The sequence below is a fragment of the Equus caballus genome, chromosome 15 (assembly GCF_041296265.1).
Source record: "Equus caballus isolate H_3958 breed thoroughbred chromosome 15, TB-T2T, whole genome shotgun sequence".
Lineage (NCBI taxonomy): Eukaryota > Metazoa > Chordata > Mammalia > Perissodactyla > Equidae > Equus > Equus caballus.
Window position 1 is genome coordinate 89,959,497 of NC_091698.1, and position 63,476 is coordinate 90,022,972.

At 44.9% G+C, this 63,476-nt stretch overlaps 1 protein-coding gene and 2 long non-coding RNA genes across 3 annotated transcripts; 2 read left to right on the forward strand and 1 right to left on the reverse strand.

Annotated features, from left to right (window-relative positions):
* The first annotated feature begins 10,778 nt into the window (after positions 1 to 10,778).
* Positions 10,779 to 49,768, forward strand: APOB (apolipoprotein B). The gene is made up of 29 exons (XM_023619446.2): positions 10,779 to 11,002; positions 11,291 to 11,329; positions 12,404 to 12,519; positions 13,734 to 13,879; positions 16,101 to 16,254; positions 17,106 to 17,261; positions 18,744 to 18,868; positions 19,558 to 19,643; positions 20,827 to 21,046; positions 21,829 to 22,056; positions 22,278 to 22,395; positions 22,505 to 22,651; positions 23,375 to 23,586; positions 23,858 to 24,095; positions 24,643 to 24,819; positions 26,202 to 26,393; positions 27,583 to 27,750; positions 28,223 to 28,434; positions 31,050 to 31,232; positions 32,074 to 32,195; positions 34,011 to 34,221; positions 34,807 to 34,982; positions 35,104 to 35,291; positions 35,771 to 35,916; positions 37,669 to 38,042; positions 38,556 to 46,118; positions 46,521 to 46,632; positions 46,736 to 46,919; positions 47,842 to 49,768. Exons 1-29 carry the CDS (start codon positions 10,936 to 10,938, stop codon positions 49,468 to 49,470), a joined length of 13,689 nt encoding a protein of 4,562 aa, XP_023475214.2. The 5' UTR covers positions 10,779 to 10,935; the 3' UTR covers positions 49,471 to 49,768.
* A 7,763-nt stretch (positions 49,769 to 57,531) lies between these two features.
* LOC138917715 (uncharacterized) lies at positions 57,532 to 59,245 on the reverse strand. The gene is made up of 2 exons (XR_011426164.1): positions 59,128 to 59,245; positions 57,532 to 57,735 (listed from the first exon to the last, which is right to left on the reverse strand). It is a non-coding gene; the product is annotated as an uncharacterized lncRNA (long non-coding RNA).
* LOC138917716 (uncharacterized) lies at positions 57,730 to 59,313 on the forward strand. The gene is made up of 2 exons (XR_011426165.1): positions 57,730 to 58,169; positions 58,470 to 59,313. It is a non-coding gene; the product is annotated as an uncharacterized lncRNA (long non-coding RNA).
* Positions 59,314 to 63,476: the final 4,163 nt, after the last annotated feature.

The window sequence follows — 63,476 nt, forward strand, 5'->3', positions numbered from 1 at the left end:
TAAGCCACCCACCCTGTGGTGCTTTGTCATGGCAGCCCAACAGACTAATACACAGGCTATGCTGGGAGTCACTGTGGCATATTCCACGTGTGCCTGCATCACGGCCCATAAAATAACTCAAAAAACAAACTAACTCGGAGATAATGAGGTACCAAAATGGTGGAGATGATAAAGAAAATGTGAAGGAAGAGGAAGAATAGGACAGACAACCTTAAAAGAGAAAGGGGAGATTAGGTCTGAGGTTTGGTGACTAGGGTATGAGAGTGAGCACACTGAGAGAGAGTGAGAGCAAGAGCGAGAGGGAGGGAAGTGAGATGGGAGAGCGGAGGAGAAGGAAGTCCCACCAGGAGAGCTTCCGCTCTTTCCACGGAAGAATTCCAGGAAGGAACGGACGCATCAGAGAGGTCAAAGAGGGGCAGCTACGGATCTGCCCTAAAGATCGGGGTCTGGTCATCAGTGGGATGGACTTGGAAGCTGCTGAGTTATCTGGCTCTCCCACCTCCCTACCCAGCTCTTTTCATAAAGGTTGTAGCTTCTCAGAGCATTAAGGTAGCAAATAGCTCATCTGGCCTCTAACAAGAAGACACAGCTCTGTTATTAATCAAGTGAGAATAAAGTAATTATCTGGATAATTCAGACATCCATCACCATTTTCAACTAAAATGTTCAGGTAAAAAAAGATGTAAGAGTTAAGAGAAATAGATTAATTTGAATTAATTGCCTCAATTTACCATTTTATATTGGACTTGTCCAAATTAAGTGACATAGATGGACTTTAGCTAAGCTTATGGGTCAGCCAGTGATAGAGAATGCTGTCAGCCAGTGTTTTCCACCAAGGGACTCCAGTCCTAAGATCTGGTCTGGAATGAGAGGACAGACACATCCTTTCATTCTGACTCATTCTGGGAGGTATTTTCTGGGTATGATGCAGTGCCTCACATTCCAGAGTGTTAATCCAGTAGGATTAACCACACAAAAACCATTATGTACAGGATGAGTATGGAAAAAGAATTGAGGTGTCAGAGCCAGCTCCTTGTTTGCCTACTTGGGGAAAATGCATGAGGCATTTAGAAGGGGAAAATTGTGATAAACAGCATTTATATTAAGAACACATCCAAGAGCTGCAACCACAGGTGTTTCAGCTCATCTCTGTTTCTCCCCTAAGCACATTTCATCAGAAATCTGGATGTTATCAAAGGCATACCCTAGGAAATGCTACTAAGCCCATCTCCTCCTCTGGCAGTGGATTGCTATGGCATTTTCATGTTGCCTTTCTGAGCAGCCTCTCTCGCAGCTAGCTGAGGCTCAGAACCCCCATGCCTTGTGCTCTAGTAAATGCCATTAAGAGTCCTGGATGTCCTAATCCTCTCATTGAGATTCAGGATGGTGGAGTCCAAACTACTTGGGATATGAAGTCAGAACACTTGAATTTGAGTTCTAGCTCAGCTAGTTATATGCCAGGCGATCCTGGGAAGTCATTTAACTCTAGGGAGCCTCAGGTGCCTCACTTGTGATGTATACATAAAACTCACAGGGTTATTAGATAGATTAAAAGAAATAATAGGTCCCAAAGCCCTGAACAAACTTTAAAGCACTGTGCAGTTGCAGCTCTTGTTAATGAGACATGAGCTTATTTCCCCAGATAGAGGGTAACTTTCCCCTGATAGAGTCATGGAGATGAACTTTATGTTGTTCATTTGATCTTCTCACACATTCATAATCTCCCCTTTCGGGTATCTGTACTTACATATTGAAGGCAGTAAAATTTGGTGAGTTATGTAGAATTTAGCCCTGGCTTCATTATTTATAGGAATGGGGATTAAAATATCTATTTTGTAGGTTTTTTCTTTTGAATATTAAACGGGATAATTTATGAAAGTTGACTATCACAATGATTGGTACATTTTTGCTGCTTGATAAATATCAGGTTTTTCAAAAATATTTATAATGCTGTGGCTATTGTTCTGTTGCCACTCAGAAGCAGAGGGATGACTCCTCACCCTCCACAGCACCTGGCACTCTGTCATCGTTGGTCTGTGAAGGCCCCTGTCTCACTTGGTTCATTTATTTGTGTCTTTATTCCCCATTCTAATTCCCCATCCCCACTTCCAACTCCTGTTCTTTTCCTCTTCACTCTCAAAGCAACCATTCTAAGGTATCTGATGTCATTTCATTTGTTTATTACTAGTTTTGTATGTTTCCTTATGTTGAGCTGTTTTGAATATAGAAAAGTTTTCTTTCTCTAACCACTGGATACTTTCTGAAGGAAAAAGAGCATTATGGACTCCAAAAGGAGCTTGAGATTTCAGCTTCAAGAGATTTTCTCCTTCTGAAAAGACAAGGGCTCAGGGCCTCTCTCCTCAGTGACTGTGGCTCTCAGCCCCAGGTGACTGGTCACTGCTTGGAAAGCACCAGGGACGAGCAGCACCTGATAAGGGAATGATCCTGCTCATTGAGCAAGAGGACTAATATCATCCTCATCGGGAACAAGCCACGCCCAACTACCAGGGAGACAGAAGAGGTTACTCAGGGCCATGTACAGGCTCACAGAACCTAGAAATTTCTAAAAGCAAGGCTCAAAAGGAACATTCTGTACACAAACTTAACTCTAAATGGATAATAGACATAAATATAAGACTTAAAACTATAAACTACCCAGAAGAATATATAGGAGTAAATTTTCTTGACCTTGATTTAGGCAGTGTTTCTTAGATATGTCTCCAAAAGAACAAGCAACAAAAGAAAAAATAGATAAATTGGGCTTCATCAAAATTTAAAACTTTTGTACTTCAAAGGACACCGTCAAGAAAGTAAAAAGACAACCCATAGAATGAGAGACAATATTTGCAAATTCTATATCTGCTAAGAGACTTGTTCCAGAACATATAAAGAACTCTTACAATTTAATAATAAAAAGTCTAAATAACTCAATTAAAAAGTTCAAAACCCACAGGATTTGAATAGACATTTCTCCAAAGGAGATATATAAATTGCAAATAAGAACACAAAAAGATGTTCAGCATCATTAGCCATCAAGGAAATGCCAATCAAAATCACAATGAGATGCCACTTCACACCACCTAGGATGGCTATAATCAAAAAGATAGGTAGTAACAAATGTTGGCAAGGATGAGGAGAGATTGGAACCTTCATACACTGATGGTGGGAATGTAAAATGGTGCAACCACTTTGGAAAAGATTCTGGTAGTTCCTAAAATGATTAAACATAGAATTACCATATGACTCAGCAATTTCACTCTTAGGTATATACCCAAGAGAAATGAAAATGTATGTCCACGCAAAAACTTGTACATAAATGCTCATAGCAGCATTACTCATAATAGCCACTAAGGGAAAACAACACACATATCCATCAATTGATGACTAGATAAATAAACTGTGATGTATCCATACTATGGAATATTGTTTGGCAATAAAAAGGAATGAAATGCTACAACATGGATGCTAAGTAAAAAAGCCTATCACAAAAGACCACACATTGTCTGACCCCATTTATATGAAATGTCCAGAACAGGCAAATCTCTAGAGACAGAAAGTAGGTTAGTGGCTACCCAGGGCTGGAAGATGGGAAGTGTAGGGGGTGACAGCTACTTGGTACAGGATTTCTTTTGGAGGTAATGACAATTGATTATGGTGATGGTTACAATTCTGTGAATATACTAAAACCACTGAATTATACACTTTAAATGGGAGTATTTTATGGTATGAATTTTATCTCAATAAAGCTGTTAAAAAAGAAGTCCCTTTCCAGGGTGGATCTCAGGACAGCTGAAAGTGGCCATTATTTTTTAAACAACTTTATTAAAAGCTAAGTGCCACCATTAAGAAAAGAAAGACAAGGAACCGCTAATACCGAACAGTACATGTTTCTATTCTGCTTTGGAGACTAAGTAACCAAAAGCAGATTGGGTTCTGGGGACAGCCTGACTCCTCTCCCAAGGCTGATAGAAAGGGAAGGATGTATAGATGAAAACAACATCAGGAATCTGATAATTATTTGGTTTTGACTTCAGAATGCAGGTAAAGACAGTGTCAAAGAAAGTTCCACCCCAAAACTGGCACATCTCCCGGCTTCTCTTATAATGGATGGTCTGTGTCTGAACAGGGGACAGCAACAGAAGAGACCTGAGATATGACCACAAAGCTTTGCTGTCCATATACAGTACCCACCTGACCATCTGTAGATAGGCTGGGGAAGTTTCCCTTTTACAGACTCTTAATTGCTATGCTGACTAGAGCATTATTAATTTCATAAAATTCTGCCAGTTAGGCAGCCTGCTAATGGGCGCCCAGGTATTCTCGGATTGATGGGGCACGTATTGGGAAATGAGTCGGATTCAACAACCTTAATGGCCCTTTGAGACCCTGAATCTCTGTGATTCTATATAATTAGTTACATAGCAATATTTATTCTGAATACAAACCCACAAGAAATCAATTAAGTTTTTCATTTTTAATGAGCAATAGATTACAAGGAAATACACTGATATCAAAGATTCATCTTCATAAAGCAATTCCCAAGCAATTTTATGTCATTAACATAGATTTAGTGCAATTAGAGTAAAATGAATAGTCTAGATTATAAACTAGGAGATCCAAGTTCTTGCCCTATCTCTGCCCTTGTCTTGGGGAAAAAAATCAAAGGAACAAAAAAACCACCTCAGGCTGTCTAGGCCTCAATGTCCCTCTAAAATGAGAATATTATTGAGAGTCGGTCTCTAAGATCCTCTCTATGTCTAACAGCCTATGAATCCCTGTTCTCCCATTTCCCTTCACAGCTCTGGACAAGGAGAATTCAGCTCAATATTCATGGCGTTCTATACAATCTAGCGTCTTAATGCCATATGTACTATACAGTCATGTACCGCATAAGGACATTTCGGTTAATGACAGACCGCACATACGACAGTGGTCCCTTAAGATTAGTATCAGACGGCCTAGGTGTGTAGTAGGCTATATCATGTAGGTTTGTGTAAGTGCACTCTATGATGTTCGTACAATGATGAAATCGCCTAACGACGGGGATACGTTCTAAGAAATACCTCGTTAAGCGACACATGGCTGTATATTTAATGCTAAGTATCTAATACATAATTTGTATTGCAACCCCCAGTTAAGTCAAAGATTGAATTAGCCAGAAAGCTCTGTTCCTGGCCTGGGCACAGAAAACTATGCCCCCTCCCAATCACCCTATCCCCCTTTTCCCAGCCTTCTCCATGGACTCAACTGGCTGCCTGGGTTACAGACAGACATGTCAAACATATTCTCAGCTTCCTGCCTTTGCTCTTTCAGTGGCACTACCCACTCCAATTACCCAAATCCTGCCTATCACCCAAGATCCAGCTCAACTCTCACCTCCTCCAGAACCCCTCAGACCTCTATCGGACCACTGCAATCTAGCTGGATAGACCCCACACTGGGCACTTTATATACGCTTGTTGTTAACTGTGATGTGTATTCATGCTCTCCTCCTCTTCTGTAAGTTCTCAGAGGACAGAGTGCTCAGGGCCTCCCTAAATGCTTCAAGAGACTCAATGGTTGTGTGGGAATGGCAAGGCTTGTTTAGCCAGCTAGACGTCTGTTTATCCTCAGTGCTGGTCTTAGCTTCTACAGGAAGCGCATTCTGAGCCTTAGTCCTGTGAGAACATAAGGAAAACTTAAAAATCAGTAATGAGAAGCCAACAAAAGCCAGCAAAAAGCCTTTCGAAGAAAAGCTAAGGCATATCTAAGCAAGCTTAGAGGTCAAGGCAAGGACGAAGCCTAAAGCTAGACATGAGGAAGAACTTCCTGAGAGTTCCCCAGTACCTCTGGGAGGACATACCCTCTCCTTATTTGGAAATCTATTTAAAGTGGGCGATGAGTTATATTTATTAGGCAGCATGAGTACAGGTCTTTGTAGAGGCAGGTGGCCTCCCAGAAAGCCATTCTCCTCAATGATTCAGAATTCTCAGGCACAGCTCCTAACCACAATGAGGTTTGAGCCCAGCATAATTTATGTATTGGTTTTTTAAGTTCCAAAGTCTTCATAGAATCAAGTTCGTCAGAGCTGGAATGGGCCTAAGAGGTCATCTAGTCCTGCCCACCCGTCACACAGAAAAGGGACTGACACTGACAGTCTCAGAGACTGTCCCATGTTCCTGGTTCATAGATCCTGCCTCTCTCTCATACTGATTCAAATTCACCGTACATTCTAAATTAAGGTATAAACATATGCAGCAGCATGCAAGAGTAAAAATGAAGTGCATGTGCGGGAAAAAAAACCTGTCTCACAAAGACCATCTCACATTATAATCACGGTATTTACACCTTAGCTACTATCTGCCTAGCCTAGTGTGCAGTGTTGGTGAGGGAGAAGGGAGAGGGATACAAAGGTGAAAACTACACACAGTTCCTACCCCCCAAGCTTATCTCTCTGGTTGGCAAGGTCATATATAAACACATGAAAAATTAAATCATATTACCAGAGAAAAATTTTTGCCCAGGCAGGACAATAATAGAAGGTTTGTATGAAGGCCCTTCATAATCAGGTGCCCTGTAAGAAACTGACTGACAGGAGGTCAGGGTCAGAAACCATGAGATCTAACTTGGCTGGACCCAGAGAAAGGCTCCTTGAAGTAGGTGGGGCTGAAGCAGACCCTGAAGGGTCGATGGATGAGATCTGCATAGTCAAGGAAGTGATATTTCACACGCATATAACGTCACTGCACGTTGAACAGTGCTGACTTCTGACTTCTCTCCCCTGGGAAGAGCTGCTGCTCGACATTCTGCCCTTATCTCTTGGATAGCAGAATGACGGAGTAGGAAAGTTTTCTTTTTTTGCTTCCTCACAGGAGGTTAGTCACCCATCAGTAATGTCTTCCTTTGGCTGACACTGGCCCACCCCATCGTGTTCCACCTGTATCATTCACTTAAGTGCACTATTCTCTCTTGACATTTCTCATTTGTGTGTGCGTACCTGTGTGTGTGCGTGCATGTGCTCGTGCACGCTTTGTCATCGGCATGCCAAGACCACACTGGGCATGGTTCCATCTACAATTCCTAAGTTTACTTTCCAGTTTCTGGGCATCATTTACAATTATAATGCTGTCATAGGCAGAAAAGAGATAGACTAATTAATCATTGTCAATACTGGTCCCTACTTGCCAGATGAGATTTTTGAGCAGCATAGCCGGGAATAATTTGTATCAGATTGTATTTCCTTGTTTTATGTCACTGAAAAGATTTATTTAGCATCATGGTCACTGTACATAAATATCCTGGAAGCAATGGGGTATAACTGAATGGCATAGATTCACTCATTTATATTGAGCAAATTATGTACTGAACACCTATTTCAGCATGTGAACCCTACTGAAGTCAGAATATTGGCTTGTGAGCAGTCTTTAATAACATCCATAGTTCCCTGAACTTGGCCAGGACTCTTCTGGTCACGTGAAGATAAATCGAATGCATAGTTTCACTTCTAGAGACTGTAACTGGAATATTCAGCATTATCTAATGCCTCGAAATTCCACTAGTCAGGTGGCTTTCTAATGGGTACCCAGAGCTCTGTGATTACTCAACTGTGGTTCACCAGATGGGACTTTGCATTCATGAGCTGATAAGTCATAGCCATGAGCTGAGACTAATCTTGGTGACACCAGAATGTGTCTCAGCCAGAGTCACTAGTATGCTTGCTGTAGGAGGGCCTCCAATCCCTCAGAAGGACAGTGATTTCGAATGCCCACAAATGTTGGGAGACCAGAGACAAATGGATTCTCCGTCACAGCAATGCATGGACCTCCTGACGCCCAGCTTTGCTTCTGCTCTCTTTCCTCAGCCTGATTTCCTGTGTTCTATTAACCTCTGTTTATATATACTTTGTGGTCAGCTAGCTCAAATGGGTACCCTACAAATACACTTCCACTCTAACACACACGTAATAAGTCACCATTTATTGAGTGTCATTTTGTTCTTTGCCAGGTATCATTCTATCAATGCAATTATTTATAGACTTGTTTCATTTAATTCTCACATAAATGTCCTATGAGGTAGATATTTTTTTTTAAAGATTTTATTTTTCCTTTTTCTCCCCAAAACCCCCCAGTACATAGTTGTATATTCTTCGTTGTGGGTCCTTCTAGTTGTGGCATGTGGGACGCTGCCTCAGCGTGGTCTGATGAGCAGTGCCATGTCCGCGCCCAGGATTCGAACCAACGAAACACTGGGCCGCCTGCAGCGGAGTGCGCGAACTAACCACTCGGCCACGGGGCCAGCCCCTGAGGTAGATATTTTTATTCCTGTTTTAGGGATGATGAAACAGAGGCCTAAGAAGGTGAAGTCACTTGCCCACGGTTACAAACCTAAAAGAAACCCAGCTAGGATTCAGTCCTGGGTCTTCTTGAGTCAAATACTCACCTGGTTTCCTTTACGTCAGCTCACCTCCCTGGACCAATATTTTCTCGGTTCAATGAGTAGCTTATACTAGAAAATTTTCTGACTCCTGATTTTATTTGATGTCTCTCTGAAAATTGGTCAATGTCCCTTGAAACTTAGAATTTGTTTGGGAGGGGGGGCTGAGAAATGTTCTGCTTAAAGGAAAGGGATGAAGGGTGACATGTGTGGTCATAAATAATGCTATATTTTCAAATAGCTTTATGAAAGACTTGAGTGAATTTTATAGTTTAAGAAAAATCTGTACCTTAATCCTTACTGTATTTCTGTGAATCTACTCAAGTCACTCAACAACTCAACATTTGCTCTGCAGTGCTTGTGTACTTGACCCTGTCGGAGGATGAGCGCTGCTGAAGGAAGCCCAGCACAGGGGTGACTTTCCAGAGGAAATCAAGGAAAGAAAGGGAAGCTGACCCCAGTTCTTCCGAGTCTTAGGCCTTTTCCTTTAGAGATGGAAATAGTCAGCTCGAGGGCATCCAAACACCTCATAAGTCTTCCCTGCATGCAAGTTATCAGATCGGTTTTGATCTTCAAATCCTAAAAATTATGTTCTCTAGTGACACTGACTATAGGACTCTGACTTCATCTGTCATCCATCAGAGAAAGCCTGGATATGTGATTGTAAATTAAAGTTAGTCATCTCCTTTTTTTTCTTTATACCTAAATATTCTCACCCTTAAAGTGAATATGCACAGGAGCAAGACCATTTCCTGAAATGCTGACAGCTGCTCCTCCTAGGGAAAGTCAGTCCACATAAAAGATTCAAACAAAATGCTCAGAGAAATGGGATTTCAGGGCAATTACTTTTTCCAGACCTTTTACTATTCAGTGGTGTAGGCACGGCCAGCTTGGGTGGAGACCTGTGTGATATCAACCTTTAACAATGTTAATATACCGTGGATGAAAAGCAGCTAATTACTGAAGGGAGTTTAGCTGCACATGGGGAGTTCCTGGCTCAAGAAAACAATACATGAATGAGGAGAAGTGTGGAGGCCCACGTGCCGGGAGCAAGGCAAACATGGTTATGCCAATCTCCTCAGAGGGAACAGGAGTCTTTACACCCCATTTCAGAATATGACTCTTCTGGAACCATCAGTCTTGTCACTAGAAAATTAGATGACTTCACAAGTAGTTACATCTGGATATATCTTTTAAATAGCAAATTGTAACAATAAATACTGACCCGCAACAGGCGCGTGGTGTATCCATCAGTCCGCAGTCCCTCCTCATGGCTCCTGCGCCCCTCCATTCCCACTCCTTCCTTTGCACCCCTCCTATACCCCACACAGTTCAGTGCTGCTTACAGCCTGCCTTCATTGCTCACCAGCAGCTTCCTGTCTATGCATCTTATCTCCCCAACCAGACTGTGGAGGTGCCTTGGGGACAAGGCCAATCTCAGACGTTTGTCCATCCCATCACAGCACCATCCCGACAGTCACCCTCTGTGACTGCTTCTGGGTCTGTAAACCAGCATTGCTGAAATACCTATTCTGTGCCTGACCTCCCACAGCTGGGCAGAGGAAGGGCACCTTGGCAAAGTTTCCTGTGGGAAATGGACAGCACCTAGAAGAGAAGGGAAGGTTTCCTGGAGGAGGTTCCGGGATGTTGAGGAGAAACATGCTGTGTCCCTCCACTACTCTGTTCCTCCTCACTGGCCTCTCCATCCCAGCAGGAACCCAGGAGCTGGTTCCTGTCGGGGAAAGCCGCCTCTCCATGGCCCAGCCCACCAGGGTCGGGCCCTGCGGCTGCTCTTCTCCAGAGGCCCCGTGTCACTGAGGCTTCTTGAAGACTTGGGCACCTGGCCTCCTGCTGTGAGTGGGACCGTGGTCCCTCAGGGCAGTAGGAGTCAGCCGCTCACCAGGCCTCTCTTCCCCTTTCTCTCTGCTCCCTCTCTCCCGATGGGCTGAATCCAGGGCAGGTAACTCATAGCCACAGGTACTGATCAGGATTGGGGCACCCATGCAAACGCAGAGCCCACCCCAGTGGAAAAGAACGGGTAGGAAAATATCAGCCAAGATGCTCTTAAGGCCCAGCTCTCCAAGTGGCTACAAGTCAGAACAGGGACAAGGGATGGGTTTTGTCCCCGTGCCTGGTCATCTCCAAGGCACCGCTGGGTCAGGGCAGGCTTCTGAAGCGCGAAGCCCCCGGGTCCCGCGTCCCCATTCTCTGAGACCCCGGGGCCAGGCCGGGCCAGAGGAAAGGCCCTGGCCGGTCTGAGCTGAGGCCCCTCGCCGGCCCCTCCTCGTGGCGCGGAGACGAGCCTGGTGTGGAAAAGCAAATAGGCCCGGGACGCTGCCCTTTGGACCTTTTGCAATTCGCTCGGCGCTCTTCAAGCCAGGGTGCTGGGGCCGGTCGGGCAGCCTCGCATAAATAGGGCGCGGGCGCCAGGCGCGCATTCCCAGCTCGGGGTGCAGGGCGGCCGCCGTGCGCCCGTCCCCGCGGAGCCCCAGGCGCAGGTAGGGAGCCGCCCGCACGTCGGCCATGGGCCCGCCGAGGCCCGCGCTGCTGCTGCCCGCGCTGCTGCTGCTCGCCGTGGGAGCCCGGGCCGGTGAGTGAGGGCCAACGAAGAACCGAACCAGAGAGGGTGGAAGCCGGTGGCCGGGCAGCTTGGGGCTAGGACAGAGGGAGGGCAGCCACAGGGTCGGGGAACAGGGGGACAGCATCTGTCGGGTGGCTCCTCCAGACTCAGGATAGGGGGCGGAGGAAGGAGGGGCTGGAGAGTGGGTTCTCCAGAGCTGGCTTCCCTCCTGTGGTCCTTCCTGTCAGACCCTAGGACCCAAGGACTCATCAGCAAAGACGGGAAAAACCCACAGTTATCTTTCTGTTTTTCTTGCAGAAGCTGAAGTGCAGGAAAATGTGAGCCCCAGCTGTTCAAGTAAGGCATTTCTCCACTGGACAAGGAAGGGCACCCTCCCCCACCCCCCCCACCCCCACCTCACCACCCCCACCCCCCCACCGCCCCAGCCTGAATCTATCTAAAATAATGCTATCATGGGTGTCACTAAAATGATGCTATCATGGGTGTGCACTGCTCTGAGCCCCAAGAAGCCATTTTCTTGGGCCTCCGCCAACCCCCAAGGGGTCTCAGCTCTCTTCTACCTGTCCTTCTGTTCTGTCCCAAAACTTTGGTCTGGGGGTAGGGTGGGGAAGGGACTCTCACTCAGCCTGTGGACACTTTAAAGAAACATCACCATCCTGTTTATCAGTGACTAATCATTGATTTGAAGCACAGGAAGGTGAAGAAATGCTGACTTTTAACCTTTGTGCAGAAATCCAGACTCCCACCCCTTTGTATTTACCTGACCCCTAGGGGTCAAGGGAGCTGGCCTTGCAGTGGTACCTGGTGTTCTGAGAGCCGAAGGCTTGCCTCTGATGGGGTAGCACTGCCATCTCGTGGGTATCTGGCATCACTGCATCTGGGCACATGACCCAAATGTTCTTTTTCTCAAATCCTTCAGAAAATTCCTCTCAAGCAAAGGGGAAACCTCCAGGAATCTTTCCTGGGAGTTTCTTAAGTCAGCCAGATGCCCCTAAGCTTAATTAACTTTGCCTCAGGTATCTGGCAGAGCCAAAAAAGAGCCACAGAATTATGGTATTTTCAAGCTGAAGAGACAATTAGAGATAATTTGCTTTGTGTTATCAATTCTTAATTTTCCAGGGAGTCTCTCCTATAGACTTTCTGGACCCCATTACTTGACACTCCCCTCCTTGTATCTCAAATGATGTGTTTAAGGAACGCCAGCTAATGTAAAGATTAGCCTCAGCAAAGCCATAATGGAGAAGTTAAATCTATAAAGGAAAATTAAATATAATGCAGAGCCAATTAAAAATAATTTGAGTTTAATTGCCATTTTTGATCACCATTTTTGACTACCCTCCATGGCCAGAATGGACTTTCCCTGGGAGAGTTATTTCTACGATGTGATTGACTTATTCCTCCTTGTTGTAGAAGACACAACTCGATTCAAGCACCTCAGAAAGTACACGTACATCTATGAGGCTGAGAGTTCCAGTGGAGTCCCCGGGACTGCCGATTCGAGAAGCACCACCAAGATCACCTGCAAGGTATGAGGGGAGATAGGGGGCCACTGGAGGGACTTGGAGCCCTCAGCCAAGCAAACCGGCTTTGTGCCAGGACTGCTGTAACCTCGAAGTGCTGGGACTGGCCGTCAGCTTGAAAGTCAGCCACTTTACTGAGAAGTTGTCTGCCACAGAAAATTTTGTCAATCAGATTTGTTTTCCCATTAGCTTCGAAGATGTCAGTGGAATATGTGAGCTAGCATATCAGCAATGCAGGCCAGCAGATTTAACATGAGGAGAGATACCCAGTGGGTGAGCCGAGGCAGGTGGGCCTGTGAGGAAGCCATTCTGGGTGCCCTTTCTGTCTAAGTCAAATAGCACCTGTCGCTAAGAACAAACAGAAAAAAGAACAATTTAAACATGCGGTTTGTTCTCACATAAAACTTTACATATTTTTGAGATGAGTTATACTCATGTCCGTATTCATATGGAATAGATCAAAAGGCCAGTAGTGGGATTCATGTGGGGAAAAGAAGTCAAGCTGAGTTGCCCTCTTCTCTCTAGGGCCCCATCATCTGTGCTGTCAGATAAGGAAACCACTGGTCATATGTGGCTATTTAAATTGAATAAAAGTAAAAATTCAGTTTCTTAGTCACACTGGCCACATTTCAGGTGCACAATAGCCATCCTTGGCTAGTGGCTCCCATATTGGATAGTGGAAATATAGAACATTTCCATCATGGTAGAAAGTTCTCTGATCAGTGCTGGATAACAACTAGGCATCTGATTAAGCTCTAGTTATATGTGAAGCTGTGAATAGGCTCTAATAGATACAAATGATTTTGATTTTGGGGGGTTTTTTGGTGACATTGAGGAAACATTTGCTGTTGAAACCAATGATAGCCCTCCTCTCGCTTCCTGTTTTTCTTAACTCTCACTCTGAGGCTTCATTGTACCTCTTTGTAACTAAATTGAATACATTTAGAACCAATAAAAACAGGTCCTCCTTCACATGCTTATGGGCGAACTGAAGAAACTTGGCTCCCCAGAACATGGAAAAGGCCCCAAATAGGACTAAGTCTATTGATTCATGGAGAACCCATGAGGCATGATAAGGACACAGGTGGTATTGGGGAGCAGACGTCTTGTTCCCCAAAAGCATTGCTCTTGGTGTCCTGATTAGCAAGTAAGCCCTGGGCCATGGGGGAAGCTGGCATTCCTGAGGGAGAGTCTTCATGTGCCATTTACCCTCTTCTCAGGTCGAGCTGGACGTCCCCCAACCCTGCAGCTTCATCCTGAAGACCAGCCACTGTACCCTGAAAGAGGGGTATGGCTTCAACCCTAGGGGCAAGACCTTGCTGAAGAAGACCAAGAACTCTGAGGAATTTGGGGCCGCCATGTCCAAGTAAGGCGTGGGCCTGTGTACTTAAATGTCTGAGCTCCTGGCATCACTGGATGTGGTGTGTGTGTGTCCACGGAGATATGAATGTGTGTGTTCATGTTAGGCATGTATATGAGTATAAGTATTTGTATTCTGTATTCACCATGGATCAGAGAATTGCTGAGTTTTCACACAATCAAAAAGAGGGAAGCATTATTTCCCCTCCCCTAATGAAGTTCTCTAATTATTATTTAAATTTGTTTCTAAAAGATCTCATGCTCTAAACTCCTTGAGACAATAAAACTGAGATGGCTTATTTAAACGAGTGAATTCCCGTTTAAAGAATTATACAAGACAGGGGTGCCTGGCAGTGCTTGGGGAGGGTCCCGGCAGAACTTGTGGCGGAGGCCCACACCTGGCAGTGCAGGAGCCCAGGGAGAGCCAAGGCCTGAGCCGTTGCCTCCCAAGGCCAGCATTCTGCCAGCATGTGCTGACCGGGACATTCCCATTGTTTGCAGCTGGCCTCTCCTGTGACAACGGGGATCAGTGTCCATGTTGTACCAGTTGTTAAATTTGCTGAACGTCACCCCTGCCTCATCTCCAAACCACGGATTGTAGTGTCCTAAGAGTATGCAAATGCAGACAGTCAGGGATTTGTTGATTTGGAAGCATGGGAAGCTCCCTCCCTGCCCATCTTTCGATTTGTTAAACGTTAGACTCAGAAGCCAGTCTTTTCTTGGCAGAGTAGTAGGCCTTGACGCTTCTTTCTCTCCCCACACACCCTATTTCATCCGAGACTTGGATGTACATGAGGGAGCAGGGTGTAGTGACAGGAGGGAGTAGTAGTCACTTTTTGGCCCTTACTCTGCTCCAAACAAAAGGGACTCCTGCTCTTGACCACCTTCAGGCTTTTCAAACCTGCATCGTGGTGCCTGGAACCTTCTGAGAGGATGGGGCTGTGGGGGACCTGCCTGGTCTCCTTTTCCTCCTTCTGACTCAGCTAGAGCAGGTGTAGTCAGGCCCTTTGAAAGCCCAAAAAGGAAGTCCCCAAAAGAAAGTCCCTAAGATTGGAGTTGACCCAAGCTTTCAGACATGGCCTAAGGCCACATAAAAGAGAGAATGTCCAACAAATGTATGAAAAGAAGCTCAAACGCACTAGTAGTCAGGAAATGGAATTAATGTAACAATAAGATGTTTATCACCTTATACCCATAAGACTACAAAAGTTTAGACCGGCTACAGCACTCGTTGCTGACAAGTCTATGAGGGAAAGTGTACTCTCATGCATTGCTGTGGAAATGAGAGCTATTAGTCTATATCTATTATAATTAAAAATACTTAAAGTCTTTGACACAGCAATTTCAATCTCTGGGACTCTAGCCCATGAAAAGAAAAGCGGTAATGTGTGAAGATATATGCATAGGCATGTTTGTTTCAGTGCTGTTCATGTGGCAAAAAAAAAAAAAAAAATACAGAAAGAGAGAAAGTGAATGCCATCAGCCAGGGGCATGTCTGAATAAATTATATATAACCATAGAATGGAATGTTACATAGCTTTTTGAAAAGAATCTGTTGGAGCTATCCCAAATGACTCAGAAAGATTTTCATAGAGTATAATTGAGAAAAGCAAGGTTAAAAAAAAGTATGTATAGGGCCAGCCCTGGTGGCCTAGTGGTTAAGTTTGGCACACTCCACTTTGGTGGCCTGGGTTTGATTCCTGGGCGCAGACCTACACCACTCGTCTATCATTGGCTATGCTATGGCGGCAGCTCACATGCAAAATAGAGGAAGATTGGCAATAGATGTTAGCTCAGGGCAAATCTTCCTCAGCAAAAAAAAAAAAAAAAAAGTGTGCATAATATAATACCATTTTTATAAAACAAGCAATGACAAAATTTTTATCTGTAGATGTTTCCACCTCCACACATCTATATAGGATTGTCTAGACACACATGGAACACCCAGCAGGTTGTTCCATGGGAAGTATAGCAGCAGAGACTTATGTGCTTGGAGAACAGAGAGGGGATGGGTGAGTCACACAAAAAGGGAAAAGAAACAAAAGAAGGCCAAAAATATACACTTATTTGTATACATTTTTGAAAATGTATGTATATGTATAGATATAAAGAAAAGATGTGAAAAAGAAAATGGTAAGTCAAAAGGAGGCTGCAAAGCCACCGAGCCAAGTCCAGTAGGCTCGCGATGGAGAAAGGACATTTCTGTGACCACACTCTCTCTGGGACAGGTACGACCTCAGGCTGGCCGTTCCTGAAGGGAAGCAAGTTTTGCTTTACCCAGAGAAGGATGAACCAAAACACATCCTGAACATCAAGAGGGGCATCATTTCCGCCCTGCTGGTTCCCCCGGAGACGGAAGAGGCTACACAAGTGTTGTTCCTGGTGAGAATTTAGAGAGCTGTAACAGTGGCCCTTTGAACCCATCTTCACATATTCCAGCCGGGTCCTGCCTTATACGTAAAGTGCATATTGGCTTAGCCACATGCCTTGTTACACAGGAGCCCCTGTACTGGTGTGAAGCACCAGTCCCCAAGGCTGCCCGTCCCCTGGGCTCACTGAGGAATCATCCCAAGCAGCCTGAGCAGGTTGGGTCGAATTTTAAAGCAGTTTTTGGGGAGTCCTGACTACCCGACTCCTTTGATTTTGTTTTCTTCCCTCAGGTGTAACACAGTAAAGCCTGTGTGTATTTTAAACACAGAAAATAATGGAATCTGTTACCAGCCTCTTTTAAGAATTTCAGGTTTCTGTCTGAGAGGGAATTCAATTTCCTTGAGTCTCACGAACATTTGTGAAGCCTTCGTGTGTTCTAAGTTCTATACCACACGACACCGCACTTGAGAACGCAGAGCTGCCTCCTGCAGAGGCCTTCCCTCAGGGAGTTCTCGGGATCTGGGGGGAGAAATAAGACACACGTCACACGGCCTGTTGCAATACATGCCGTAAATGAGCAATAGAGAAAATGCTCGGAGAGCACTGAGTGTAAAGTCACAGGTGGCTGGGTCCTTGGAGGCCAGGCCGGTGTGCCTCGGAACCAGAACCACCCTTACCCAGTGTTCCCACTCCGACTCTGGCCAGCCAGGCACCAGCCATGCCCACACTCTGATTAGGAAGAAAGTCGCTCCCAAATCCATGTTGCTCCTGCCTTTTCTCCCAGGCTCCCTTCCCAACCCAGCCCAGATCACCTAAGGATGTTTTCCCACGCTGAGCGCACCTATTTATCTTCTGCTCCCTAGGATACTGTGTATGGAAACTGCTCTAGTAACTTTACCGTTAAAACACGGAAGGGAAATGTGGCAACAGAAATATCCATTGAAAGAAACCTGGACAAGTGTGATCACTTCAAGCCCATGAGCACAGGAGTTAGCCCGCTGGCCTTGATCAAAGGCATGGTAAGTTTCTCATCAGCATTGCTGTTCACAGGAATCAGCATCTTCTTTATTATTAAAATTCTGAATGTCAGAGCTAGTGGGGATCTCCAAGAAGAACTGGCCCAGCCTCTTCTTTATATGGACTATAGTGGGAAACTGAGGATCCAACAGGGAAAGACTGCCTGAGGTCATGTGGCCTGCTATTAACTGAGGCAGAACTAGAATCAGGTTTCTGACTCCCAGTCTAGGGTTTTGTCCTTCTTCCTGTCATTCTATCATTTGTACCAAACCTGCCGTCACTTGAGAGTAACGACTGTCCATCCCTGAGAAAGCTCCAGAGCTGAACACAGGGCAGCAAAGCCCTAATGCTCCTTCCTGTGAAAGGCTGGATGTCCCCAGCTCTAAGCCTCTGGCCTCCGAGGAAGTCCTAGGACCTGTCTTCTACTCCCCTCTCCCTCACTCCCATGGAGTGACATGACTGAGAGTGTTCCAACATCCTGTCCTTCCATCCCGTGTACGACCCTGACCAACACCTGGCCCCTCTGCCTCCTGCCTGGGACCCCCTCACTATAGCGCTGTATTACCTGAGCTTGCCTAATTCCTAATGGAACATGTTCCAGGACATAAGTCAGCTTGTCTCAGTAAACACCAAAGGCTTGAGCAATCAATGCCATGCCTGGCAACACTCTTGGTCATTGTCCTTGGGGCCAAAAATAGGGAGTCTGATGACCGCGAGGGCCACAGTCAGAAGAGGCCAAGGCATTGGCTTATGCGTCTTTCCTGAGCACCTGCTGTGTGCTCAGCCCCACTCTGGCAGCACTGAGGGAGGGACAGTGGCAGATGAACCATGGGCCTTCCCCTCAGGGTCTTACCATCTAATGCAGAAACACGGTTCGTACACATGCCAATAAAGAACGATAGATGGCGTACCTGATAAAGAGACAAACTGAGCAGTGCAGACAAGTAATTCTAGGCCTGACCAGGAAAAAGAAAGCACTATTCACGTAGCTCATTGGGCAAAGCTGCTAGTAGACCCAATCAGAAAAAATGATGGGTGAGTGTCAATGAGTCTAGCCTCAAAGTTTCATGTAGGATGTGGAGCTTGAACCCGAAAGATACAAAGGATCTGTAAACAGAAGAGAGACATAAGAACAGGCTTCTAGGCAAGGAAAACAGAATGAGCAGTAGTGTGTGAAGCGTTAATGTGTGGTGGGATGGGTGTGTGGAAGATACCAGGTTATATATACCTTGGGCAGGGTGAGAAGTCCGTTGGGGTGAATAAAGAGTCTGTAGCTTGACTCAGATTTGGTTGTGCCAAGTTATTGCATCCCTTATCTAAATGTCAAGTACCAAGTTCTCTTCTTTAACTGAGTTTATCTAGTGGTACAGAACTCCCATTCGACCACCACCTCTTCTTCCTTGAAGGTAAATGCCTCTGGCCGAAGACTCAGGTTCAAGCCCTAGGGACTGACCAAAACATTTTTCCCCCAATCTCCTCCACAGATCCGCCCCTTGTCAACTCTGATTGGTAGCAGTCAGTCCTGCCAGTATACCCTGGAGTCCAAAAGGAAGCATGTATCAGAAGCCATCTGCAAAGAGCAACACCTGTTCCTGCCCTTCTCCTACAAGTAGGTCACCTGCTATGCCCCCGATTCATCATATATGGGGTCAGTGTAAGCTAATGCTTCTCAGGTGCCCTGTTCCAAACTAGACTGTGCCTGAGAGGGGACTATAAAGAGATGTAAAGCAGAGTCCATCCCTGTCCCCCTTTTCAAGCTAACAGGCAATTTGGCAGGAAAATCTTAGGCGTGCAAAACAATTTGAGACCAACAGATGTCTGAGACCCAGACTTTAAGGGCTATAGATCAGGAAAAGCTGAGGATCGTTACAGGCTGCCCTGCTTAGAAAGGGTTTATGGGGGATTTTGGATTTGGACTGAAGACTTGTGTATCCAAATCCATTTTGAAAACTGATCAATCAACTAATGTTGATTGAGTAACTCCTTTATTCTTGGCACTGTGCCGTAGGAGGTACAAAGGAATTTTGAGGCACAGTGTTAGTCCCTACCCTCTGGGCATTCCAAACTGGTGGAGGGTGTAAAGTACCTATGTCCTTCTGATGGAAGGACAGCTAGTGTGACCAGGAGGACATGGATACTGTTCATTAGGGGAGTCAAGGTCAGCAGGATTTAACCATGCTTTCAAAGGTGGGTAGGATTTGGGTAGAAGTGGAGATGGGGAAAATACTCAACATGAAAAGAAGAGTATTCTTTGGGGAGCTGGCCATCCATGACATGATGTGCTTCCTTTGTTACCAGGAATAAGTATGGGATGATGGTACAGGTTACCCAGACTTTGAAATTTGAAGATACATCTAAGATCAACAGCCGCTTCTTTGAAGAAGGTAAGACTTTATATGCACGTGGTTGCCAGGACTGGGCCATCTGCCCAGGATGTACTGTGCATCACTGCTTAGCTCCTTGCTGGAACCTCTGATACGTCTGCTGCATGATGAGTTAAGTGGGCTCTGGTGTTCTGGCTATGGGCTGCTTTAGTGAGAAAGCATTTTCATTTCAGAACGTCAAGTGGCAACGAGATACAGGAAAGGGAGAAGTTCCCACAGCAACCTAGGTTTCCGTAAGTAGGAAACCAGCCTGCTAAGTCTACCTTTGGTAGATGTGACAACCTCATACGCCCTGTAATAAGGCCTGGGGTCTTGTCAAGGTGGGGCAAGTGGGAGAGGGACTTCAGGTTCAGGAATCATCAGTCTTTAGAGCTGGAAGGGACTTTAGAGATCTCTAGCCCAACCCTACTCCTGTGTTTGTCTTCTATTTAGATCTATCTTATGCATGATCTCTTTGTTCTCAGCAACGTGGGATGTCAGCTGGTAGCAATGTATGCTTTTACACCCATTCCACAGAGGGGAAATGACACCTAGAGGGGCTTAGTGATGTAGTCAAGATCGCAGAATATTAGAGGCAGTGCAAAATGAGTTCCCAAGTCTAATCTAGGCCAGGATTCTTTCTACTGCACCACATTTCCATGCTGACTTAAACTCTTTCCCTGGCATAGGTCAGAGTGGGGTGTTGGAGGGCTTACAAAAGGGCCTTCCCACAAGCTGCTAGTATATCTGGTTGAAAGAGATAAGGGTAAGCGTCAGCTCAGTGATGGAGGAGTCCACCCTCAGCTGTAGCCACATCAGCAGCAGCACCTCCTCACCAGTTCTCGCAGGCAAAGTGGTAATCTGATACCAGATTCCAACAAGCCTGGACTCAGTTCCAGCTCTGCCTCTTACATCCAGAATGGTCTTGAGCAAGGTGAGTTACTCATCTCTGAGTCTTAGTTCCCTTCTCTTTAAATTGAGGAATAATACTAACCCTCAGGGATCGTATGATGAGTCAGTGAAAAAAATTAAAGTCAAACACCTACCACACAGACCCAGATGCATACTAGGCATCAAGTACCAGATACTTTTCTTCTCTTTTCTCCTTTGCTGATCCCTCCTTAATTTTCAGTTTCCACTAGACCATAATGTGGTTGAGATGTAAAGGTAAGCAAGAATTTCCCTGACACTTTCCTTCTTCCAGGTGTCGAGGAGGTGAGTCTTGCCTTTGAGAGCACCAAATCCACATCACCTCCAAAGCAGGCCGAGGCCATTGTGGAGACCTTCCAGGAGCTGCAAAAACTACATGTCTCTGAGCAGAACGCCCAAAGAGCTAACCTCTTCAACAAGCTGGTTACTGAGCTGAGAAGCCTCAACCATGTGGCAATCGCCTCCATCTTGCCAAAGCTGATCCAGGTGTCCAGGTATTTCTCGAAAGCCTGCAGCTCAATCTTTCATATAACCTGTGGCAGCTGGCTAAAGTTTCAAACCTTGGCCAAACAGAGAATCTCAGGGACCACTGAAATATCAATCCAGTTTATCAATTAGTCAATCAGTTAATGTTTACTGGACAGAGAAACATAAGCTAAGGTGCCTAGAGGTCCATGGGCAACAGACACATACACCCATACACATATTGCATCCAAGGCAGATATGCATTTGTGTGTTAAAGAGGAGAGAAATATTTCCCACATTTCGATGGGTATGTTCTAATTCCTAGTTGTATTGTGGGTATTCTGGAAAGTTTGAGAGAAAAAGAAGTTTGTGCCCTCTGAAAGCCTATAGGCCTACTGGAGAGAGAAAACAGCCAAACAAAACAATATTGTGATTTCTCTACACTACAAGGCAGTGTAAGTGCTCTAAGTACTGTGGAGGTCAGAGGAGAGACTGAGGCCTGGAATGGGACCATGGCAGTGTTTGCCTGGCATGTTCTGTGTTCTGGCCAAAGGACAATGATAGTCCTCTTTTGGTGATGAGTCTGGGGGTCCTCTTCAGCCTTTGCTCCATGGTGCTTTACCAGTGGATGATGCTTGTAAGGAAGGCTTCCTGGTTCCGGTGTTCTGAGTTGGATTTTGAAAGATGGTTGGATTTGGATAGTGAATAAGAGAAATAAGGGCACTCCTGACACAGGGAACACTATGGGGAAAGGATATTTTAGCTGCCTTGAAAGTGATCTGTATAACTTTCTCTGCCCTTTTCTTTTCAGCCCCATAACTTTACAAGCCTTGATTCAGTGCGGACAGCCCCACTGTTACACTCACATCCTCCAGTGGCTGAAAAGTGAGAAAGCCAACCCCCTTCTGATAGATGTCGTCACCTATCTGATGGCCCTGATCCCAGAGCCCTCGGCCCAGAGGCTGCGGGAGATCTTTAACACGACGAAGGAGCAGCAGAGCCGGGCCACTTTCTATGCTCTGAGTCACGTGGTCAACAAGTGAGTTTTACACTGGTCTCCTCGTAGGATCTGAGGAAGACCCCACATCTCTGTATTAAGATTGTACCTCTCCCTCCACTTTCAAACTCTGATGCTTACTGTTTTGTTTTTCTACTGGTCATTTTGAGAGTAATGACTTGAAATGAGAAATCAGCACACATAGATTTGGATTTTAAGATAAACCTAGCTATGCTTGCTGAGTCCTAACTCTTATTCTGTAGCTATCATAAGACAAACCCCTCGGTGACCCAGGACCTGCTGGACATTGCTGATTACCTGTTGGAACAGATCCGCAATGACTGCACTGGCAATGAAGATCACACCTACTTGATTCTGAGGGTACTTTCAGTCTTTTGTGTAAAAACCTGTTATTTCAGAAGCTCCCTTCCTGGACACCCCTTACTTCTCCTTCTGCACCCTGATTTCCTCTTGTTGCTTTTCAATGCAGGTCATTGGAAATATTGGCAAAACCATGGAGCAGCTAACCCCGAGACTCACGTCTTCAGTCCTGAAATGTATCAAGAGTACTGAGCCATCACTGCTGATTCAGAAGGCTGCCATCCAGGCCCTTCGGAAAATAGAACTTAAAGACGAGGTAAAGCCCACAGAGGAGATCTAAAAGTGAAAAGTTTATTCAGATTGACAAGAATTTGGAATGAGATTCCGAATCTCATCATTCTATTGACTTTATTCTACCGCTTTCTAATTGCCAATTTCAACAAACCTATTGACTTGACTGCCTAGCAGTATGTGGACATGAGAGAAATACTTGACTTTGCTGCTGCTCCAGCAGAATAGGAGATTTTCGCTACATGCTATCCTCCTACCAGATCAACCATCACTGTCATCTTGGGAAAATATGCCTGATTTTATCCAATCTTCCCAAACTAGGATAGTCAACCTGCCCCCATCTTAGATGACAATGACGTCAGAGCTTTGGAAACTACCTTATTTATTAGCCTCAAACCCTTGCTTTCCTTTTCCACCTTTACCCTCACATTGAAATAATTTATGTTAAAACCACTTTATTTTCAGTTAGTGGCAGATCTCCAACAAGTCGTAACTTGGCCATAACTTGTACATTTTAATGCAATTGAATTCAATACACACGTTTGATAGGGGTCTTCTGAGGACCCTTCCTTGAGCTGATTGCTCTGGGGAACACTGGCAAGAAGATTCAGTGCCAGCATTTGAAGAGTTATTAGAGAGAAGTTCGACTTGCACATAGTAAATCACTAGCAGACGTGCCAATATTGACTAGGCCTGTTCTGTGTTCTGACCACAGGACAGTGAAAACAGACTTCTCTTTTGGCTACAGGTACGGGAAGTCCTTCTGCAGACTTTCCTCGATGACGCCTCTCCAGGGGACAAGCGACTGGCTGCCTATCTCATGCTGATGAGGAGCCCTTCCCAGTCAGATATTAACAAAATCACCCAGCTTCTCCCACGGGAACAGAATGAACAAGTGAAGAACTTTGTGGCTTCCCACATTGCCAACATCTTAAACTCAGAGGAATTGCATATCCAGGAGTAAGTAAGAGTAATTTCCCCCCATCTGCTGCAAAGGACTGAAATTCCAAACCTCGATTTTGATTTAGCCACTGCCTGCCCTTTTAGAGTGTTCTTCCTTCTGGAACAAACACTTGTGTGAAAGTGCGGCAGACCTGAGCCAAACTCTTGGGGCAAACAAAACCCAAATAGTCTGGTAGTGATTGGAAACCCATATTTACTTGGGGTGAGGGAGAGAATGCATAAGTAACACAATGTGTCTGCTCAAAATATACTCCTTCTTTTCATCTAGTCTGAAAAAGTCAGTGGAAGAAGCTCTGAAAACATCTCAACTTCCAACTGTCATGGACTTCAGAAAATTTTCCCGAAACTATCACCTTTCCAAAGCTATTTCTCTTCCGTCGCTTGACCCAGTCTCAGCCAAAATCGAAGGGAATCTTATATTTGATCCAAACAATTACCTTCCTACAGAAAGCATGCTGAAAATGACCCTTTCTATCTTCGGATTTGCTCCAGTTGACCTTTTTGAGGTAGGTGTGAGACTGAAGAAGAGTTGTATGTGTTCTACCCCATTCTTTTCTACACCGCAAACAGTCAAGGTAGCTGTGAGCCAGCCAGGGGAGGAACAGGAATCATGTTCCTTCGTTTTCTTTCCCTCCTCCCTCACCTTCCTGCCTCCCCACTAGGGGTCACCTGAAGCATGTCTCCTCAGTATGAATGGAAATGCAGATGTCTCAGAGAAGCCCTTAGACCCCAAATCCGAGGAAGTACGTGGGCTGTGCAGTCAGACAGATCTGGTTCAAACCCCAAATACACTCCCAACTCTGAATCTTTGGTTTTATTGTTTATCCTCTCTGAATGTTAGCTGCCTGTTCTTGAAAAAGGCAAATAATACGTTCTGCCTTTCAAGATTCTAGTGAGATTTAAATAAGACAACTCCTGTGGAGTGATAAGCTCAGCTCCCATGCTGTACTATTCATCAAATTCTTGTTTAATTAAATGGACATAAAGAGGGGAACAGGATGCTGACATACAAAGAAATCTGATGTCATTTTCTTGCCTGATTTTCTTTCTCAGATTGGTTTGGAGGGAAGAGGATTTGAGCCAACACTGGAAGCTCTTTTTGGGAAGCAAGGATTTTTTCCAGACAGTGTCAGCAAGGCTCTGTACTGGGTTGATGGGCGAGTTCCTGATCATGTCTCCAAGGTCCTGGTGGACCACCTTGGCTACAGCAAAGATGATAAACATGAGCAGGTATGTTTTTGTTAAGTATCCTCTCAAGGAAAGCTTTGAGTCTCAGTGCAAAAACATTCTTATCTAAGCCTGGAAGTCATCAAGGAACTATCTAACTGAAGTGACAACAATGACTATTGTTAACCAGTCCTGTGAGAGCAAGACCCAGTATCCTCTGCAGTTATGGGCCTCCTGGAGATTCAATGTGCCCAGGAACCAGACTCATTAGAGGCACTCTAGCATAATGATTAAGATTGTGAATTCTGGGGCATGGGTTTAAATCCTAACCTCGCTGTCTTCATGGGCAAGTTGCTTGATATTATTTCTATCTCTTTCTGCATCCCCAGAGTGCTAATAATAATCCATATGTTGCAAGGTTATTTAAAGCCTAAATGAAATAAAATATGTAAAATGCTAAGCAGAGTGCCTCACTCTGGTATTGACTGTTCAATAAGTAGATACTATTATACTTTTTAAATTCATATTTTCATTATTGTTAACTACTTTCTTTGGCTGTCACTCATCAGTGCACGAGCTAATGGGAGCAAAATCCACTTTGAGGCTAGCATAAGCCCCCACTTAAAGAGCAGAAAATAGATTATAATCTGGAGCTGCTTCTTGCTTAATTTTTGGCTACCCAAAGTGTGGTCCAGTCATTGGCATCACACCAGAGCTTGTTACAAATGCAGGTTTCTCAGGCCCCACTGGGATCTACTGAGTCAGAACCTGCCTTTTAATGAGATCCCCAGGTGACTTGTGTGCACATTTCAGTTTGAGAAGCAGGGCAATAATTTACTCCTAGATGCTCATAGATGACCCCACCTCCGTCTTCTAATTTACTTACCTCCACTTGAGGGTGAGGGTCTTTGAGTGGTTTTGGGTGTGTCAATCTCTCTTCTTTCTCAATGCCGAAGCATCAGTCTATGGAATTCTTACCTCTAAGAAGAACTTGTCTAGGAGCAGGTGTTTTTCAAGCGTTTGGCCAATTTATATGACAGCCACATTTTCTCAAGAAGCCCATTGTATTCCTCCCTAGTCAAAGGAGAAAGGGGTCAGTGGGGGTGGAGGGTGAGGACAGAGGATCTTCTAGTCTTGGGGGGCCCTTAGGATCCTGGCATCCTGGAGAGTAGAGATCTCCCTTACTATGCCTACGTTATTCAAGTTAAGAACAGTGTGGAAGCACTACTGTCCCTAACAAGACCTCAGTTTTTTGTCTCAGTTTGGAGGAGCTACCTATCTTTCAGTAAAAGGTGGGAGCCTGATTTCAGTGCCTGCCCTGTATCCCCACCCTGACTGTCTGTCTTTAGCCTATAGCCGCTGCAGCAGACAGGCCCCACATCAGGAATCTGAAGGTGTTTGACAATGCGGACATCTCACTAGACATTTTGTTGTTAAAATCTCAGGACATGGTCAATGGAATTATGCTCAACGCTGAGAAGCTGATCAAAGATTTGCAATCCAAAGAATTCCCAGAAGCCAGAGCCTACCTCCAGATCTTGGGAGAGGAGCTTGGCTTTGTCAGACTCCATGACCTCCAGCTCCTGGGAAGGCTGTTCCTGAATAGCGTTCGCACTCTGCAAGGGATCCCTCAGATGGTAAGTGGGCCAGGCCCCATCAGAGGGTGATGAGATTAGCTGGTGCTCTTTTCAGACCTCCCAGACTGGCTTAAGATCCTAGCCGCAAAAACTAGAGAAAGTGTTTGTACTTCCTTCAGAGACGCAAGTTTACCTTGAATTTCAGTGAAATTCACAAGGAATTAGTAACATTTAGAAATTAAGCTGTTCATAATGTTAGATGTATCTTTAAAGAGCATTAGTTTGTTAACAATGTTAAGTGTATCTCCCTCTAACTATACTACAGGTTCCTTTTAATATTTAAATAATTATGAAAGAATGTATTTGACAAACTGTAATTCACTATCTAATAATAACTATAGTTTTTATTATTAATTTATTAATAAGGGAGAAAATATTGCTGTGATGCTGAAATCTGTGCCACTGGTATTTCAAATACCAGCAGGGCCACCCATGGTGGACAGGTTTCAGCAAAGCTTCCAGGCTAGACAAACTAGGAAGAAGGACCTGGCCACCCACTTCCAAAAATATTGGCCATGAAAACCCTATGAATAGCGGTGGAGCATTGTCTGATAAAGCACCAGAAGATGTGAGGATGGTGCAAAAAAAGACCAGGCCGGATTCTGCCCTGCTGTACACGGGGTCACTAGGAGTCAGGATACACTTGATAGTACTAACAGCAAAAGGGAGAAAATATCGAAATATACTACCTAGGATTTGATAAATAATAATGTTGGCTTTAAGAAAACAGATCTCAAGTTATTTTGTAGAAGTGTTTGTAAAAACAAAAATCAATGCAGACTAATATGTACATCATCCCAATAGCTGGTTGGTTTCAAAAAGTTGGTTTTGCCATAATATATCGTACTTCAGTAGACCCTCATTTGCATTTAGACGCCAAAACACCAGAATTAAGCATGCCATACAATGACACTTGAAGGTCATAAAGCTCTCAGGCCCAGCAATATTTTTAAGCACCTTCTGAATCACCAGTTGAAAATGACAAGATATCTATCCAGGGCAATTTCTTATATCCCAATTTGTTGAAACCAATAATCATTCATCTTTACTTATCAGATAATCAAAATACACTAGTCCCTTCCTTTCTGGATAAAGAAGAATAATTATTGCCCAAAGTGTGAGAGGTTGCATTTCACAAGCCCACTTCAATGAGGCTCATTTTTAGTTGCTTTCCCTGTTGGATCTATAGATTGGAGACATCATAAGGACAGGTTCAAAGAATGACTTGTTTCTTCACTACATCTTTATGGACAATGCCTTTGAACTCCCCACTGGACTTGGATTACAACTGCAAGTGTCCTCCTCTGGAGTCATCACTCCTGGAATCAAGGCTGGGGTGAAACTGGAAGTAGCCAATGTAAGACTCTGTTCACCTTTTGATTCCTTAAGTTGTCCTTTTCCTCCAGGGTGGGTTTCTTGTGCAGTTTTAAAATGTGTTTCCAGTTCAAGACAAAGTACATCATCATTGTAATCACCTCATTAATTTTTATGAAAATCTTTAGGGTCCTACCAGGATGCACCACCTTGCCAGCTCCAGTTAGCAATGGCAGTAACATGAGAACTCAGCTATTCTCTCAATAAATGAGGACTCCTGTCATCTTTTTATCCTGTTATGCTTAAACGTAATTTGGGTGCTTCCTAGTCCTGGGCATCAATGTAATCTGGCTCTGGGGAACTGAGAACTTGGCTTTTCTTCCTCCAAATAAATCACGGTAATTTCCCTGAGGTGTGACCAGAGATGTCTGCCCAGGGATGGGAAGGGTGGTAGATCTGAATGCAGGGCACTGAGGTATTTAGCAAAGCTGAATAGGTTGTTTTCTGACTTATAGATGCAGGCGGAACTTGTGGCAAAGCCCTCTGTGTCCGTGGAGTTTGTGACAAATATGGGCATCATCATTCCGGACTTTGCTAGGAGCGGGGTCCAAATGAACACCAACTTCTTCCATGAGACGGGCCTGGAGGCACGAGTTGCCCTGAAAGCTGGGCAGCTGCAATTCATCATTCCTTCGCCTAAGAGACCACTCAGGCTGCTCAGTGGCAGGTAATTCTTTCAGCTGGGTCTGACTAGTCCGTTTGAAAGAGGGAATTGAGACTATATCTGTGGGATTTGGCCAGGCTACACGGCTGATTGAGCTAATTCACGCCCCAGTGGATTGGAGAGAAGGTTCTGGGTGTTCTAGATTACCTATTTTTAATCTAGCCTGGACTCACGAAATAATTACCACTTCCACTGCTTTCCACATTTTTCTAAATTGAGGCTTAAGACCTACTGATTAATTAGTTATCGAGTTGTGAATTTTTGTTGTTTACTTAGTTTTTTGTTTGTTCTGAGAATGAAGAAACACTAGCCCTAAAGAAATAATCCTGAGGAAATGAACATGTTTCCCATGAAAAATACCAAAGTTCATACAGATTTGTGGTAGCTAGCTCAGTGGATAAAGCACGGAAGTCCTAATCGAAGGATTATGGGATGCAGCTTCGTATTGAGAGCTCCATTCTCAATGACATCCTCAAATATTGATTTACCTTAGCTTCCATATTTTGGACATGTTAATTTGTTGATTTGAAAATAATATTTAATTGCCTAACATATACCAAGGCTGTTGAGTGAGATACACAGTCCCTGACTTTCTAGAGCTTAGAGTTTACAGGAGGAACCTAAAGTGAAGCAAGCAGTAGCTGGGAAGTGAAGGCTAAATTAGAGAAGCATCAGAGTGCCGTGAAATTCTACATCACCTAACCTGTGGTAGGTGTGGAAAGCTTTCTGAAGAAAGTGATACTGGAGCTGATATAGCTGTAGCAGAGTTGTCCAGGAAAAAGAGGAAGGATTGAGTATTTCCAGGCAAGGAGAAAAGCATGTGTAATGGCCTGAAGGAAAAAGAATATGGTTCAGGAACTGCAAGAAGTTCAGTGTGGTAAAGTGTATGGACGACACAGTGAGAGATAACAGGAGAGGCTGGCAGGGATCAGACCATGGTGAGCCTGTGAACCATCTTAAGGAGTTTGGACTCTGAAGGCAAAGGGATTTAAAAATGAGCATGTAGAAAATAAGGTTGGTCTTTTTGAAGAAGTACTCTGACTCCAGAGTGGAAAATGAGTGGAAAGAAGACACGACTGGAGACAAGGAGACCAGTTACGATTCTATTATAATCATAGATGGTGAGAGATGATAATCTCTGCACCAGATGAGGGCCATGGTATAGAGGGAAGTGAGCTGACTCTAGACATTCTTAAGAGGTAGAACCATGAGTACTGGGTGATTGACTGGATATGAGGGGTGAGGAAAAAGAAAGAGGAATGGAGTGGGGATGGCCTTCACTGAAGTAGGGACTGGAGAGGGAGAGCGCCTGGTTTGGAGGAAGATAACAAATTCAGTTTGGGATATCCTGCATTTGCATCCCTGTGAGACAACCAACTGGAAACATTGAGCTGGCACTTGGACCAATGGGTCTGTCTTCAGTAAAGAGGTTTGAACTACAAATACAGCTTTGGGAACCATCGGTATATAGAGGTTATTGAAGTCAAACAGTGATTGGTGAAGAGTTAAGACCTGAGGGGCGAGGACAGAAACGTGGAGAATATAAACACTTAGAGGGGAAGAGGAATAAGCATCGAAGCGTGAGAAGGAGCAGCCAGAGAAGCGGAGGAGAATCAAGGCCATGAAGGGTCATGGAAGCCCAGGAGCAGCCACAAGGGTGGATCACCCCACACGCAGGCTAACGCAGGCATCTAGGGCTCCAACCTACCAGCAAAGCTTCATCTCAGGGCACCCCCAAAGTGAGGAAAAGAACATAATATGTCAAGAATGCATCCTTGGAATAAATCAGGACATTGTTGAACTTTCTAGCACTTACTAATTTGTTAATACATACTTAGGAGGATGATACCATAATCTTTTCAGGGATTAGAGACTCTAAAATCTTAATCTGGCCATAAGTGAGCACTGTACTAAGTGTGTCTGAGCAATCAAGGAAGGAAGATAAAGCCTAAAAATGCCCATTGGATTTAGGAGCAAGGAGGTGATTGGAGATGCTGATGAAAGTAATTCCAGAAGCATGATGGAGGTGGTGGTCAGATCACAATTCTGTGAAAACGTGTTGAAACATGCCTTTCTTTCAAAGGCAGCCAAACTTCTTGATTGTGAGGGAGACAAGAGAAAGCTAGAAGAGGGAGAAAGGGATGTATGTGTGTGTGTGCCATACAATGGGAGAAGAGACTTGAGTGTGTTTAATGCTGATGGAAAGAAGCTAGTAGAGAGTAAGAGATTTCAGATGAAAGAGAAATAGGGCATCTCTTACCCTGAATCACAGGAAGGAAGGAGCACACCTGGGTCCAGGTCCCAGTGATCAGTTACTTAACATCTCTGGGCCTCTGCTTCCTCTGTAAAAGGAGATTCCTACTGCCTAATGTTGTGGGGATTGCAGATACCAAAGGTAAAGAATTTAGTGCAATGTCTGAAACATGAGTCGCTATGACTGTTAGTCTTATTGATGTTCTCATTATTATTTATTTCTGAGTAGATTAAATAATTTAAGGTAGATATGGACCGAGGGGAGATAGAGAGCAGGATAAGGGCGCATTTGCACTGAGAGAATCAGTGATGTTCATTTTGTTTCGTGACTTGAAGATAACTCAGGGTTTTTCTTTCTTCACCAGTAACACATTGCATTTGGTCTCCACCACCAAAGTGGAAGTGATTCCACCTCTAACTGGGAACAGACAGTCCTGGTCAGTGTGCAAGCCTTTCTTTACTGGTCTGAACTACTGCACTACGGGCGCTTACTCCAACGCCAATTCCACAGACTCTGTCTCCTACTATCCACTGACTGGGGACGCCAGGTGAGAGATTCTCAGTGTCCAGTCCCGCTTCCCTAGCATCTGCTCACTTTCTACATTATGGCCGCCTAGTGGGGCAAAGAAAAAGGTGGTGTGTGTTATAGGCCTGTGTCACCAGTCTCAGGGGTTTGCACCGTCCTCTGATCATTTAAAACGGTGGTCCTCTGCCCCACACACCTGAGGGGTGCCCACTTCCCTGCCTAAACTTTGAGTCTGGGACTGGGTTTCTCCACAGATGGGGAGGGGAGGGAAAGGGTTGGAAGTTGAGGAGTCATGACCCCTATGGGAGGTCTTAGTTCAAAATATAAATGCCCAAGGTGATTCTGTCATGCTCCCTCAAGGGAACTGTACCCATGGCCATTAAGAATCACTCCTTTCAAAGCTTCTCTTTGTAGGTGGTGCCCCCCCTTTCTGCATTATGCATTGGATGAGGCAATCACAGCACAGATTCCGATTTGCACCTAGTTCAGTGTTCATGTTTCCGAGCCTCCAGATACATTGGCATGACCTTTTCTGGAACCACTGATGTACTCAGAGCCTCTGCCATGTTTAACGGCTCCTTGTCTTCAACTCCCTCACTTCCTCTGCTTGTTCTCAGCTCTGCTGACACAATCAGCCAACTCCTCTTCTCTTCCAAAGTCCTGGGAATCTTGGGACTCCCCTTGCCTTGGGCTCTTGGAGGGACCAAAAGTGGCCATAAAGATCATCGTTAGTTAAGGACAAGAGACAATGTTAAGATGAGGACCATATTTTTGTTGCCATTGAGGCTGAGCTGTTTTGGGGACGTTATCATCGTTGTTGAGATCTCTAACATTACACACTGTATGCATTGTAACATCTTTAGATTTGAACTGGAACTGAGGCCGACGGGAGAAGTAGAGCAGTATTCTGCCAGCGCAACCTACAAACTCCAGAAGGAGGGTGGAGCCTTGGTGGACACGCTGAAGTTCGTAACTCAGGCAGAAGGCAAGTATCCAGAAAAGGGCTCCTCCATCCCTGCCCTCAGTCTCAGGTCCAGGACTCACAACGAGAATGGATTTAATTTAATGGATTTAGCAAATATTTACTGAATGCTTGTTAAGTGTCAGGCCTGTTCTAAGAGCTGAAGCTAGACCATATACAGTGGAGATAAAGTCTCTGCCCTCATGGAGTTTACAGTAAACAACCAAACAAGCAAATATTCAGAATGTCAGATTGGTGCTGGGGAAAAAAATGGAGCATAGAGGGGTCTAGAAAATGTTGGGAGTAGTGGGGAAGAGGTAGGATAGAGGAAGGTAGTACCGTTTGAATGATAAGGGAAAGTCTCACTAGTAAAGGGAACATCAAAAAGAGACCTGAAGGAGGTAAGAAGATAGGCCATATGGAAAGAGTGTTATAGGCTGAGGGGCCAGCAGGTGCAAAGGTCCTGAGGCAAGCACATGGCTGCCATATTTGAGGGAAAGGAAGGAAGCCAGTATGACTAAAGTGGAGAGACCAGGGAGGAAAAAGGTAGAAGATGAGGTCAGAGAGATAAGGGGAGGTGGGGGAAGGTTGCTCTTATAGGCCATGGTAAGGACATTGCCTTTTACTATGAGTGAAATAAGAAACCACTGGAGAGTTTTTACTCTTTATGTTTATGTTGAGGAAAGACTATAGGGGGACAAGAGCAGAGAAACTGGTATATGGGCTATTGCAATAATCCAGGCCAGAGATGGCAGTGCTTTGGATTAGAATGATGGCAGAGGAGATCTAAGAAGTGGTCAGATTCTGGAATATTTTGATGATTAGGCTGACAAGTTTTGCTGATACAGTGGGTGCTGAGTGTAAGAGAAAAAAGGGAATCAGGACGACTCTAAGATTTTTGACCTGAGCAACTGAAGAATGGAATTACCATTTAATGAGATGGAAAAGGCTGCTGGAGGAGCAGGTTTTAGGGGCTGGGGCAGACTTAGATGTTCCCTTTGGTCGATTTTTTATATAGGGATAGTATGTCACAAAATTAAACTAGAAAAACAAAACCCCCAGGAAAGAGGGGAGAATGGATGCTGAAAAAGAGCGTCGTGTAACAATTTTACGAAAGATATAAAATGGGTAAGCCTGTGAATTGAAAGAAACCTGGGAATCTTGTGACAGAGAAAAGAGGAGTCAGGGAGAGAGGACGCCAGGGTGGGGGTGGCGAGGAGCCAGGAAGTACATCATAGGTGGAGAGTCATCTAGAGATGTCGTGTCTGCCTGACACAGAAGGACCGCCATCCTGTCCTCTTCCCACAATGCACTGTGTTTCCCACATCAGGGCCTCTGCATTTTTAGTTCCCTGTGCCTAGAATGCTCTCCCCCCAGAACTCAGCATGGCTCAGCCCCTTTCTTCATTCAGGTCTCTGCCCACCTCTCCTCTTATCAGAGACAACCTTTCTGAGCACCACACAAGAAATAGCACCTCTTTATTCCTGTCTGTCCTTTGTCATCTTATCCAGTTTTAATTTTCTTCATAACATTTATTACCATCTGACATAAGCAATTTACCTGTTTATTGTCTGTACTCCCCCTACTAAAACGTAAGTTCCATAGAGGAAGGGCCTCCCCAGTGCCAACAGCAGTCCCTAGCATGTGATAAGCAATCAATCAATATTTGCAGATTGAACAAATGTATAAGCACCATTGAGTTAAACATTTAACTTAAAGTCCTGAACTGTGTCCTCATTTAAGCACATTAAGTACTTGGGTTTCTCTGCCTTTTCCTCTCCTTCCTTCCTAAGCATAGCTTCTGAAGACATGTCTTGATTCTCTCATCCACTCCTGCAGGTGTAAAGCAGAACGAGGCTACTTTGATGTTCAGATATAACCGGCAGAGTATGACTTTGTCCAGCGAAATCCAAATTCCCAATTTTGACGTTGACCTTGGGACAATCCTCAGAGTTAGTGATGAATCCGCTCAGGAAAGAAAGTCTTACAAGCTCACCCTGGACTTTCAGAACAAGAAAATCACTGAGGTCACCCTCACCGGCCATGTAAGGTAAGGAAGGCTCGGGATGATCTGACCTGAGCTGCAGTCCCTTATGGCTCTTTCCCTTCTTCCTCTGCAGCTTTAAAGCTGACCAAACCAGGGCTGTCCCTGCTCTACAATCTGAGGGGCAGATAGAGCCCTCAACGGTTTGACCCTCTGCATACGTCCAGTTGGATCTTTCTGCCATTCACCGGGCACTTACTATTCATCAGGCACTGCACTGGGTGCTTAAATGACCTCCATCCTCATAATAAACTGCGAGGTAGTCATAAGTTTCCTTGTTTTATAGGTAAGGAAATGGTAGCTCAGAAGGGTTAAATAATTTGGCCAAGGCAATAGAGCTAGTAAATGGTAAAGCAGGATTCAAATAGTTTTCAAAAACCTTCTCTTTCCCTATTACTTCCCTGGGAAGTCCTGAATTTGTGCTAGGGTTGACTTTAAAAGTTAATGAGTGTATCCTATGGTCGGTCATTTCTCTGAGCCATTCACACATCTTGTTTTTATCACCACAAATGGAACTTCTAACTGTTTAATCCTGCATATCTCCTTGGAATGGACAAAGTCATTGCTATCAACTGATTTTCTCTTCAATAGCTGTGACAGGAGGGAAGAAGGCAAAATCAAAGGTGTTATTTCCATACCCCGCTTGCAAGCAGAAGCCAGAAGTGAGATCCTCACCCAGTGGTCTCCTACAGGACTCCTCCTCCAAATGGACTCGTCTGCGACAGCTTACGGCTCAACAATTTCCCAGAAGGTGGCATGGCGCTATGGTACGTCCCTCTTGCCCACATGAGCGCTTCTCAGAGCACTGTGAACTCCAGTGCAGTGTGGAGAGCCTTTGGTTTCCGCTGACCTGTACCATTGACAACTATTTCCCATGCACATTTTCAGATGAAGAGAAGATTGAATTTGAATGGAACACAGGCACCAACGTGGATACCAAAAAAGCGGCTTCCAATTTCCCCGTGGATCTCTCTGATTACCCTAAGAGCTTGCATATGTATGCCAGTAGTCTCTTAGATCACAGAGTTCCTCAAACAGACGTGACTTTCCGGCACATGGGTTCCAAATTAATAGTTGTAAGTACAAATCAGTCAGTCAATAAATACATGGTTATAAGTGCTAATTACATACTCAACCCTGAGTTAGGTGAAGGAGGGTATCCAAAGATGGATAAGGCATGCTTCCTACCCCCAGGGGATTCCTGGGGAGAAAAGGAACATTCATGCATGCATAGTTACTCAGTTACACCAGGTCGTGCGTGATAAATACCAAAGGAATTCTACTAAGCCGAAGAGTTTGCTGTGCCTGAAGAATCACAGGAAGCTTTGGGACACTGACTAGGAGTTTGACTATGTTATGTATTTCTTTTATAAAATACAGGAAGAGATTGATAACTGACAACCAAAATTCATAATTTTCTGTGATTTATTTTTTAACGTACAGTGCATCAACCTGCTTAATGATTGATCTGTCAAATATAGATTATCACCTAATGTTACTTGTACTTTGAAGCCCATCCACATCCATTGCTCTGAAAATGTCTATTGTTTTGTAGGCAACAAACACATGGCTTCAGGAGGCATCCAGCAGTCTACCTTATGCCCAGAATTTGCAAGATCGCCTCAGTGGCCTAAAAGAATCGTACCTCCAGAAAATGAGATTGCCAGACTTCCACATCCCGGAAAACCTCTTCTTGAAAAGGTAAAGAAAGAAACCAGAAAAATGTCTTGAACTATGCAAAAGTGAATGGAAGATTTTATTTCACATGATTTAGACTTTTTTTTAATTTACATTTTTAAGAGAAATAATTTAAACGTTTTAAACAGATTATTAACTGTAACATAAACACTGTGGCATTTTAACGTTATAAATTATGAGGTCAGAATGCAGACACCAACCCAGTCAGAAAATACCTAAGACAGTCATCGGGGGATTCAGGTACTTTCACCCTCTGATGTTTCATTCACTACAACCTGAATTTGAAAGCCTTTCAACGTTCCTCCATCGTAAGTGAACTCTCCCTTTGTTTGGGATCAGGATATAATTGTTTGACTCTGAAGAGTTCGGGAGTGGCTAGCAGAATTGCTGACTCCAAGCTTGCTCTTGAGCCCTAAAGGGTCAGAACAGCCATCGGGCGTTAAATAAAGGCGGCATTCTGAGAGAATATTTCACTTTAGCAATGCAGTGTCCTCCTCATCGGGAAGTCAGACTCCAATCTGCTGGGTCCTCTGCTATACTTCCAGAAATACATGTAATGCTTTGCTTTATTTCATGAAAGTAAAAAAATCAGAGCATGAGCTGAAAAGATTATAGTCTTTCCCGATTGACTGTTCTCTGTATTATCTTCAGGGTTAAGAAAATAAGGGGCCTGTGTCACATGGGCCTTTCCGTAGTGTATGGCTGAGGAACAAAGTTTGATAGAGTGAATACATGTGAAGGGGCTGGAGTCCACCGAAGCACTCATGAGGACAAAGCCTACTGAAGATCAGAGAAAAAAGTGTCAGCTTCAGAGGACCCAGGATCCCCTTCCTTCACTACTTACGCTTCTCTGTGCTGTGCTGCAAAGACAGGACCATGGGACCTTAGAATTGGATAGGGCCTTATCAAGCATCCTCCCACTGACTGTCAGGATCCTGGACAGGCAGCATCCAGTCCCGTTGGAGTGATGCAATGCAGTTTGTTTGCTTACAACATTTAAACTCTGCCATCCTACTTTGTACTTATAAGTTATCGTAATAGTCCATCATAAGTGCATAGTATTGAGAAGATTGCAAAGTGCTTTTAGGTATTTTTTCTCATTTGATATCCAAGGACAGCTTCGTGAAGTCAGCAGAAAGGCCATTATTATCCTCACTACGCAGATAATATCACTGAGACTCAGAGTCAAATCCACTGACATAGTATCACAGTCAGTGGAAGCTAAAACTATGACCCAAGATTACTGACTCCCACACCTGTGTTCTTTCCACATATCAAGTTGCCTCAATTCAGTTTAGCAAGTAAGTACCAAATGTGTCCTATGTGCAAGATACTAGACTAAGTGCAGCAAAAAGATAAAAACCAGATTAAGTGTAATCCTTCCTCCCAGGAAGTGACCGTGTAGACACTGACAAATGAACAAATAAGTACTAATTATATCAGCAGAATCACAACATGCTCTTGGAGATAGGTGTTAATGGACCATGTCACTATAAGAACTAGAGAAATTAGCTATGACTTAGATGGGATGGTAGTGATAAGGAAGCAGCTCTTGGAAGAGTTTTGAATGGACTTGAGTGTTTGATAGGTAGCGGTTCAAGCAAAGGGACTCTAGGCATAAGGACTAGTATGCAGAAAAGTACAGTATGGGTTTGGGAATGGGGTGGATGCACCATTTCTTGGAGAGTCAGATGACAGAGAACCTTGAGTTCTTGATACTGACTGTGGGTGTATTGTCTTTGTTGTTCATTTCAGCGATGGCCGGGTCAAGTACACCTTCAACAAGAACAGTGTGAAAATTGAGATTCCTTTGCCTTTTGGTGGCAAATCCTCCAAAGACCTAAAGATATTAGATATGATTCGGAAAATAGACCTCGTCTTCAAGTCTGGGGGATTATACCTGCCAGCTCAAGAGTCCCAGGTCCCTCCATTTACCATTCCCAAGGCTTATCAACTTCAGGTGCCTCTCTTGGGTGTTCTGGACCTCTCCACGAATATCTACAGCAACTTGTACAACTGGTCCGCCTCCTACACTGGCGGCAACACCAGCACAGACCACTTGAGCCTTCAGGCTCAGTACCACATGAAGGCTGACTCTGTGGTCGACCTGTTCTCCTACAGAGTGCAAGGTGAGCCATGCTTGGGTAGAGGGTGTGCAGGGCTGACTCATTGCAGGCTCCGATGGGATAGCCTCCTCTAGGAAGGAAAACACTTGGGCTTTCTTACAGATATTTTCCTTGCTACTAGGAAGCCTATTCATTCATTCATTCTTTCTTCCAACCAATAGAAATACTTACTAAACATATATATGTATCAAGTATTCTGCTAGGCAGTAATGGAAAACAGACAAACTGGAAATTACAATTCGGTGTGAGAGATGCTATGATAGGGTAGAGTATATAAGTATAAGGTACAGTGAAAGCACTTGGTAAGGAAGCCCAACAAGGTCTGTGGTAGTCAGGGAAGGCTTTCTGGAGGAATGCCTTTTGCTATCAGAGTTTATGTTCACCTTATAGATGGAGGAGCCTGTTACACAACTGACCCAGATCAATGGGACTTTATTATTGAAAGACTTTCAACATAGAAATTTTTCTGGAAGTTTATTACTTAATTTAACCAGTGTGTTTTGATTTTTATGTTAGGATCTGGAGAAACAACGTATGACCGCAGGAACACGCTCACATTATCGTGTGATGGGTCTTTACACCACAAATTTCTGGATTCAAATATCAAATTTAGTTATGTAGAAAAAATGAGAAACAATCCAGCCTCAAAAGGTTTGCTAACATTCGATGCATCTAGTGCCTGGGGACCACAGATATCTGCTTCAGTACATTTGGACTCAAAAAAGAAACAGCATTTCTATGTCAAGGAAGTCAAGATTGATGGGCAATTCAGAGTCTCTTCGTTCTATGCTAAAGGCGCGTATGGCCTGTCTTATCAGAGGGATCCTAACACTGGGCAGCTAAACGGAGAGTCCAACCTGAGGTTTAACTCCTCCTACGTCCAGGGCACCAACCAGATAACAGGAAGATATGAAGATGGAACATTCTCCCTCACCTCCACCTCAGATCTGCAAGGCATCGTTAAAAATACTGCTTCCCTGAGATATGAGAACTACGAGCTGACTCTGAAATCTGACACCAATGGGAAATATGAGAACTTTGCCACTTCTAACAAGATGGATCTGACCTTCTCTAAGCAAAATGCACTGCTACGTTCGGAGTATCAGGCTGATTACAAGTCACTGAGGTTCTTTGCCCTGCTTTCTGGATCACTAAACTCCCATGGTCTTGAATTAAATGCTGACGTCTTGGGCACTGACAAAATTAATAGTGGTGCTCACAAGGCAACACTAAGGATTGCCCAAGATGGAATGTCTACCAGTGCAACGACCAACTTGAAGTATAGTCCCCTGGTGCTGGAGAATGAGCTGAATGCAGCACTTGGCCTCTCTGGGGCATCTATGAAATTAACAACGAATGGTCGCTTTAGGCAACACAGTGCAAAATTCAGTCTAGACGGAAAAGCTGCCCTTTCAGAGATATCATTGGGAAGTGCTTATCAGGCCATGATTCTGGGAGTCGACAGCAAAAATATTTTCAACTTCAAAATCAACCAGGAGGGACTTAAGCTTTCAAATGACATGATGGGTTCATATGCTGAAATGAAACTTGACTACACAAACCATCTGAACATTGCAGGGTTATCACTGGACTTCTCTTCAAAACTCGACAACATCTATGACTCTGACAAATTTTATAAGCAAAATTTTAATTTACAGCTACAGCCCTATTCTCTTGTAACGACTTTAAACAATAACTTGAAATTCAGTGCTCTGGATCTGACCAACAATGGGAAATTACGGCTAGAACCCCTGAAGCTGAATGTGGGTGGGAACATAAAAGGAGCCTACCAAAATAATGAAATGAAACACATCTACACCATTTCTTACGCTGACTTGTCAGCAAGTTATAAAGCAGACACTGTGGCTAAGGTGCAGGATACAGAGTTTAGCCATCGGCTCAGCACAGACATCGCTGGGCTAGCTTCAGCCATTGACATCAGGACAAACTACAATTCAGACTCACTGCATTTCAGCAACGTTTTCCACTCTATAATGGCCCCGTTTACAGTGACCATCGATTCACATACGAATGGCAATGGGAAACTGGTTCTCTGGGGAGAACACGCTGGGCAGTTGTATAGCAAATTCCTGTTGAAAGCAGAACCTCTGGCCTTTACTTTCTCTCATGATTACAAAGGATCCATGAATCACAATCTTGTGTCCGAGAGGAGCATCAGTACTGCTCTTGATCACAAAGTCAGTGCCCTGCTCACTCCGGCTGAGCAGACAGGCACCTGGAAACTCAAGACCAAGTTGAATAAAAATGAATACAGCCAGGACTTCAATGCTTACAACACTAAAGACAAAGTCGGTGTGGAGCTTAGTGGCCGAGCCCTGGCTGACCTCACCATGCTGGACTCACCTATTACAGTACCATTTTCACTCAGCGAGCCCATCAATTTAATTGATGCTTTAGAGATGAGGGATGATGTTGACCAACCTCAAGAATTCACTATTGTTGCTTCTATAAAATATGATAAGAACCAAGATGTTCACACAATTAATCTTCCATTCTCTAAAATCCTGCTAGAATATTTTGACAAGAATCGAATAGTAATTGTAACTGTACTGGAAACTATACAGAAAGAATTGAAACGCATCAATATTGATCAATTCCTGAGGAAATACAGAGCAGCTTTGGACAGACTCCCACAGCAAGTTAATGATTATCTGAATGCATTCAGTTGGGAGAGACAAGTTTCAAGTGCCAAGGAGAAACTAACTGCCTTCACAAAATATTACAAAATTACAGAAAATGATATACAAATTGCATTGGACAAGGCCAAAATCAACCTTAATGAAAAACTATCTCAACTACAAACATATGTGATACAATTTGATCAGTATATTAAAGATAATTATGATTTACATGATTTTAAAACAGCTATTGCTGGGATTATTGATCAAATCATTGAAAAATTGAAGATTCTTGATGAACATTATCATATCCGTGTTAATTTAGCAAAAACAATCCATAATCTATATTTGTTTATTGAAAAGATTGATTTTAACAAAATTGGAAGTAGTACTGCCTCTTGGATTCAAAATGTAGATACTAAGTATCAAATCAGAATCCAGATACAAGAAAAATTGGAACAGCTGAAGACACAAATTCAGAATATAGACATCCAGCTCCTTGCTGAAAACTTAAAACAACAAGTTGAAGCTATTGACATCAGAGTGCTTTTAGATCAGGTGAGAACTACAATTCCTTTTCAAAGAATAATGGAAATTATCGAGAATGTCAAGTGCTGTATTATAACTCTTACTGAAGATTTTGAACTAACTGAAAAGATTGATGCTTTTGGAGCCACGATCTATAAGTTAATTAAGATGTATGAAATAGACCAACACATCCAGGTTTTAATGGATAATTCAGTACAGTTGGCCCACCAATATAAGTTGAAGGAAACTGTTCAGAAGCTAAGCAATGTCCTACAACAAGTTGAGATAAAAGATCACTTTGAGAGATTGGCTGAGTTTGTTGATGATGCTGTCAAGCAGCTTAATGCGTTGTCTTTTAAAAAATTCATTGAAGAAGTGAACAGATTCCTTGACATGTTGGTAAAGAAATTAAGGTCATTTGATTACCACAAGTTTGTCAATGAAACCAATAACAAAATCCATGAGGTGACTCAGAGAATCAATGGTGAAATCCAGGCTCTGGAACTTCCACAGAAAGCTAAAGCACTGAAGAAACTATTTGTAGAGCACATCCAAGCTATGACCTCAGACCATCTGGAAAACATAAACAACACCAAAATAACTATATTCCTGGATTATTTGCAGGAGGCCTTAAGTTCAGCCTCTTCAGGTTACATCAAAGCCAAATTCCAAGACATCCTAGAAGACGTACGAGACCGAATGTATCAAATGGACATTCAGCAGGAAATTCAGCGATACCTGTCCCTGGTAGGCCAGGTTTACAGCACACTTGTCACTTACATTTCTGATTGGTGGAGTCTTGCTGCTAAGAACCTTACTGACTTTGCAGAACAGTATTCTATGCAAGCCTGGGCTGAAAACCTGAAAGCATTGGTAGAACAAGGGTTCACTGTTCCCGACATCCATACTACCTTCGGGACCATGCCTGCCTTTGAAGTCAGTCTCCATGCTCTTCAAGAAGCTACATTCCAGACTCCTGACTTCATAGTCCCCCTGACAGATTTGAGGATTCCATCAGTTCAGATAAACTTCAAAAAGTTGAAGGATATAAAAATCCCATCCAGGTTTTCCACGCCGGAATTCACTGTCCTCCACACCTTCCATGTTCCTTCCTTTACAATTGACTTGAGAGAAATAAAAGCAAAGATCATCAGAACCATTGACCAAATGTTGAACAGTGAGCTACAGTGGCCAGTTCCGGAAGTGTACCTGAGGGATCTGCTGGGGGTGGACACCATTCTTGCTGGACTCACTCTGCCAGACTTCCATTTACCAGAAATCACAGTTCCAGAATTCATAATCCCAAACCTTGACCTCAAAGATGTTCAAGTTTCTGACCTTCACATACCAGAATTCCAGCTTCCCCACATCTCACACACAATCGAAGTACCTACTTTTGGCAAGCTATATAGCATTTTGAAAATCCAGTCTCCTCTTTTCACGTTAGATGCGAATGCTGATGTTCAGAATGTAACCACTTTAGTGAACAAGGCAGAGATTGCAGCTTCCATCACTGCCAAAGGAGAGTCCAAGTTAGAAGTTCTCAATTTTGATTTTCAAGCAAACGCACAACTTTTAGCCCCTAAGATTAATCCACTGGTTCTCAAGGAATCCATGAGATTTTCCAGCAAGTACCTGAAAACAGAGCATGAGAGTGAAGTGCTATTTTCTAGAAATGCTATTGAAGGAAAATCAAACACAGTGGCAAATTTACACACAGAAAAAAATACAGTGGAGCTTAGTAGTGGTGTGCTCGTCACAGTAAACAATCAGCTTACCCTGGACAGCAACACAAAGTACTTCCACAAATTGAACATCCCCGAACTGGACTTCTCCAGTCAGGCTGATCTGCACAATGAAATCAAGACGCTGTTGGAAGCTGGACACATAGCATGGACTTCTTCTGGAACAGGGTCATGGAAATGGGCCTGCCCCAAATCTTCAGATGAGGGAACACATGAATCACAAATCAGCTTCACTGTGGAAGGACCAAACACTTCCTTTGGATTATCTAATAAAATCAATAGCAAACACCTAAGAGTAACCCAAAACTTGGTTTATAACTCTGGCTTCTTCAACTTTTCTAAATTTGAAATCCAGTCACAAGTCGAATCCCAGCATGTGGGCCGCAGTGTTCTATCTGCTAAAGGCACAGCCCTGCTTGGAGAAGGGAAGGCAGAGCTAAGTGGCCACCATGATGCTCATTTAAATGGAAAAGTTATTGGAACTTTGAAAAATTCGCTTTTCTTTTCAGCACAGCCATTTGAGATTACTGCAACCACAAACAATGAAGGGAATTTGAAAGTTAGTTTTCCATTAATATTGGTGGGGAAGATAGACTTCCTTAATAATTATGCACTGTTCCTGAGTCCACATGCCCAGCAAGCAAGTTGGCAAACCAGTGCCAGGTTCAATCAGTATAAGTACCATCAAAATTTCTCTGCTGGAAACAATGAGAACAGCATCGAGGCACACATAGGAATAAATGGAGAAGCCAACCTAGATTTCTTAAACAGTCCTTTAACAATTCCTGAGATGACTGTACCTTACACAACACTCACAACTCCTCAGGTGAAAGATTTCTCCTTATGGGAAAAAACAGGCTTGAAAAATTTCTTGAAAACAACAAAGCAATCATTTGATTTAGGTGTAAAGGCTCAGTATAAGAAAAACAAAGACAAATATTCCATCCAAAATCCTTTGGATGTGTTTTATGTGTTCATCAATTCCTTCAACAGGCATTTTGAGAAAGCCCGAGATGAGTCATTAGATTTTTTTACCAGATCCTATAATGAAGCAAATATTAAGTTTGATAAGGACAAAGTTGAAAATTCCCTCAACAAGCAGCCCAGGACCTTTCAAATTCCCGGATACACTATTCCAGTCATCAACATTGAAGCATCTCCATTTACAGTGGAGATGTCGACATTCAGCTATGTGATCCCAAAAGAGATCAGCACCCCCAACTTCACCATCCCGGGTTCTGGCTTCTATGTACCCTCATATAAGTTAGTCCTGCCATTGCTAGAACTGCCAGCCCTTCATGTCCCTAGGAATCTTCTCGAGCTTTCTCTTCCAGTTTTCAAGGTATTGAGTATCCCACACAATATTTTAATTCCAGCCATGGGCAATATCACCTATGATTTTGCCTTTAAATCAAGTGTTATCACACTAAATACCAATTTTGGACTTTATAACCAATCAGATATTGTTGCTCATTTCCTTACTTCTTCTTCTTCTGTCATTGATGCACTGCAGTACAAATTTGAGGGCACCTCAAGTTTGACAAAGAAAAGAGGTTTGAAGTTGGCCACAGCTTTGTCTCTGAGTAACAAATTTGTGGAAGGCAAACATGAGAGTGCCATTAGCTTAATCAAGAAAACCATGGAAGCATCAGTGACAACAATTGCAAAAGTCCAAATTCCAATTTTGAGAATGAATTTCAAGCAAGAACTTAGTGGAAATACCAAGTCGAAACCTACTGTCTCTTCATCCATTGAATTAAAGTATGATTTAAATTCCCCCACACTGTACTCCACTGCTATAGGGGCAGTTGACCACAAGCTTAAATTAGAAAGCCTCACCTCTTACTTTTCCATTGAGTCATCTACCAAAGGAAATATCAAGGGTTTGGTCCTTTCACGGGAATATTCAGGAACTATTGCCAGTGAGGCCAACACTTACTTGAATTCCGAGGGTACTCGGTCTTCAGTGAAGCTGCAAGGGGCTTCCAAAGTTGATGATATCTGGAACCTTGAAGTAAAAGGAAATTTTTCTGGAGAAACAGCTAGCCAACGCATATATGCCATCTGGGAACACAATATAAAAAATCACTTACAGCTAGAGGGCCTCTTTTTAACATCTGGAGAGCATACAAGCAAAACCACACTGGACCTCTCCCCATGGAAAATGTCAGCCCTTATTCAGGTCAACGCGAGCCAGCCCAGTTCCCTCCTTGAAATCAATTATCTTTTACAGGAAGTTTCCTTGAATGCTAACACTGAGCACCAGAAGGTCAGCTGGAAAAGTGAGGTCCAGGTTCATTCTGGGTCTCTCCAGAACAATGTACAGCTTTCCAATGGCCAAAAAGAGGCACGCCTTGACGTTGCAGGTTCCCTAGAAGGATACCTACGGTTCTTCAAAGATATTGTCCTACCAGTTTATGACAAGAGCTTATGGGACCTCCTTAAGTTGGATGTAACCACCAGCATTGATAGGAAACAGTATCTTCGTGCCTCAACTGCCCTTGTGTACACCAAAAACCCCAATAAGTATTCTTTCTCTATCCCTGTGCAAGAATTGGCTGATAAATTTATTATTCCTGGACTGAAACTAAATAATCTGAATTCAGTTCTTGTCACACCTGCGTTCCAAGTCCCATTTACTGGTCACGAGGTTCCATCCTACACACTAGACTTAAGTGAAATAATAATCTACAAGAAGCTAAGTACTTCGCCGTTTGTACTCAGCATACCAACACTACCCAAAGTGAAATTCCCCGAAGTTGATGTGTTAACAAAATATTCTGGACCAAAAGACTCCTCAGATCCCTTTTTTGAGATAACTGTGCCTAAATCTCAGTTAACTGTGTCCCAGTACACTCTTCCAAAAAATATTTCAATTGGCAATACTGTTTTGGATCTAAATGAGGTGGCCAGCAAGATTGCAGACTTCGAGCTGCCAACCATCACTGTGCGTGAGCAGACTATTGAGATTCCTTCCATTACATTCTCTGTACCTGCTGAAATTTCCATTCCTTCCTTTGGAGCACTGACGGCACGTTTCAGGGTGGCCTCACCCCTGTATAATGCCACTTGGAGCACTGGTTTGGAAAACAAAAAAGATCGCATTGAAACATTCCTGAGTTCCACGTGCAGCTCAACCATACAGTTTCTGGAATATGACCTAGATGGTAAGGAAAGGCCCTGACTCTTCTCCTAGATGCTTTATGTTTTCAGTGAGAGTTGTGAATAAACATTATGTGTTTAGATATGACTGAAGGCACAATTACTCTCTATAGCAAAATTTAAAAGAAGAGGGAAGGAGATATGTAGATACCCCACATGTAAAAACTGTCTTGTAGAAAAACCTACTGACATTTAAGAGGAATACGTTCAAAGAAAATAGACTTTTCTGTAATGATTTTAGGGCTAATAATGTCTCCTTCTAACTATTTATTTTGAAAAATGTAGACTGCATGTTTCAAAGATATAAGTGAGGCATTTAGTTAAGATAGAAATCCTGGTTTTCACAATGAAACTGTCTATGTCCTACAGTTATTAATCTAATGAAATATAAAATCTCTCCTATACAGTTGTGAGGACACACAAAATTGAAGATGGCAGGTTAGTCTATGAGACCAATGGAACATTTGCACACCGGGACTTCAGTGCAGAATATAAAGACAGCAAACATCAAGGACTTTGGTATGGAACTTTCATTGAAACTTCGTCATCCCTTTTCAAATCGGTGTGATTTTTGCCATCTCTGTACCCCTTTCATGATGGCTCACCTGCTTTCTGCTTTCAGGGACTGGAAAGATGAGATTCAGCTTAACATCACCAGCCCAACACTCACTGATGTCCGTCTGCGCTACCAATCAAGTGAGAATAGCCTCTCCTCCTCGGCAGCCTCCCCAGCCATAGGCACTGTGGCGATGCACTTGGGAAAGGATAATGGCATCTTCAAGTGGAACTTCTTCTACCGCCCTCAGGTGAATCCCATCTAAGGAGCTACACACCCCAAGAGCAAGTAGAGAATTGGGGCAGATAAATTTCATTCAGTATTCTCTCAGGACTTCCCCAAACTAGGTGAAACAAAAGCCATCAGCAAGTTGAACTTTTTCTTTGAGGAACTCTTCTCAAGAAAGTATTGTAACAAATCTTGTATAGATTTTAATTATTAGATGCACATATGATGTCATGTTACTACTATTATTTTACTACTTTGGGGCAAATCTGGAAAGAGGAGGGTTATGCCTCATCATCTAAATTGTGGGCAAACTCTGCCATATGCTGAGTACCTTGTTCAGGTAGTGGCTTCTGGAGTATTTGAGGCTTCAAAATTCTTCTTCACAATGGAATTGTTAGACGTGATATGGAAAATTCCTCTTGTACTTTACAAGCTCTGCTAGGGGCCAAATTAAAGATGCCATTAGATTTAGTAGAGGAGAAGTAATCAGATTCTATTACTAAGCTTTGTCATAGGTTTGGAGAATGATGGTTCCTGATTTTGGTATTCTAGGTCTCTGCTAGATTGCTCTAGATTTTTTCCTTTTTTGCTACCTCTCCTTTCCCTGAATTAGTCTTTTCTTGTCTCTTTCTCTCCTTTCTCCTCCTTCTCCTCCTCCTCTTTCAATCATCAGTCCTAGGAAGACTAATGTTAAGTGTTACTGCGTAAATGCCATGCATATTATTTATCCTTTCTGGGACATATGATGAAGAGGAATTAACAACAGTGGACTCGTTTAGTCATAAGACAAACACATGAACTGACATTGAAAGATAAATCCCCTTCAGAATACAAAAGATCCTCTGATCTTTACTTTTAACTTTTAATGCAATTTTAATGTGGCATATTATATAATCAAGATAATTGAAAACATGTTCTTTTGATGCTTTTTGTGCTGGTTTTAGTCCTCTCCAGATAAAAAGCTCAACATATTCAAAACTGAGTTGAAGTATCAGAAATTTTATGAGATCAAAGTTAACTGGGAAGAAGAGGCAGTGTCCAAATTGCTAACCTCTTTGAAAGACAATGCACCCAAGGCTGTGGGGGCCCTTTATGACCATGTCAACAAGTACCACCAGGAGCACACAGGACTCAATCTGAGAGATGCTTCTCTAAAACTGAGAAGAAGTCTGCAGAACAGTGCTGATCAGGCCTATCAAGGGGCCATGAGGCAGATTGATGAAGTGGACATGGACCTCCAGAGGATGGCCATGGGCACCACTAGAACCTATGAGCAGTGGAAGGACAAGGCCCAGAATCTATACCAGGAACTGTTGGCTCAGGAAGGCCAAGCCGATTTCCAGAGACTCCGGAATAAGACCTTTGATAGATTAATAAGAGTTACTCAGGAATACTGTGTGATATTCAAGCATCTGAGTGACTCATTCATTGATTACCTGAATTTCACTAGATTCCAGCTCCCAGGAAGAGCCGGGACATACACTACAGATGAACTCTGTACTATGTTCATGAGGGAGGTAGGGAGCGTACTGTCCCAGGTACATTCAAAAATTCATAATGGGTTAGAAATGCTGTTTTCCTATTTCCAAGACCTGATGGAGAAATCTGAATTAATTAAGGACCTAAAGATTAAATTTCCTTTTGATTCAAGAAGCCATAAACTAATAGATGTAATCTTGGAGTATGGGAAACTGTTGAAATCTGTATCACAATGGGTCCCAAAGGCATTTAATTATCTGCAGTCTATCAAGATTACAGAGATGCTAAGTGATCTTCAGAGATCTTTACAAAGTGTTTGTCAAGAGATAGAAGGAGAAATTGAATACTTAAAGGAGAAGAAATTTACTTATCTTATTAATGATATCCAACATGAGATCAAGACAATCTTCAACGAGTATATTACATATGTTTTTGGATACCTGAAAGAAAACCTATACCTTAACTTTGGTAAGTTTAATGAACTTGTTCAAAACAACCTTCAGGAAGCTTCTCAAGAGTTACAGCAACTCCTTCAGTATGTAAAGGCTGTTCACGAGGAACATTTTGATCCAAGTATCGTCGACTGGACAGTGAAATATTATGAGCTTGAAGAAAAGGTAATCAACCTGATCAAGAACCTAGTAGATATCCTTAAAGACTTCCATTTCAAATATACTGTTAGTGCTGCTGACTTTGCTTCCCAACTTTCAAGTCAAGTTGAGCAATTTGTGCAGAAAGACATCCAGGAATATCTTAGCATCCTTGCTGATGCAGATGGAAAAGGGAAAGAGAAGATTGCAGAGCTTTCTACCATTGCTCAGGAAATAATTAAAAGCTGGGCTGCTGCAATGAAGGAAATCATTTCTGATTACCACCAGCAGTTCATATATAAACTACAGGATTTTCCAGATCAACTCTCTGATTACTATGAAAAATTCATTGCTGAGTCCCAAAGATTGATTGACCTGTCCATTCAAATATACCACGTGTTTGTGAAATATATCGCTGAGTTACTGAAAGAGCTACAATTGGCCACAGTCAATGACATGAAATCCTACATAAAGAATGCTCCAGGAGAATTTACTATCACCTAATTTTTTTAAAGCATCTCACTTATTCTTATGCTCCAGTTAAGCTTTCACATAGTAGGGAAAAAATTCAAACTACATATATTGATATAACCATACACTAAGCCAGCCCTGTGGCAGGCAGCTGACTACAAGCAGGAGCACATATGAATTGGACCTGCACTGAAGCTAGTATCAGATCTCTGAAGGTCTCTGAACGCTGGGAAACATTTTTTTGCAAGTTAGGGAAAATCAGGGTCTGAGTTATTTTGCCAAACTTAGGGGGAGGGAGAACAAATAAATGAATTCTTTATTGTATATCATACCATTCAATGTGGTTCATTTGTATTGAAAGATAACAAATTGGGGGTGGTTCCAATGTCTGACATTTCAAAACCTCTAGAAGAACACACACTGTATTTTGAGTGATAAAGTAAAAGGGGAAAGGGAGAAATTGAGGAGGGAAATATTTTGCCACCTAAAAAAAAGGTAACTAATCTCAGGGGTTGTATTTGCCAAGTGGGAAGGAAAAACCATTGGCAAAGCCTTTCACATAATTTGATCCTGAGCATCTCAGTTGTCTTCATGTACCATACAATCTTCCTCGCTAACCAGTCTACATTTTCTGGGTAAGTCTCTCTGTTGGGCTCTGAGATAAACCAAAAGGTGCTTTATTTCACCCAGCCTGCCAGGAGTGGAGAAGGGATGGCTAGCAAGTCCTAGCCCCAAGGGCTTCATGGCAGTATGGACTCCAGAAGTCTCCCTGTAGCTCAGCCAGTATCCATTCAAGGCAAGGGAGTAAGGGTCAGAGAGGAGGCTGGGGACATGGATTCCTAACATTTATGGAACTGAATTCCCTTATTTTTCCCAATTTAATACCTGACAATCTCAAGTGTAATCAAAACCCAAGGATTTCCTCTGCCACATCCACTCACCTCAAACTCTGATTTTAAACATTGGGAACATCTAGTCAGAGCATCCAAGCTGAGCTCTAGAAGGGAAGGCTGCAAAGAACCTGTGTATCACAATTGTCACTAATATCATTGGGAAAGTTAGGTATAACTTTCCTTTCAATGGCATTGATGAACAAAGGAAGGGTGTGACCTTTGGGGAATTGGAAATTACCTCCCTCCCAAGTTCTGTGTGAGGTCTGTTTGGAAAAGACCCATTTTATCCAAAAACACGTTCAACCTCCACCATTCTTTCATAAAGCCTTCACATTCTCTTGGTGAAACCCACTGTTAAAATGCACAAGCATTACCTCGAAAAGGAAACACTGTAGCCCATTGGTACCTTAGCAATATTCTTCTGTCCGGAACCAAGGAGGCAGGAAGAATCCTAGGAAGGTGGAATACATGTAGTGTGTGGATCTGGTACACAAGGAAATTCTGTTGGATAGTAAATCAATAGGTAGATGGATGGATGGATGGAGGGAGGGATAGGTGAGTGAATAAATGAATGAATGGGTAAATGAGGGGTCAGTTCCAAGGGTGAAAGAAGCGAGAATATTAGGCCAGGTCACAGGGCACCACATGAATGGTTCTAGGCTTAGCTCTACAAGAGTTTCCCTGATGAGCTATAAGCAGCAAGAATCTACTGAGTGTTCAAGTTGGAAGGAGGCCTGAAATTACGGGTTAATTTGGAGGGGAAGGAGGAGTCCAAGGTTCCATGTGTTCGTGTGATGATATCTGTATCTGAGATTGAAAGGAGGAAAAAATAGACATAAATTCAAAATAATTATGTAATCACACAGTGCCACCTGCCCAGCTCCCTGACTGGTATCCCTCATGTGAGGTGCTCCCAGCTGGCTCAAAATATCTTCATCATGCTCAATAAAGTTTAGAAGAAGAAAAGATCCTTGGGAGGACTAGGACCTTGCTTGCTCTCTTCTTTGATCTACTCCTGCATATCAGGATACTTGTCTGGGTTCAATTAATGGCTACATTTCTTACTTGCTTGCAGCTTTGAGCAACTTATTTCCCCTCTGTGAGCTTCAGTCTTCTTGTCTATAAAATGCAGATAATATTTACCCTTCCTGCCTTAAAGGGCTGTTCATGAAAATCAGTCAAAATAATAGATGTGAAAGAGTTTTGTGACATTTAATGTTGTATAGAAACAAAGTGCCATTATTAGATAATTATTTACATGTATTTATGGCAAGGAGAGAGAATGAAGGCAAGGATACCTATCCAGTTCCATGAACACTCATTAAATGCTTCTGTGTGCTAAGCAAAAAGGCTCTATAGATGAGACAAAGGTCAGCAAGATGCAGTTCCTGGATGTCTGTCTGTCCATCTATCTATCAGAAGTGGATAGTGTTGTCTCATGATGGATATAAACAAAGTACTATGAGGGTTTGTAACAGGAAAGGATGAGAATCAAGAATTCATCACAAAGAAGGTTGAAATGGATCTTGAAGATACATAGACTTTGACAAGCAATAAGGGAGAAAGAGCATTCCAAAAGAAGAGAAGCCTGAGCAAAGAAAGATAGGTGGATGTGTTTGGAAAACACGGAATCATCTAGTGGTCAGAGCACAGGAAAAATCAAGGGGAGACAGGATTAGAAAGGCAGGTTTGGCAGTATTGAAAATGGCTTTAGAGCGAAAGATGGAGAAAGGCATCCAAGGAAAGTTTTTGAGCAGGGGGGTGTTATGAGCTGTGATTTAGGAAAACTGATCTGGCAACTCATGCAGAACGAATTGTAATGGGGTGAATCTGGAGATGAGGCTGTGCCAGGGTCCAAGTAAAAGATGCTGAGCACCTCATCCAAGACATAGATTCTGGGAAAGGTGAAGAGGGATTGGATACAAGAAGCATAATGAAGGCACAATCTACAGAACCAGAGGGCTGATTATTTAGAACAGAAGGGATGGATGCAAAAGCTACTAGAAATGGAGCTTCCTTGATAAGTCACTGGACCAAGAATTAGAGGGAGAGATATGAAGAGCAAGGGAGAAGAATGAGTAAAGCAGACTTCAGAGGTATGAAATTTTGAACCTGCATAGCTTGAAGAGCTATGGGGCATCAATAGAAATAGGAGGAAAGTGTTGGGGGGCATTATTAGTGTAAGGTATGGACTCATAGGCTATCACAGCTGGAAAGGGACTATGCGATCACATGGTGGGTTTCAAGTTGCAGTGGTGTGTCCAAGCGGAAATATCTAGCAGGCTGTTAAATTGTACATGTGGGCTAGAGAAATAATATCCAAAGGAATAGGGACAAAGGAGAATTTTAACCAATTATTGTACTGATTTTATGTTCTTATAAGTAACTTTAGGAACTTAAGAAGAAAACAAAGAGTTTTTCCTCTTGTACAATTAATTGGCCTATTGTCCTGAGAGTGAGCCCACATGTATATTTCCTGAGAACATACTATGAGATGGTGTGGAAAGTCCTGCTATAAACACAGCTATTTCTCTTGTAAAACAAATACCCAAAGTTTAAAACCAAAAAAGAAATGAAATAATGGAGCCCAGCCCAGGTCTCTGGAACTCAGAAAGCATGAACAAGCTGTGTGCTATGGTTTGACTCCCAAGTCCCGCCTAGACTAGCAGCACTGTCCCCAGAATAAACCTGTAATAAATGGGGCCACTGGGTGTGGGCACCATCAGGTGCTTTTGGAGCTACCTACATTTTCTTTGCTTTTCGTGTGAAGGCTGATCAGTTGAGGAGCCCAATTGCCCTTTTTTGCTGAGATGAGCAAAGCCCCCTCTGACTTCTTATTCTAGGTCCCTCTTCTAGCTCTAATTTATGACTTAGTCCCCATTCAGTCAAAAAAGGGGCCAAGCTGGTCCTCAAATGGGGCCTGCAATATGGGAGCCAGAGTGGACAAACAGATGTTCCCTCTAAAAGTGTCTAATAACCAGAGATAAATGTGCAGAAACAGACCCTACCTCTTAGCTCATCTCCTTGTCTCGCTGTTTCACATTAAGAGGTCAGCTACAACTCCCTTCAGAGCACTCCATTTGCTGGTGGGATGGTTGGGTGGTCACCAACAAACAACATTCCAGGGCCTCATAAAACCTGGTGGAGTAGGTACACATGTTTCTGTGAGGAGAGAGCCCTGCCCTTCTCCTCCGGGACAAACCGGCTCACGCCTCCTTCAAGTCTGAGCAGTGCTTCAAGTCAGTGATACCCCGGGCACTAGGCACTAAGCTCTGACCCCTCTGTCAATTTTATCCCTCAACTGGCACCACCGAAGCTCGGTTTTGAGCGAGAGGGTTTGACTCAGATCTTGGGGGTGGCCTGCTCCGTGAGCTGTAGACTGTGTCCCCATCCCAGTTTTTAAGGCTATGGCTATCACTGTAGCTGTGCAGCATGAGCACCAAGCCACATTGAGCGGAGGCATCCAGAGTTTAGACTCTCAGCTAGAGAGTGGCCTGAGGAAAGGGCTGCTCAGTCAACAGCCCAGCTCTGCCAACTCTCCCCAGCTCCCAGTTGGATTCTCCGCTTCCTCTCTTCTCTTCTATCAAGTGGGACCCACCCAGGCTGGCACATAGGTCCCTATAGAACGATGGGGCCCAGGATAACTCCAGAAGACCTAAGGCCCTCGTACTGGGGCTGGGCTAGCTGGATCAGAGCTGGGGTCATTAGAACACTTCTGGACTTACAGCATGCATTGGAAGACTGTGGAAAGAACAGTAGGAAGACGGCAGAGCTCTGCCTGTAGCTGAGGTGAGAAAGTCTGGCAGCCAGTAGTTCCCTCTTCTCAAAAGAACGCCAAAGCTCCAAGGCCAAACTCGACCTTCACCATTCATGAGCTATGTAACCTCAGGAAAGTGACTTGACTTTTCTAATCCTTGGTTTCATCTTTAAGATGAATTAAATGCAGCGTAATACCCTTTTAATAAAGTTTAAATCAATTAAAGCACACAATTTGTTTTCTAGCATTATAGTTTTAAAGAAAGAGAATGATAAACTCAAGATTCAGGATAGGTTACATCTGGTGGCAAGAGGCAGAGGAAAGGATGGGTCAGAGTTATTAGTCAGAGTTCTCCAGAGAAACAGAACCAACAGGATATACAGAGATACGTACAAGAGGAAATTTATTATAGGAATTGACTAGTAAATGGAGGCCGAGATTCCTCCATTTGATTCTCCTGCAAGCTGGAGAATCAGGAAAGCTGGTGCTGTCCAGTTCAAAGGCCTGAGCATCTCGGGGCCAGTGGTGTAAGTCCTGATCAAAGTCCAAGGGCCCAAGAACCAGGAACGCCAATATCTGAGGGCAGGATAAGGTGGACGTCCCAGCTCAAGGAGAGAGTATATTCGCCCTTCCTCCGTCTTTTGGTTCCATTCAGGCTCAGCAGATTGAATGATGCCCACTTGTACTGGCGAAGGCCATCAGTTTTGCTCAGTCTACCATTCAAATGCTAATCTCTTCTGGAAACACCCTCATAGACACATCCAGAAATAATGTTTAACCAGCTCTCTGGGCATCCCTTAGCCCAGTCAAGCTGACACGTGAAATTAAGCATCACAATGGGTGAGGACACACAGGTAGAGGTGAGTTGTGCCATGCTCTCGTTCTCATGCTGGGTGATGAGTTTTAGGTGTTTATTATGTTATTAATTAATTTAATTATGATATTTGATTAATTGAAACAAAGCGAAAAGAAAAACCTGTAAGAGCCTGGCACATATGAAGCACTTAATCTATTTTGTGGTTCCCTTTCCCTCTTCATGGCATCAACCCACGATTTTTTTGATGAACGAACTCCTTTTCAAGAGAAAATTACTCCATATCTTCAGCAACTATTTATTAAGCACCTTCTCCTAAGCGTTCAGGGCACAGAAATGAACAAGGCATTGCCCACTGTTGTGGGGGCTGGGGAAGGCCCTCAGTCTGGAAGGGGCCCAAACGCGGGGGCCTCACAGGAACCCTGAGGTCTCAGCGGACAGTGGGGGCAGGGAGGGAGGGAGGGATACTAGCTGCAGGGGCCTGGGAGAGTCACTTCACCTTCCTGATCCTCAGTTTCTTCGTCTGCAAAATGGGAACTCAACAGTAATGCACTCCAGATGAACTGAATTAGTCTGGGTCCTCCTGTGCTATCTAAACTTTCTGATATCCATGACTGGTTCTTTAATATTCTCACTAGGAAAATCCTTCAAGGCCAAGCGAAAAACGTCTTTCAGTCCTTTCCGCCTTCTCTGATCACCTGTGAAGCGCACTGAGGCCATGTGCTTCACGGATCTCCTCTTCCTTGCTGCCCTATGTTGCTTCCCCAGACCAAACTCTGAAATCAGCCAGACCATTGAAATGGGCTTCCACTAAGGCCTTGTCAGTTTTCTTCCACGTTCCACCTAGTGGCTGGTAGCTAACGAGCCCAGCCCCCTCGGGGGTTCCCCGAGTTTCTGAAACAATCATCCATCTATGAACTCCTCTGAGACAATTCACTCAGCGTTGGTATGTGCTGGCTGTTGACCAACTGGCTAAGCACTGCACTGAAGTGGTACTTGTAGGCATTTTCTCTCATGGAAGGGTTTGGAAGGGAGGAGGAAGAGGATGAAGATCCATGAGCTGACTTTGGTCCTCCTGAGAGAGACTATCCGTGTCCCCCAAGGTGACTGAGTTGCCAGGGTCTGCGCAGGGTGGTGGGGAGGCAAAGGGCCTCTGTTCTTTCCTCTCACCTGCTCCCTGCCCTGGAACTGCCCCTGCTCCCCCCCCCCCAAAACTCACCTCCTCTCTCCTGACCCACCATCCCTTGCCATGTCTGCCTGCTGCCCTCCCAGCCCCCACCCAGCCACCTCTCCTTCCTCTGCCACAAGATGACCGGGTGTGTATTTTAGTTTTATAGAATCAGGCTAGTTCATTTGGTCCATTTTTAATGGCTTTTCCCGCTGTACCTCCTTTCACTGTTGTCTTAGATCGCTTCCTCTGCCTGATTATCTTGACCTCTGATCAGGGGTCTTAACACCACAGGTGATGGACAATGGAAGGCCCGTTTCACTGACTGGGGCCTGACACTTTTGGCCCACCTTCCTCCCTTCTCTCTAGGTCCTTGCTCCCATGCCAGAGTCTGTGTTTTTACCTTCCACCTCTTTCTCACCCTCCCTGGCACCCTGCCTCCCCTTTCACAGGTCTCAAAGACCATGCAGAGCTGACTCTTGTTCTATGACAGGTATGGTTGCAAACTGGGGGTGCAGGGTCTCCCCTCAGCTCTATGTGTGGGGCAAAGCCACGGGGCTAGAATGGAAGGCCACAACTCCCCAGGAATACCAGAGGCCGAAAATAATCCTAGGACACGCCTACCCCTAACTCTTCTCTCCTTCTCCAGGCTGCTTGGCTTCTCCAGGCTGCAGAATCCTGGGAACTCCATGGGAAATCTGGCCTCCCAGGAGTTCTGCATCTGGCCAGGGGGGCGGTCAGCCGTTTCTGATAGGGCCTCTCCTCGGAAGAGCCCCTGCAGCAGTCAGAACACCTGGCTCCAACTGCATCTCTACTGCTGCCCTGGCTGCCTCCATGAACCTGGGCAGGTCACCGGCCCTCTTGGAGTCTCTATCCTTATGGTCCTTCCAGGACTGACAGTCTGTGGATTAAATGTGACCACAGCCTGCACTATTTTAGGTAAATCCAATATATACACAGAATACAAGCCAAAATCTCACTGGGCAACCAAAGTGTTGGCTGCCTGGATGGGCCCACATTACCCAGCCTTCAGGTCTTCTTCCCCTTTAACATCTGAACAAACCCATTGAGCTCCATCCAACATGCCCCCCTAAAGGTCCCTAACACCTGGCTGTCCCTGAGCCATCTGCTCCATCTTTCTAGGTCTCTCTCTCTCTTCATCCCCGCTTCAGCTTTCCCCAGGTCCCCAAACCCTGTCTCCCGCACCCAACAGAGGAAGACTCCCGTCACTGTGGGAGACAGAACAATTTGACTCTTCTGTGGTTCTGTCTGAGGAGGGGTGGGGCCTCATGTTCTACAACCGGCAGGCCCATTGACCTGTTTTCCTTCAAAAGAAAACAAGCAGTCTTCTTACGAGGAAACATTTTGCCTTCCTTTTAGGCCAACGGGCTCCAACTGCAGCCAGCTTTAAAATAATTTTTTCCACTTTCACGAATAAAACAGGACGGTGATTCATTCGACATGTTTTTAAAAGAATCTTTTATCAGAAATTCTTCACGTTGTTTCCCCAGGACACAGTAGATGGGTGGAGAGGCCCACATGCACTTGCCTTCCACCAAGAGGCTGAGATGAGGAGCTGGCACAGGGGCAGTTTGGAACATCTTTAGTTGAGTTTGTAAGACTTGGCTCCTGGGAATTCGAGTTCCTCATAGAACATTCTCTGTGCCTAAAGGAAGGAAACAGGTGGGGGAACAACAGAGGGTCAAATTTGCAGGCCATTTTCGGCTGCAAAAAATGAGTCACTAGTCGTAAGGTGATTTCTGAGCCAATCGCAGCCCTGCCTCACCTTTACATTTCACTAGGTTCAAGAAAATTTGGGTTTTCGGTTTGATAAATCTAAGAATATTTAAAATTAACCATATAAGAGAATCCAATGGGGAATCTTCTTGCCAAGCAGTTTCCTCTTATCTGTGACCCATTCTACCTAAAATGAATCTTCTTTGTAGATTTCAGGGTTTTATAGAGTTTTCTTCAATCGGGTTGGCACCAAGCCACGTCCTATGGAGGCCACTGGAGTGGTGTGCAGTAAATGCATCGGGCAGCAGGAGGAATTGGTTCTACTGTCACAGAAACACTTCTAGGCCAGAGAAATCAACCAAGGTACTTGGTTTGTACATGGGTGCATCTTCCTCCCCGAGGCCCCAGACTGGCACTGGAGCAGGCTGTTTCCTGTCCCCTCATCATCGCTGACACATACGTGAGTGGTTTCCTTGGGGAGCCAGTCACCTGACCCGGGTTCCACCCTTGCCTCCCCTCTTGGCTCCTCCTGCCCCCTCAGCTACACCCCAGGCTGTGCCACTCACCTCCAGGCTTTGCTCACTCCCTTCTCTGTGCCTGGAACACCCTCCCCCAACTCTCCATGGAAATATTCAAGGTTCTCTCAAGTCCCATCTCTTCCAGGAAGCCTTCCAAGATCTGCCAGCCCTCTCCTGAGCTCGGGCAGCCTCTCTCTGCCTACACTGGAGCCCACTGTTCTCCATCAGGTCTGATGTCCCCTCTCTTCCTGATCCAGGCTGGGTGCACGGTGGCACCTCTGCAGGGCCGGCCTGGATCACTGGTCTGCAGGCCCTCTCCTCAGAGGAAGAACGAGGTTCTCTGTCCCGCCCCCCACCCCCAGCTCCCTGTGAGGACAGGATTTGGTTGTGCTCCTTCAAGAGAAGGTGTGACCACATACCCCAGCCCTGGAAGTGGCCCTGCTTCGGGCCAGTCAGCAAGTTCTTTGTAATGGAAAGGGCAGGTCGGGTTGAAATGAGCCTGGACTTGCGCATCAGCGGACTGGGTTCTAGTCCCAGCTCTGCCTCGGTGGCACCTATGACCTAAGGCTGTGAAGTCACATAATCTCCCTGAGCCTCCAGGCTCTATAATCTCCAAAATATCGCCCCACAGGCACTGGTGACCGCTGACAGCACTGCACACTCAGCCTTGCATACTGCCTGCACACAGTAACTGCTCAGGAAAGGCATGTGGGGTGGATGGAGGAGGGTCAGGAGTCCCCGCTTTCCCAGCGCCCTGAGCCTCCCTCCCTGCCCGCTCTGACTCCGGAACCAGCTGCGCTCACCCGCCTGTCCTGTCGGCACTGGCCAGCTCTCTGCACTCTCTTGATTCTTGCAGAAACTTTCTCTTGTCGGACAGAACACACGCTTCCCATCAGCTTTTATTTCTGTGAGGGCTTGCTTACGAGCAGGGCATTCTGTTCTTGGAATTTCTTGTTAAAATATTTCATTTAATTAAGTTTTTACAACCAGCTCTGCTTTGTGTCTGTCAGAAGGTAGGGGCCGGGCAGCCCTCTCCTCAGCTCTCTGGGAGGCCAGGTCACAGAGACTCTGGGGGAGCCGAGCCCAGGCCCGGGGGCCACATCCCTAGATCTCCAGGCCTTCTTATGCAGCCATGAGAGCTGAGATTGTCAAAGGGTGGACATCGACCCCAGCCCCCGCCGGAGACCTCGTGCCACCAGAAAGATTGCCTGAGCACTCTCCAGTGGGACTCTCTCTCCACCGAGGAACCGCCCTGTGTCTGAGCCACAAATGCAGTCCAGAGAAACACCCTGCAGACCATCATAGCCACCTGTTAGCACCCCCAAACTCCAGTCAAGGCCCACGCCTGTCGCCTTCCTTCCCAGGATCCTTCCTTAGCCCATTCCTCTGGCCTGTTCAAGCCTGGGGGCCTCCCCAAGTCCCTCAACTAGAACTGCCTCCCTCCTCCAGCCACACCCCACACGGAAATCGTACCCCCTGCTGACCTGGTCATTTATGCACCTTCTCCTCCACAAGCATTGCATCAACCCAGGCCATGCTGGGGCACCTCTGTCTCCTGCACAGGCTGTATCTCACGGCCTTGAACTCAACCAAACACGTCTTTCCTCCTCCCTGCAGAACGCGGCTGTGAATGGACGGGAATCTGTGGGCAGGGGTGTGGCAGAGGTGCTGCTCTCCCACACTCATGTTTGAAAGGTTCCAGACCACGTGTGCCCCACAGGCAGAAGCTGAGGTCACTTAGGATGAGAGGGAGGGGAGGGGTCAGGCAAGCAGGTGGGTTTGTACGGGGTGTTCTCAGCAGGGCATGGCTGCACCCAAGGCCCAGCACAGCGCAGCGCGGAGCTTCGGTAAACTCTTTACGTAACAAACAAACTGGCACTTTCCTGCTATTCTCTGGGGCTCCCTGGCAAAGCTCCCCCGGTGCTGCCGGACAGCCAGGTCCATAAGGAGGGGCCGTGGGAGGTGGGCTGCCCCTGTGCCTTCCCTGCTTACCACCAGGCTGAGGCCGTGCCCGGGCCTGTCGCCGGGTGGCACTGGAGGCCAAGGCTCTGCCTCCCTGGGCCCCCTCCCCCGCAGGCCCTCTCCTGACCGGTCTATACCTGGCCTAAGGGAACCACCGTGGCCCCTGGGTAATTCCAGGCTCCTGGTGGCGTTGCTAAGAGCCCGGCAGCCACCTGTCAGGAATTTGCAGTCAGGGATGTGGCAGAATGCGCTGTTTTCCCACACTCGTATTTTAAAAGGTTACAGACCATGTGTGCGTAACAGGCAGAACATGAGGTCACTTGTCTCACTTAGAACAATAATCCGTTTTGCTAGGGGTCAGATTGACACAAAGAATCTGTCCAGACCAGGTCTCTGGATGGGACTTAGGCCTCCCCTCAAACTAATGAAATTTTCAACTCGTGGGTGCTTGAGTTAATAAAGTGTGCCACACATCTGTTCGGGCCGCTGGCAGAAGAAAGCCCTGGGGTTCAATTTTGAGATCACTGACATAATGTTTGAGTGGCCTCCCGCGGGCGCCCGGCGGGACACCAAATTAAGGAAAGCTGCACAATGAATGTGTGAGAAAAAACATTAGTGTATAAACACAGAGGCCAAGGCTCCCCTGAGGGGCGGGCGGGCGAGGGGAGGCCTCAGAATTACAGAGAGAGCGTCGGTGGGGGCTACCGCTGGGATTTCACGCCAGTGGCCTACAGGTAATGAATTACTTTAAAGGAAATTGGCACCAACATGATCTTAGGTCAAAAAGATGAAAAACGTAAAAAGCGCCTATTTTCTACGGCTGTTGAATTAAGTGCTGAAGTAAAATGTGAGCGGTTCTTAACAAAATATAAAGCTGGAGGTGAGAATGTAAAACCATCCCAGGAGAGGTTAAGTTTCAAGCCCAGCAGATGGCTGAGAATCTAGCCATCGGGGCAGGGACGGAGGAGCCCATCACCCGCCCACTGGGGCAGGAGCTCCACTGGTTTCCCAGCTGCCCGCAGATAGGAAATCAAACTTGAAAACTCCTCAGGATATACAAATCCTGATGATCCCCGACTAGAGACTGGTGGACTCTGGAGAGGATGGAAAGAGGGTGGTCCTGAATTTTCTGTGTTCTTTCCTTGGAGAAGATGGCGAGGCCTTCCTGCTTCGATGGCCTGGCTCCCAGGAAAGACCACTGTGTTTGCTTTGAGGTCTGTTTAAAACAAGGCAGCACAAGGGATGCCCCCCAACCCCAAGCTGAAGAATGGAGGCTGGTTAGGACGGAGGCCTCCACTGACACTTCCCTGCATCTGCCACCCCCACCCTGTCCTGCCTGGTAGGAGGGTGTGGGAGGGAATGGTGCTGAGGACCAGGTCCCTGGGCTGCTGGTGGGATCCTGGGGGAGGAGGCAGCACCACCAGAGCTGTTCAGCTTCCCCCAAACATGAATCCAGGGATGGTGCAGGCTAGGGAGGCACATCTCTAAGAGGAGGTGAAGGCTACGCCTAAGTCCTCAAGGCTTGGCCAGCCCTTCTGCTCCAGGTGGGCTCTGCTGGGCACTAAGGTCAGGATGGGGAACCACCTGGTTATGTGTCCTTAGTTCTGTTGTTCCTTCGAGTGCCTACTGTGTGCTTTGGGGCTCTGCCCCATGGGATGGGTTCGAGTGGAGCCTGCACACAGGGATGAATAAATGAGCCTGTCTGCAGGGGCTCTGTGGCCCAGGCCCAGGAGGGGGGCTCAGCCCTCCTGACACAGGAGGGACAGAGCTTGGCAAATGTGACCCCCAGGGCTTTGCCAGCGGCCCCCAGCCCCTCCCCTCCTCTTTCCCAGTGACATGCTACATCTTGTCTGCCTACCTCTTTGCTGCAAAGCTCCCAGGCTCCCTCTCCTCTGGGAAGCCCTCTCTGACCCAGTCCCCTAACCTGCAGGGCCCCCGCCCTCCTCAGAGCCATCAGCCTCTTTTCTCCTGGCCGTGTGGCCTGTGTTCACCCTTGCCCAGACCTGGGTTTCACACATCTCACTCCCTCTGTAGCCTCGAGCAGGCCCAGGCCCCTGGCAAGGGCAGAGCAAAACCCTGTAGGATCAACTTTGGGACAGAGTTGGTCCCGACTACCCACCTTTGGAGATGCCAGGAGCCCACCCTCCAAGGGGAGGCCCTCCCTTTCTCGGTGAGAATTCGGCGAGTGAGAGAGGAGAGGCAGGGCGAGGTGGGTCAGGCAAGGGGCTACGCCATGATTAATGATGCTCCCCAGAAGCTCTCCAAGCAACCGCACATGGCCACCATGGAATGCAGAGCAAGCTGCCTTTCCAAGGGACCCAGCCCCTCCAAGGAGCTCCCGACCTTCCCTCTTTGCCAGAAGAAATGTCCATGCTTACAATCTCCCAGCATTCTGCCCAGATATCCTCAAGGGGAAAGAGGGGCTTTGTCTTTGGTCTCATCTTCCAACAGAGGACACAGAGAGAACAGATGCCAGGGAGCTAATTCCAGTTCCCTCGTGCGCCAGGGATATGACCTTGTGAGGCCACTGGGCTGTCCTGTATCTCCACTTCCTCATATGTAAAATGGGAATTATTATAGTACCTACACCTCAGAGAGTTCTTGTGAAAATTATAGACATTAGTACATGTCAGTTGCATAGAGCAGTGTCTGCCACAATGTGAATGCTATATGAGTACTAGCTATTTTTATTACCTGATGGTCTGACTTTGGAAACCTGCTATTCCCTGAGAACCAATTGAGCACCTCATGGGCCATCAGCCTCTACCTCCCTCACCATCCCTAAGAGTAGCAATAAGTTTCTGTGATGTTTGGTACCTAGGGTAGTGGAAGGCCTTGTCTTGACTGAGTTTCTGCCTCTGCTACTAACTCAAAGGCAGCATCTATGCAGGCCTCATAATGTGGAGAGGAGGCTTCTCAGGTGACGGCACCAGTGTAGCCTGCTGACCTGGGTGAGCCAACCAGGCCACTGCTGCATCCAGCTGGGAAGGAGCTCGGTGATGCCCTCCCCCACCTTCCTCCCCATCCCCAAAGTCACCAGTAGCCCAGGTTCCAGGGAGGGTGCCTGCCACAATGCACAGATGAAGAATGGGGGCAAGTTACCAGTGATGAGCAAAAACTTACAAGTTTATCGAAAGTAATGAAACGTGTGTACGGCACCAACGTCTCACAAAGTCCCAAGGTCAGCTGT

What these genes read in the sequence shown, in the direction of transcription:
- APOB (XM_023619446.2), top strand. Translation starts at nt 10,936, where the DNA reads ATGGGCCCGCCGAGGCCCGCGCTGCTGCTGCCCGCGCTGCTGCTGCTC. An exon ending in CTACACAAGTGTTGTTCCTG is followed by an intron (nt 16,255 to 17,105) that starts GTGAGAATTTAG and finishes TCTGCTCCCTAG; the next exon opens with GATACTGTGTATGGAAACTG. An exon ending in AAGCTGATCCAGGTGTCCAG is followed by an intron (nt 21,047 to 21,828) that starts GTATTTCTCGAA and finishes TTTTCTTTTCAG; the next exon opens with CCCCATAACTTTACAAGCCT.